Below are 60,948 nucleotides of genomic sequence, written 5' to 3' on the forward strand. Positions count from 1 at the left end.
GTAAATGTCTACAAAAATAAAAACTGTTTGTTCGGATAACTAAAGACAATATAAAGAAATAAGCAAATCTCTTAATAATTTATGAACTTAATAATAGAACAAATATGTTTAAAATTTTAAATACACTTCCATACCTCATAGTATAAGATGTTATGTTTGTAATTGGTAAAACACCATGATAAGAAATAAAGTCTTAAATGCTTTTTTATTTAAGCCGTTTTATACAATCATAAGCAGAAAATGTACCTCTCTTATAAAAAAATACTTACTTTCGCGTATATACAAATGAATGGGAAGTAGGGAAGTTGAGAGGTGGTGTTTATTGCTTTCATTATGTTGTCATCAAGAGCTGCCACGTCAATTAAAAAATCGTCATCACCGGAGGAGTACAAGTATGAAGAGGGAAGATTTTCAGAAGCCCACTGCATCCCTGCTAACGTCTTGCGAGCTATGTTTCTGTTGATAAAATTTATGTTAAAATAATAACGACTTATTCTTTTTTTTTTAACAATTGTTTTTTAATAATAACTTAAATGTTAACTAAATTAATGTTTAAACATTTATTAGTTTATAAAACCTTCTGAATTGTAATAAAAGATGATAAAATTATAATAAAAAATGTACTTAATTAAAAGTAACATGCATTGTAATACGCTTTTTTCATTTAATCTGTGTTTCTTATATACCAATTAAGACTTATTAGTTATAAATTTGTATTATGTCTTAATAAGCATAAACCAAAAACAAAAAGTTTTACCAATGTAAAACCTAAAATAGCATTTCACGAAGAGATCTACAACTTTAACTTTCTTCAAAATAGAACAAAACAAACATATAATTGTCAGGACCGTTGTACATCAAAATATCTCCGTGTATTTTCGCTTCTTCTTCAATCAGTTTATTGTCATATGAAGAGTTTGAGCCAATTACAAACACGTTAAGAAGCTTGCCATTTTCAGTGTACCTTAACAATTACCCATAAAAGTCAGTCTAATTGTTTTATAAACAAACATAAACATATACACATCGGTTTTCAGTTTACCTTATCCCGGCCCAATCTCTTCTGAGGAAATTCCTGATTTCACGGTTCGATGATTTCGACTTGATGAAGGTAACCATCGTGTAATTGTTTTGCCCTGAAAAGATAAACTTAATTAACTTAATTTGTTTTATATAAGGACACTATTTTAAACTAAAATATTAGACAGTAAAACTTTTGTGGAAAGCAAAATAAGATTTTGTACTAAACTATGCATTTAAAATTGAAAATTTAAATATTTGAAAAAATACTGTTTTATCTTTTTTTTAATTATCCATATTAGGAAAAAATATTGTTTTAAAATAATTAACTTACAATTTAAAACTTTATATAAAATTTCAAACTAGGTAAACTATATTAGAAAGTTATTTTAGCTGAAAACCAAAGATTATTTTTCAAATCTTTATTTTGTTATTAAGCTTTTACCACGGTTTTCAATGCACTGTCTTTCACAGGGTTGATCAGAAGTTATGTTTGGAACAATCGAGTAAGTAGCATTTGTCACATTTCCAACATTGTAGTTGCTGTAAAAATATAAATCTATCACAACTTCATTTTTACATTAGTTGTTTTGATAATTTGCTACCATCTTTGTGAAATTTTGGTTTTGTTTTAACATGTTTTAAAGTGATGTTAGGCTTGAGAAAACATGTTTAAGAATATTACCACAATATAGACTAAATTTTAAAAAAAAGTTATTTAAATACTGAGAAGAACTACAAGTATTTTTTTTATAATACTTTATAAGCTTTAGCGCCAAGGTCCACACTAATAATAAAAAAAACTTAAAAACAATTTGACGTTTTCAATTGCTTTTTTAAGTAAACTTTGTTTAACTTGAAAAGTAAATAATTGATAAAGATCTGTATCAAACACTAATATAGAGAGTGTTTTATTGTTATTGTGCTAGTTATAACTTTTATTTTAAAAGTTTACTAACATCATTAACATGCATTAAACATATTAACCCATTTTGTTTTTATAACTTTCTTTCACACAATTTTTTTTGATCCCACAAAAACTTAAATTTTTCTAAAAGTTGTTTAATAAAATTACAATAAATTCTTACCGTTTTTCTAAATATTCTTGATGTCGAATATTGGATCTTTTAATTTCTGTACAGCATAAAACTATACAAAAAAGGCCAAAAATTAGCAGTCCAACATTATTTCCACTGAGAATTTTTCTTAAACCTTTTTGCTTAACCATTATAAAATAAACACTGCGCTTTTAAAAGTTCAGCTAATTAATATAATATTCAAATACAAATTAATTATATTAAATTATATTTAAGCTGTTATTATTTAAGATTCTAAGTAATAACATGTAATAATTAACACTTAATCTAAAGCTGATATTATTTAAAATTTTAAGTAAAAACATGTAATAACTAACACTTAATCTATGAGTGCTTATTAAAAATTAAATTTCAAATCAAAACTTATGATGTTATTAAAAAATTTGCAAATAAAACATTGTACAATTAAATAGTTTTGTTTGAAACTACTTTTTTTTTTGCTTGGAAAGTCATATGCTAACTAAATATAAATACAATAAATATTCATTTAACTACTTTAAAAAAATAGAGACATAATTCTAGAAATAGTTCTAGTAAGTTGTTTTTGTTTAATACTTTGATTACATATAAAACACATTTAACATAACAAAAAAGTTGTTTTAATTGAACTACTAACTAAGCATGACTAATATAAACTGTTAACAGATGGTACAAATTAACTCAAATTCATCAGTTTTTTAAAAAATTAGACTTACATAATGATATTAAGACAAACAATTTGACTTCTCATGTGTTTTGTAAAAAAAAGTGTTTTTTTTTCACAACTATAAAATTATTTAACTAATTAAAAAGTTAAACTTTAAAACATTTAAACAGAACAAGTGTGGTTAAATAATATATGAATTGTCTTTTTTTCTTCTTTCATACAACTATCTTGTATAAAGCATATACAAAAGGCAAAACCATGTCAACACTATTAACAAAATATTCAATTAATAAAACATATTTGTGAAAATTATTTAATATCTCATAAAAATAGTTTCAAAGAAAAATTTGACACTTCCTACAGTTAAGCCGAAAGTTTTTAATGTCGGTTTTGGTCTTTAACCATTACAAAAAAAAATCTTAAGCACAACACTACAAAAAAAATTTATAAAACACAACTTTAGAATGGTCAAATAAGTGATTCTAGTAATTTTTAAACAAACATTCAGCATACTGTCATTTTTACTTTATGTTTAAAAAAATAATAAAAAGACTTTCAACTTAACCTAAACCATGATAACCTCTAATGTTGTGTAATTAATTAATTTTACTAAAACAATTAACAATACTTTTATTCACTTAAATAAAGCAGACTATCGTTTAAGCTGCTTAAGTTTTTTGAGCAGAAAGTTAATGCTTAGCTTTAGCTGATTACTTATTAAACCCGTTTAAGTCAAGGTTGCCAAATAGGTTGTTTTGAAAATATTGTCCAGGTTTTAAATTTTTTTTCGAGGTTTTTAAAATTAAACGTTTTAGGATCTGTTTTCGGTTTAAAATTGAGTTTAAGGTTTAAAACTGTGTTAAATAGTATAACGACATTGAATAGATACTGTAAAGCTACTTTAAATATGTTTTTGATAAAAAAATATGAAATTGATGATGACTAAAGATTTTCATTTATACGATATATAAATTTTTTGTGTCAAATCGAAATTTTACTGCCTAACATTTTAATATTTGTATAAAATTCAAGGTTTTTATCAGTTTTTTTAATGATTTTTGTTCAAACTTTTAGTTTTTTTTTCAAAATTTTTTTAAGTTCCAGGGTTTTCCATTTTTTTAGCCTAAACTGTCAAATTCCAGGTTTGTCTTGGATTCTAGTTTTTTTCTGAACCCTGTTAAATTTAGTGGCCACACTGCATGATACTAAAAACTAAAACATAGTTTATAAACACAGTTAACACTCTGTAAAGCAGAAAAATATTTTTGTTAAACCAAATAGTAGAATAAGTCATCTTTTTTTAACAAAAACTAATTACTTTACAGTTAAACAGTAACCTATAGGTATAACTAAAAAAATTAAAAAAAAAATAATTTGAAAAGTAAAAAATATACTTTTTAGAAAATGAAAACATTTGGAAGTCATAAAAAATAGCTTAAAAATTTAAAAAATCCTGAAAATGTTCAAACAAGCCCAAGAGTGTAGTAACACTGATTAATTTATTTAAATTTATGTAACTTTTTTATGTGCTATTCAAGTTAATGTTTATGACATTCAAAAATATACAAAAGTAGTGTTTAATATATATTTTCTAAAAAAAATATATTAAACTAAACACGAAATAAGAACATAAAATTTTGAGCAATTCATAGTTTTAAAATGTTAGTATGTTATAAATATGACCAAAAAAAAAAGATTTAAACTAATTTTTGTAAAAGATAATACATAATAACTTAAATTTTTTTGGAATTTTAGAATTATAGTTTTCAACCATAATTATCACTGAAATATTTTAATTTTTTTTTAGTAGAGTGGAATTAACATGTTTTTATTAATTAAAACAAAAAAAAAACTGATAGATAAAGCATTAAAATGTTGTTTGAAATATGTTAATGACAACAGGAAAATACTTTAAGGTTACCACTTTATAAAGCAAAAAAGTTAACATGAGTAATTAAGAACTAGAAAGAGTTACAACAAGAAAGTTAAAGAATATCTTAAATTATATATAAATTACAAAATCTAATTAATACTTATTAAAAATAACTTATTTTAAGCTTACATACCTATAAATCCTAAAATATGAATAAACAACTTAATAAAACACAATAAGAAAAAGAGAATTTAAAGTATAAAAATATCTATAAGTTTTAAAAAGATATCCAAACTAGCCGAATTTTACATAAAAAAACATGCCTTAGTCTGCCTGAATATTTGTAAAAGTTAAAATAAGCAAAAGCTGTTCTGAGAATTTATAAAACTATAAACAAGCATGAGTTATATAGAGCGACCTAAATCATAAACAAATGTAATATTATTGTTGCTTTTTAAATTTTAAACTTATTAGAATTAAAAATCAATGATTTTATATGGTTAAAATAATTTGTTATATTCAAATATTGAAGTTACTGACAATATAGCATTTTGAAATAAAGCAAAAAAAGAATAAACTAGAATGTCTGATTAAGTTAAACAAAAATTGATTACTAACATTTTTCATGTGTTTATTAAAGCCTTCGAGATTTACTCACTTAAATTATTTTTTTAAACTTTACCAGAATATGGAATATTTTCATCATGTAAAGCATGGTTTCTAAAACTTGTTTTAAGAGGCACCCATTAAAATAATTATGGCCTCTCCATTTCTCAAAAATTTTAGTACATTAAAAACACGTAACACTTTTTTTTTTCGCTCTTCGTCATCAACCCCACCAAAGTATCTAGTTTCAAATTATGACCTCATAGCCCTACTTTTGCCCCTTTGCTGCTCATGGCCGCCAAAATTTTTGTCATGGCCAACTTTGGGAAACCCTGATGTAAAACAAAAACACTAAAAAAGTACCAAGATGGTGAATAATAAAATAATTACCAGTTGCTGAATTTAGTTTTAGTGAAAAACAATAAATAAAATAAAACTTTCTACATGACATGAAAATATCATGCACAAATAATCAGTTCCGTGCTCTGCAAAAATAAGTTTTGTGTTCACCGGAGCACACTAAAAAAGACCACTGCTATAGAGTATAAATTTTCTTTAATATCAAATTAAGTGACTTACAAATATCAATTTTTATTCAATCTTATTAGACTAATGTTCATCAACTTTACATATAGTACACCAAATTTACACAACCATAAATAAAATTTGTATTTTCTTTAAAATAACTTTATATAGTTCGAACGACTTATTGAAGACTTGAAGATATTTAGTATACTTTATTATTGGTTTGATTTAAATATTTTTCTCGTAGTTATGTTTGCAGTCATAGTTGTAAGAAAAAGAGTATTGTGAAAATTTAATTTTCATTGTAAACAATGTTTTCTTAAGTTTAGATCGTCCAGTATCAAGTTATTACGATTTATAATGGCTCTGTTTTCAAGAACATTTTATATAGAAATATTAAAAGTATATCGTTTTGGAAAACATAACTACTAAAAAATTTTAGTTAGATTTTTTTATACTAGCTAGCTATTATATTCAACCCGATAAACCTTTAAAATATTTCATAAGTCTAATTATAGGTATAAAAAACAGTTGATACGAAGATAGATTTTTGTTGATTTCTAAAGGAAAGAAGTAAAACGAAATGTATGTTATTGTTATGTTAAGTAAAACACATTTTGAAGTTGAGTCTAAATGATGATACTGGGCCCATCATTTCAATTTACATACTTCTAAAAAAGTATTGTGGTGTATGTATGCTTAAGAAAAAAATTGATTTTTTTTATCCAGAAACTTTATTTTTTTTCAACAAATCTAACAATTAAGGAATGTATGAGTAATGTTAAAAGCGTCTTTGAAATTATTTTTAGTTATCTTTAATTCATAGTTGTGTAGTTAATTTGTAAAAGTTTCTGATATTAATTATTTAGACCTTTCTAATTTCTACTGTATTCTTTAAGATGAATATGATTACAAATTGATAGACAAAAACATTAACTTAGTTTTATTGTTAAGCAAAATAATCGTTATTTGGTCCATCTTTTTGGTTTGTTCAACGTACACTTACATTTCTTTACAAAACAGAATTGTATTTGTAACAGATATTTTTTAAGATTATTTATACACACCAAGATGTTCTTAAGTTTAGCAATAAATAAAATATGATAATTAATTGGGTGATACAGATTTAAAATTTTAAGTACGAACACAAACAACATAGTGTGAATTTTTTTTTTGTTTTTTTATTTATTAGTATAACTTTATTTTACAATTTTCGCAAACATGTCATCAAGCAGTGCTTGTCAACTAAAAAAATAAAATCAAACCAAGAGCTAAACTCAAGTAATTAACTCACAAAAAAAAAAACTTGTTACTAAGGGCTCAGTAAATTAAACTAAATTATAATCACATTTGCAGTGAGGCCTCTTGTTAATTTCGCGCCAAAATTTTTCCCGCTCTTTCTGCATGAAGCTAGGTGATGATGGGTCTCCTTTACCCTCGTATCCCCAAGTGTGCAGGTCGGCTTTGTACCAAGAATCGAGAACACAGGAGCTTGGAATTCCCGATTTCTCTCGCAAGATTCCAGTTATCCAAATATCATCCATTCGAATTATCTTCTCTCCTATTTTTTTTTATTTTGTTTCACTGGTGTATTGTGTGCTCAAATTAGGTTGCTTAAAAAAAGGTATTTGAAATTTCTTAATTATTTTTAACTTAAAGTAAAGAATGTTTATTGAACAATAAAAAAGCGCTCAAAAAGTCTGGTCTAAAGACCTAATGTACAAAAGAACCTTTCGGTTATCGAGTCGTACACCACTACTTATAAACTTTCTAAACTAACATTATAAACATTACTTATTTGTAACAAACATTAACAACCAACCCTTAGCTGCTTGCTTCCATATTTCCTTGATGGTGTCAACTTTCGTTGTATAGAAACCTCCATTACAACCCTCTGGCCACGTTGTGCTAGGCCATTCTCTGAATGGAACGTAATATTTGTCTGCTGGATTTCTTACGACTCGGCCAGTAAATGTCTACAAAAAGAAATAAATGTTTGTTCGGAAAACTGAAGACAAAATTAAGAAATTACCAAATTTCTCAATAATTTATGAATTTAATAGTAGAACAAATCCGTTTAAAACTTTTAATACATTTCTATACATTATAGTTTAAAATGCTCGTTTGTAATTGGTAAACACTATGAAAAGAAATAAAGTCTTGAATGCTTTTTTATTTAAGCCGTTTTATACAATCATAAGCAGAAAATGTACCTCTCTTATAAAAAAATACTTACTTTCGCGTATATACAAATGAATGGGAAGTAGGGAAGTTGAGAGGTGGTGTTTATTGCTTTCATTATGTTGTCATCAAGAGCTGCCACGTCAATTAAAAAATCGTCATCACCGGAGGAGTACAAGTATGAAGAGGGAAGGTTTTCAGAAGCCCACTGCATCCCTGCTAACGTCTTTCGAGCTATGTTTCTGTTGACAAAAATTATGTTAAAATAATAACTAACGGCTTATTATTTTTTTATTATCTGTTTTTAATATAATAATTTAAACGTTAACTAAATTGGTATTTAGAAATTTGTTAGTTTAGAAAACCTTTTGAATTTTAATAAAAAATGTTAGAGTGCTAATAAAATATGTACTTAATTAAAAGTAACATGCATTGTAATACGCTTTTTTCATTTAATCTGTGTTTCTTATATACCAATTAAGACTTATTAGTTATAAATTTGTATTATGTCTTAATAAGCATAAACCAAAAACAAAAAGTTTTACCAGTGTAAAACCTAAAATAGCATATTTCAAAGAGATCTACAAGTTTAACTTTCTTCAAAATAGAATTAAACAAAACAAACATATAATTGTCAGGACCGTTGTACATCAAAATATCTCCGTGCATTTTCGCTTCTTCTTCAATCAATTTATTGTCATAAGAAGAGTTTGAGCCAATTACAAACACGTTAAAAAGCCTGCCATTTTCAGTGTACCTTAAACATTTCACACAAATGTCAGTTTAATTAAGTTATATTAAATAAATATATGTATACAGCTGGTTTGCAGTGTAACTTTATAAATTAGTATGATTTTTTTTAGTTAAATAAAAATAAACACGTTTATAATTATAAAAAGCTAGTTTTCAGTGTCCCTTAAAAATTTTACACAACTGTTAAGTTCTTTAATAAGCGTCCATAAACATATATGTATACAGCTGGTTTTCAGTGTACCTTATCCCGGCCCAATCTCTTCTGAGGAAATTCCTGATTTCACGGTTCGATGATTTCGACTTGATGAAGGTAACCATCGTGTAATTGTTTTGCCCTGAAAAGATAAACTTAATTAACTTAATTTGTTTTATATTGATGAAATTATTTTAAACTAATAATATTAGACAGTAGTATTTTGTGGAAAACAAAATAAGATTTTGTATCAAACTATGCGATTAAAATTGAAAATTTAAAGTGTTGATACAATACTGTTTAATTTTTATTTTTTTAATAATATATATTAGGAAAAATATTGTTATTAAAAAAAGATTTACTTACAATTTAAAACTCTATATAAAATTTCAAACTAGGTAAACTATACTAGAAAGTTATTTTAACTGAAAACCAAAGATTGTTTTTTAATTTTTTATTTTGTTATTAAACTTTTACCACGGTTTTCAATGCACTGTCTTTCACAGGGTTGATCAGAAGTTATGTTCGGAACAATCGAGTAAGTAGCATTTGTCACATTTCCAACATTGTAGTTGCTGTAAAAATATCACAATTTAATTTCTACATTAGTTGTTTTGCTAATTTGCAACCATCTTTGTGAAATTTTGGTTTTGTTTAAACATGTTTTAAAGTGATGTTAGGCTTGAGAAAACATATTTAAAAATATTACCACAATACAAACCAAGTTTAAAAAAATAATTTATTTAAAAACTGATAAAAAGTAGAAGTAGTTTTAATACTTTATAAACTTTAGCGTCAAGCTCCAGGGCCACACTAATATTAAAAAAAAACTTTAAAAGAATTAAATATTTTGAATTGTTTTTTTAACTAAGTTTTGATTAACTTAAAAACTAAATAATTCATAAAGAGCTGTATTGAAATCTAATGTTAAGAGTATTGTTATTGTCCTGGTTAAAACTTTTATCTTAAATTTTTACTAACATTATTAACGTGCTTTAAACATATTAACCATTTTATTTTTATAACTTTCTTTCACAGAGTTATTTTTATGATCCCATAAAAACTTAATTTTTTCTATTAGTTATTTATTAAAACTATAATAAATACTTACCGTTTTTCTAGATATTCTTGATGTCGAATATTGGACCTTCTAATTTCTGTACAGCATAAAACTATACAAAAAGCCCCAAAAATTAGCAGTCCAACATTATTTGCACTGAGAATTTTTCTTAAACCCTTTTGCTTAACCATTATAAAACAAATACTGCGCTTTTAAAAGCTCAATTAATAAATATTATATTCAAATACAAGTTAATTTTATTAAGTCATATTAAAGCTGTAGTTATTTAAGATTTTAATTAATAACATGTAATAACAAACACTTAATCTAAGTGTGCTTAATAAAAATTAAATATAATTATAAGTTTAATTATAAGTTTAATATAATTGTTTAATATAATTATAATTATAATATAGTTATAAGCATATAACACTTAAGATGTTATTAAAATGTTTTAAAATAAAACATTGTACATTTAAATAGTTTTGTTTGAAACCACAATTTTTTTTACTTGGAAAGTCATATGCTAACTAAATATAAATACAATAAATATTCATTTAACTACTTTTCAATTAACTACTTTAAAAAAATACAGACATAGTTCTAGAAATAGTTCTAGTAAGTTGTTTATATAAAACATATTTAACATAACAAAAAATTTGTTTTAATTGAACTACTAACTAAGCATGACTAATATAAACTGTTAAAAGATGGTACAAATTAACTTAATTTAATCAGTTTTTACAAATTAAACTTAAAGAATGATATTAAGACAAACAATTTGACTTCTCATGTGTTTTGTAAAAAAAAGTGTTTTTTTCACAGCTGTAAAATTATTTAACTAATTAAAAAGTTAAACTTTAAAATTATTTAAACAGAAAAAATGAGATTGAGATAATAAATGAATTGTCTTTTTTGTTCTTTCACACAACTATCTTGTATAAAGTATATACAAAAGGCAAAACCATGTCAACACTATTAACAAAATATTCAATTATTTGTGAAAATTACTTAATATCTCATAAAAATAGTTTCAAAGAAAAATTTGACACTTCCAACAATTAAGCCGAAAGTTTTAAATGTCGGTTTTGGTCTTAAACCAAAACAAAAAATCCTAAGCACAACACTACAAAAAATTTTATAAAACACAACTTTAGAATGGTCAAATAAGTGATTCTAGTAATTTTTAAACAAACATTCAGCATACTGTCATTTTTACTTTATGTTTAAAAAAATAATAAAAAGACTTTCAACTTAACCTAAACCATGATAACCTCTAATGTTGTGTAATTAATTAATTTTACTAAAACAATTAACAATACTTTTATTCACTTAAATAAAGCAGACTATTGTTTAAGCTGCTTAAGTTTTTAAGCAGAGTGTTAATACTTAGCTTTAGCTGATTACTTATTAAATCCGTTTAAGTCAGGGTTGCCAAACGTTTTGGAAATGTTGTCCCCAGGCTTAAAACTTTTTTTTCCAGGTTTTTAAAATTAATTGTTTTTAGGTCTGTTTTCGGTTTAAAATTAAGTTTAAGGTTTAAAACTGTGCTTAACAGTATAACGACATTGGAAAGATACTGTAAAGCTACTTTAAATATGTTTTTAATAAAATAAATTAAATGATGACAAAAGATTTTTGTTTATACGATAAGTTTTTTGTGTCAAATCACAGTTTTACTGCTTAACATTTAAAATTTGTTTAAAATTGAAGGTTTTTATCAGGTTTTTTTTATAATTTTTGTTCAACTTTTAGGTTTTTTTTTTTTCAAATCCCAGAGTTTTCCAGTATTTTTTAGCCTAAACTGTCAAATTCCAGGTTTTTTAGGATTCTAGGTATTTTTGCAACCCTGTTAAATTCACTGGCCACCCTGAATGATACTAAAAACTAAAACTGTTTATAAACACAGTTACCACTCTGTAAAACAAAGACATACTTTTGTTAAACCAAATAGTAATATAAATTATCAATCTATTTGTTATTAAAAACTAAAACTGATTACCCTACAGTTAAACAAGTAACCTTTAAGTATAACTAAAAAAAATTGAAAAAACAAAAAAAAAATGTGTAAGGTAAAAAATATAGTTTTTAGAAAATGTAAATATTTGGAAGTCATAAGAATAGCTTAAAACTTAAAAACAAACCAACCCAGCCTTTGGTTTCCAGAATTTCAAAAAATACTGAAAATGTTCAAACTAGCCCAAGAGTGTAGTCACACTGATTAATTTATTTAAGTTTATGTAACTTTTTTATGTGTTTTTTAACTTAACATTAAAGAATTCAAAAATATACAAAAACAGTGTTTAATATGTATTTTCAAAATAGAAATAGATTAAACTAAACACGAAATAAGAACATAAGTTTTTGAGAAATTTAAAGTTTAAAAATTTTAGTATGTTATATATAAGATTTAAAAAAATTACTAAGTTTAGTTTTTGTAAATGATAATACATAGTAACTTAATTTATCTGTAATGTTTTCAACCATAATTACCATTTTACTGAAATATTTTTGAAGTACCATTTTAGAAATATTTTTTTTAGTAGAGTTGAAGTAACATGTTTTTCTTAATTAAAGTAAAAGAAAAACTTTTTGATAAAGCATTAAAATGTTTTTTGAAGTATATTAATGAAAACTAAAAAATACTTTAGGATTACCACTTTAAAAAGCAAAAAAGTTAACATGAGTGATTAAAAACTATAAAGAGTTACAACATGATAGTTAAAGATACCCTTAAATTGTGTATAGATTACAAAATCTAATTAATATGTGCTAAAAAAAACATTTTTAGCTTAAATACCTAAAAATCTTAAAGTTATGAACAAACAACTTAATAGAACACAATTAGGAAAAGAGAACTAAAAATAAAAAAACAGCCATAAATTTTAAAAAGTCATCCAAACAAGCCGAATTTTACATAAAAAAACATGCATTAATCAGCCTGAATTTTTGTAAACGTTAAAATAAGCATAAGCAGTTCTGAGAATATTTTAAACTTTAAACAAGCCTGAGTTATGTAAAGAAACCTAAATCATAAACAATTATTATTATTGTAGCTTTTTAAAGTTTAAACTTATTAGAACTAAAAATCAGTGATTTTATATGGTTAAAATAGTTCGTTATATTCAAATATAAGTTGAAATTACAGATAATATAGCATTTTGAAATGAAGCAAAAAAAAAAATAGAAGATCTGATTAAGTTCAACAAAAATTACTTACTAATATTTTTCATATGTTTTTTAAAGCCTTCGAGATTAACTCACTTAAATTATTTTTTAAACTTTACTAGAGTATGAAATATTTTCATTATGTTAAGCAGGGTTTCCAAAACTTGTTTTTAGAGGCTTTCTTTAAATAAAAGAAATAGAATAAAAAATATATGGCCCTCACAACGACATTTCTCAAAAAATGTACATTAAAAACTTCTAAAACTTTTTTTTTGCTCTCTGTCATCAACTACAGAATATCTAGTTTCAAATTATGACCTCATGGCTCCTCTGTGGCCCCTTTACTGCTCATGGCCGCCAAAATTTCTACCACGACCCACTTTGGAAAACCCTGATTTAAAATAAAAGCACTAAAAAGTACCAAGATGGTGAATAAAAAATAATTACCAGTTGCTGAATTTAGTTTTAGTGAAAAACAATAAATAAAATAAAACTTTCTACTTGACCTGAAAATGTCATGCACAAATAATACTTTCCGTGCTCTGCAAAATAAATTTTGTGTACACTAGTGTGCACCGGAGCACACTAAAAAAGACCACTGCCAAAGAGTAAAAACTTTCTATAATATTAAATTAAGTGACTTACAAATATCAATTTTTATTCAATTTTGTTGGACTAATGTTTATCAACTTTACATATACTACACCAAATTTACATAATCATAAATAAAGTTTGTAATTTTTTAATAACTATATATAGTTGGAACGATTTATTGAAGACTTGAAGATATTTAGTTTACTTTATTATTGGTTTAATTTAAATATTTTTTTCGTAGTTATGTTTGTAGTCATAGTTGTAAGAAGAAGAGTACTGTGAAAATTTAATTTTCATTGTAAACAATATTTTCTTACGTCCAGTATCAAGTTATTACGAGCTTGATTTACAACGGCTCTATTTTTAATAATAGTTTTAATAAAAATTGTAAATTAAAAAGATATCGTTTGGGAATACATAACTACTAAAAAATTTAGGTTAGATTTTTTAATACTAGCTAGCTATTATATTCAACCCGCTTTGTTTTATACTATAATGCGATAAACCTTTAAAGTATTTTATAAGTTTAATTAAAGGTATGGAAAAAACAGTTGATACGGAGATAGATCACTGTTGATTTCTAAAGGAAAGAAGTAAAACGGAAAATATATTATATTTATGTAAAGTAAAACACATTTTGAAGTTGAGTCTAATTAATTAACCACATCTAATTAATCACATCATTTCAATTTACTTACTTATAAAAAAGTATTGTGGTGTATGTATGCTTAAAAAAAAAATTGAATTTTTTTTTTCCAGAAACTTTACTTTTTTTCAAAAAATCTCAACATTTAAGGCATGTATGAGTAATATTATGCGAGTCTTTGAAAAAATATTTTTAAGTTATTTTTAATTCATAGTTGTGTAGTTAGTTTGTAAAATTATCTAATATCAATTATTTAGACCTTTCTAGTTTCTAATGTATCCTTAAAAATGAATATGATTACAAATTGTTAGACAATAACATAAGTTTAGTTTTATTGTTAAGCAAAATAATCGTTATTTGGTCATTCCATCTGTTTAGTTTAATCAACGTACACTTACATTTCTTTACAAAATAGAATTGTATTTGTAACAGACATTTTTAAAGATTAGTTATACACACCAAGATATTCTTAAGTTTAGCAAATATTTACATGATAATTAATTGTGTGATACAGATTTAAAATTTTAAGTACGAACACAAACAACATAGTGTGAATTTTTTTTTTGTTTTTTTATTTATTAGTATAACTTTATTTTACAATTTTCGCAAACATGTCATCAAGCAGTGCTTGTCAACTAAAAAAATAAAATTAAACTAAGAGCTAAACTCAATTAATTAACTCACAAAAAAAAAAACATGTTACTAAGGGCTCAGTAAATTAAACTAAAGTATAGTCGCATTTGCAGTGAGGCCTCTTGTTAATTTCGCGCCAAAATTTTTCCCGCTCTTTCTGCATGAAACTAGGTGATGACGGGTCCCCTTTACCCTCGTATCCCCAAGTGTGCAGGTCGGCTTTGTACCAAGAATCGAGAACACAGGAGCTTGGAATTCCCGATTTCTCTCGCAGGATTCCAGTTATCCAAATATCGTCCATTCGAATTATCTTCTCTCCTGTTTAACGCACTTTTTGTTAACTTTTACAAACCAATTGTTTACTGTTCATCGACTTAAAGCATTATTCAACCCATTTTTTTACAAAAGTGATTATTAAATATTTGCTTTTAAGAACCACTTACTTTATAACCACGTACAAGTCTCGTGACTTGCCATGAGTTAAATTATTAAAAGACATTATTAATAATTAGTAGTGTTAAATAATAAGACTTAAACATGGTAAAAAACTAAGATGTACATTATAAAACTTCAACAAAAATAGTTTATATTTCGATCAGAAAAATCTTTTGAGACTTAGAAATATGATTTTAGTACTCAGATATGAAAAGGAAGGTTAAAATAAACAAAACAATTACAAAATGTTTTGTTTATTTTTAGTTTTACATCAATTTGCATTTAACGTTTACTGTTGCGTCACTGAGAAGATCAAATGCAGCATTTTTACAGAAATTATTTGAAATAATAATTAATAGTGCACAAATTTTATAAAATATATGTTCAAATAAATTAAACGGTAGTTTTAAATTTAATATTAATTTTCACATCTTTCAAATGCAAACAAAACTCTGCATTTTATTGGTATTTTGTTTGCTTAACCGAAAAATTAACGCTTTAAGTAAACTTACTGGTTTCACAATTTTTTTCATAAGCTTGTCAGATATATTTTTATAAATATATATTTTCGGATAAAAACTAAGTTTAAGTAGTTTTAGTTTCTCTAATTAAGTTGAAGTTCCTTTCGAAAATCAAAATCGATTTTATTTATTGAAAAGTTTCAATTGAAAAAAATGTTTGCAATATTGACCAATAACTATGTTAAGTGTAAAAAGAATCAAACAAATGTTTAATTGTTTTCGTCTGCTTATCAAAACTAAAGTCCTAGTAGTATAGCAACATATTTTTACCTTCATTTTAATAACCGTTAAATTTTTGAACCGTTTTATTGCACAGACAATAATAAAAGAGATGAAGTACTTTTAATTAGTTTCCATTGGTTTCTTTTAAGTAGCTAGGCTTTAATTTTAATTTAGAGTTTTTATTCTTTTTTACTTTTTTATTTTAAACTTGATCGAATTTAAACCAAAAATTTAACAGTCAAAAACTTAACTGATGTTAAGTTACAAACAACAATTATAAATGTAAGCAAAATAACTTTAAACTTTCAACTAAGAAGTGCTGTTATGAAGTTTATTTAGAATTTTTTACTTTTTTTAGCGAACGATATAAAACAAACAATATAAAAGTTTACTTAGTAATTTTGATAATTTTGAAAAATAAAAAGAATTTGTGTAAGAACTTAGTTTTAAATGCACAAATTAAAAAAAAGTAAAGTGAATACATAGAACTAACTAATTATTTTTTAGATAGTTGACTAATAAATCTTAAAAATAATTTGTTTGGTTATAACGTTCTTTTATCAATATATAGTTTTATATGTATCTATTTAATTACGTGGTTATCAGTAACATTAAAAAATCTGTACAAACTTAGATTTTCAAAATGAGTTTAGTGTATTAAAAGTATTTATAAAAAATCGACTTATCTACAATCGAAATTATATAAAATAATAAAGCTATATGAATTTAAGTAAGTTAAAGTGCCAAATAAACAATAAAACCAAGTAAAAAGAGTCAAACTTGTGATTAAACTAGAAAAAAAGATTATAAAGAAAATTAATAACTTGAATGAGTTTAAGAACTTTACACAAAAAAAGTTTAAAAATTTGCTAAGTTATAGAATAAAAGCTATTTTTGTATTTAGAAAACTATGAACTAAATAGATACGAAAGAACGATATAAAGTTAACACAAACAAACAATACACCATATTTAATAAACTTATTTTTTTAAACTAAATTTTTGTAAAAAAGTAACTTAAAGTATAAGTATTTTGATAAATTAATAAAACTTAAATTAGCAAACTTGAATCAACAAATTTGATATTTTCTGCACACACAAGCTTTACGTTTTTTGAATAAAAGTTGCCAAATAATTACATCATAGTAGTAAATGTATGCTAATCAGTATCTTATATTCAAACGATACAAACGAACCTTGATGGTTTTATGCAGGTTAGAGTAATAAAGTTTGTTTTTAGGTAAAAGTATATACAGTATTTTAAGAATAAATAATAAGATAAAATTTGAGTTTAGTTGTAAATTAAGCGACATAGTAAATATAAAACAAATACATAACTAAGATAAAGATTTACATAAGATATCATAAGTAAGGATAAGTGTAGTATATAATTAAAAACTAAATATTACAAATAAATAAGCAACTTTTTACCACACTTATTACCTTAAACAATCTAGTATATTTTAAATTCAATGTAAAATAAATGTTTAACCTGCTGTGTGCACAGAAAAATCAGAAATGCAATTTTTAAGAAATACTAAAGCGATTACAATTTAATTATATAAAAATCATCTGTCTAGGTAAAACACTGTTGACTTAGAGTTCGGTCTTCTTAAGAAAGTCCTTCTTGTACATTTCTGTCCAAGTGTTGCTGATAAACACCTGCAAATAATGACTTCATGTGAGTAAATTTAGTATTGTATTGTTATGAGATACGAAAAAAGTATATGCGTAAGTCGACTTCAATTAAAAATGTATAACAAAACAAGTTTTTGTCTTTTTTTTTTATTGTAGATATTTTAAGTCTTATAAAAAACTACCTTTATATAGATTAATTATGTTAAAACAAAATTTACGCTAATTTTTCAACTATCACAGCAGATTTTACGAAAAACTTGTATATAATTTAAAACGAAATTATAGTTTTTTAGGTTTGATAAATAATCTTTACCTCACAGTGAAATCTTAAATCTGACGCTAAGGTCAAAATAACAATTTTTTTTAATGAAAATAACAAAATAATTCCTTGTAAGAATTATTACAAGTTTTTAAAATCAGCTGTCTTAGCAGCTTTAAAATTTAACAAGATTGTAAATCAGCTCGAAAAAAAAAGGTAGTTTAAGAAATTGTACCTAAAATGTACACAAAGTTTGCATGCAAAAAACCTGTCTGAAAAAATTGACTTTAAATTTTTTATGTTTTAATTATTTTTAATCTTTGAATAATTTCTACTTGTCTATGATATGTCTTTTTTTTACTTTTTGCAAGCTACGTCTTTTTTTTACATAACAACTTTTTTTAACTTCAATACAAAACTCAGCTGTCTGTAGGGTTGATCAAGTTTTAACTTTCAATTTTTTCATATTTATGAATAGCATTTACCCGCCGTAAAGTATTTTTAATTCCTTTATTGTTTTTATTAAACAGTTATTTCATTTAGTTTTTTAGGTTTAAGAAAACATGTGTTCAAATATTATTCAAGATTCTGTAAGGCCTGTCTAATTTATTTTTCAAACTTTTAGATACTAACCTGTCTGCAAGACCTGTCTAATTTATTTTTAAGAACTTTCAGATACTAACCTGTCTGTAAGGCCTGTCGAAAGCGTTGGTCTTGATGTCGTTGATCTGTTTGGCGATCTTGTGGCCCTCGAGCACTTGTCCGAAGACCACGTGCTTGTTATCCAGCCAGGATGTCCTGATCACCGGTACGAAGAACTGGCTAGCGTTCGTGTTTGGACCTGAATAAGTTTCGTAGAAAAAATTTTGAAAATTGTGGTTAAATAAGTATTTAAAATTATAAAATAACGGAATTTATATTTATAGCTCAAAACCTTTTGTCTTTGTCAAATTAAAGTAAGTAAGTTTCAAGTTCTATTATTGAACATAAACCTTGAATTGACTGCCATAAAAAGATTGGTAAAATATTTTTTTAGTTTAAAGAATATTTAAATCAGATCGCTTGATCAAGTTGTTAAGATTATTTATTTAATTAGTTCTGAGTTAGCCATGAAAAGACAAAATAAGAAATATTTGATAAAGAAAAAAGTATATATATAAATACCACAGATGTTTTTGTGTTAAAACTTTATTTCGACTAACGGCGTTTATAAACAAAAACATCTGTGGTATATATTCCAATAAGCTTAGCTTATCAGGATCTCCAGGATTTCACGCCTTTTAACATTACATCTTATATATATAAATATATAATAGTTTTACCTGAGTTAGCCATGGACAAACAGAATGGGAAATGCTTGATTATTGTTTTTTTAATCAACTTACCTGAGTTAGCCATGGACAGGCAGAATGGGAAATGTTTGATGCTGAAATTCTCGTCTCTGAAGAACCTCCCGTAGATGCTCCATCCTCCGCTGCCGTCGTTGTTCAAATAATCTCCTCCTGTGACGTCATAATGTAAATAATTTGACGTCATAATGTTAATACTGTTACGTCATGATGTTACTATTGTTTAATTATAATTGATATTCTCTATAAAGTTGTTATATGCCCAACATTTTTATTTTTATAAACATTTAGAACTTTTATTGTTGCATCATGTACAATTACCTCAGAAAGTAGACGCAGAATGTTACGAAAACTTATGTTGTTTTCTGGTCAATTTTTTATCTTAAAAATCAAAACCGTTAATAATTCGTTGAATCGTTTATATAAATAAAATAAAATCAATTTTGAAAGTTAAACCCTTTAAAAAGTTGAACCCAACTTTGTGGATCTTGATCAAACAAAAAAGCTAAAACCCTTAACATTTTTATGGAAATTTTTCATATTATTAAAGTAAAAAAATACCTTAAAAGCAAAGCCCTCTATGATAATGGATATCTTTTATACAAAAAATAAAAACCTTGAAAATCAGTTGCCTCAACAATGATCCTTTTATTTACAATATAAAATAAAAAACCTTGGAATGCGAAACCCTTGACAATTCTGTGGATCTTGGATCCCCTGTAACCCTCCCCGTCGGGTCTGTTGGGGTTAGCGAGGGTGATGAAGTTGCGGACGGTTTTGGGGCACGTCCTCCCGAACAACCCGAATGTTATGTTGCCAACCACTTCCTGGCCGAATGTTATCTCCATGGTAACCTTGGAAGTTATGGTCCTGTCAGCTCTTTCTATTGGTATCTCTCTGCCGTTCTGTTTTGGAGAGTAATGATTTTATTAAAGCTTTAATGAAAGAAAAAAGATAAATGGTTGCTGTATCGATCTTAATTACAATAGTTATGACTTGTGTACTTTCACTGTAATTATTGCTTTTATGTACTTTTAGGGGTATAGCATAAGATTAGTTATAACTTGAATTATGAAAATTTTTTTTTGTTTCCTAGAACTATATTATCAAGTTAAAACTTCAATACTTTTTCTTATAGTTATATGGTGTAGCCTAGTGATTATGATAGCGAAAACATCTCAATTATGCTGAAGATAATTACAGTGTAATGAACATTGATACTCACAATAGATTATTTACGTATAAGTGGTTGTTCTTGTATTTAAATAACCATTAAAAAAAGTTTAATAAAAGTTGATTTGACAGTCTTTAAAAACGTCTGTTTTAAGTCTTTTTAAGACAGAAAGATATTTTTAATATTTTTTTTAAACTAAACTATATAAATAATTTTTTTAAGAAATACTTTTAGTCAATCAATATTATGTAATTTACAATTAAAACAAAAAAACAAAAGACCATTATACTTTTTTAATTATTTACATTTAAAATTTTTTTTACCATTTACTGTAAAATATAAAATACTCATACGTAAACTTTTTAGTCATTTTTGAAAAGTATAAGTTATGTAGTTTTAAACCACTTATATTACTTGTTTATGGTTTACAAGTTTAGAACGTTAAACTATTTTTTAGTTTTTGAATATTCTAGATTTAGTTGTATAATAATTTCAAAACATTAATTTTAGCCAAGTGAATGTAAATTAAATAAATCAACAATGTTTTATTGTATGTTTAAAAAAAAATATTAAAATAATTGTATTCAAAGAACTATAAAAATAAGTTAGATATGCTTTAAAAGCTAACAGTTTTTATCTAGCATTATTTAAATAAACCATGAAGAAAACGAACGACTGTTAGAAAGTACTAAAAATTTTTCCTTATTGTAGTTTGTAAACAATGAACCAACGACAACATTCATTTTTAATTTTTTTTTTATGCTAACTGTCGATGGCACAAAACATCTCAACTTTGTTGATGATGGCTGAATAAAAAAACTAGCTTATTGTAAATAAAAGCTTCTACATAATGACGCGCAATATATTTTAATCTTTATATTAAATTCAATATACATCAACTCACGATAGTGATGGTATCGGGTAAATCTTCTTTCTCTTGTGCTTCTTCTCCGTCATCATTGATCTCCTGTTCATCTTCATCTTTATCCGGGACCTCCTCGACCTTCGCATCATCGTCGTTACAGCTTACTAGCGCCACCAAACCACCGATGAGAAACAGTAGAAGAATGTTACGAATTCGCATATTTGATTAATTATATTTCTGTAAGGATAAATATGTGTAATTTAAATTATATATAAAAGTATTTAAAATTTAAGTATAGTTTTTTGAACTTAACTTTTCTCAGTTTTCAAACCTTTAATGTAAACTTAATCCTAATACAATTAACTTTTAATTTAAAATAACACAAAAAAAATTTTTCAATTATCAAAACCAGATTCTTTTAACTTTGTTCGTACCAAATAATCACATTCCAAAATAAATTTTCAGCTATTGAAAATTTCTTATTTTAGTTTTATCTGAGAAAAACACTCGTTTTGTTAATCTTTTTTTTTTATCTGTTAAATGAACAAATTTACAAAAAGAAACTAATTGATATATGATAATCGAACTTGTATATAAGTATTGCATAAGTTGTTAATTAATTTCTTTACAATTTAAACGCAGTATGTTTATGCAATCACTAACAAAGAAAAATCGAAACTTTATTTATTTAAACTAATTTAAAATATGCATTTAATTGCAAATTTAAGAAACTAAAATCTGCTTGTTAGTTAGTAGTAAAACAGTTAAACATATTTTATAAACAATTTTAAGCAGTTTTAAAAATATATAAAATTTAAGACAAATTTAGCAAACAGAATTTTTTGAATAAGAATGTAATTTTTGTTATTTGAATACTTATTGTGTTATTTATTGCTTTCAAGAAAAATTTCTATGTACAAATTAAAAAAAAAAAAGTTTAAATCTTCTTTATTAAAAAACTATTTAAAAATTTTTAAACTTTTGAAACTTTTAAACCATAAACTTCAGCTCAGTTAAAGTAATAAAAAAATTTTTAGAGACAAATAAAAATTCATAAAAATAAAAAGTGCAAACGACAGTTTACAAATTGACTTTTTTTGAATGTGCTTATTGTACTTTTTTATACACATCGTATGCGTGAAAATATAGATATGTATATTGTAGTTATCACTCTTCCAAACGAACTTAAATATCAGTTTTTATATTACAATTGAACGTAACAAAAATACAAAGCTCTAAACATATGCTAACCAATGTTTAAAATTAAAAAAAAAAAACGAAATTTTAAGTCTGATAACTTTAAAGTTTTTAGCAATATAATTGGTAATAATTTTACTTTAGTAACAAAAGAAAAATGACTAGTAATTACTATTAGCTGCTAAAATTCCATAATACTCATCTAAAACAAATATCTTATACCAATTTATTTTATTAACGTATAACGAATATAAAAACTTTAAACCAAATAAGAATTTTAAACAACATCTTAATTTTTTTATAAAAGTTAGCTAATAATGTTATTTTAGAGCTAGCCTCTACTGAACTGTTGAAACAAAGACTAATAATGAAAACTGCATAATTTTTCCTACACGTTTTTCAAGTACAAAACATATTTGTCCTAACTTGATTGGCCAATTAACCGTAATTAATACATAATTAGTGGCCGAATATCACAGCTTTGTTAATTTTCAATACAAATTGTGAAGCGAACATTTTTCAATCGATATTTTTGAGTGCTTTTATTTGTTGCGTGTCCACTTAACTTGTGACACGCTATCATTTTTATTACGCTTTTTGGTGATTATTTTCAAGAGAAAATGTAATGTCATACTAATACACAGTTTATAGTTTAAAAATAATGAACTTCGTTATTAATACTAACTAAAATTGGACCGTTCTAAAATGCTTGACTTTAAAATTTTATAACCATTTTGAATATGGATCAGTAACATGTTTATGTTATGTTTTCCATGTGAAATATATATTTACCTACAGTATTTGCCTTTTATTGGTTAGTTACGTATATTGGCTACGATGAAGCTCAATTTTTTCTTTTTTAGTTGTTTCAATTTCAAATGTGTACAAAAACTACTTAGATAATTAAAACACTTAAAGTTAATGTTGTGTTTAAATGTTAAACATTTAAAGTATACAAACATAAAAAACAAAATTATTATATTATTTTTAAAGTATGTAATCGACAAACTACATTTTTGTACAAGTTTTAATCTATTAAGCGGTTTGTTTTTATTTTCTCATTTATTTTCTAACTAAAAGCTAATATTGCTCTACTAATTTAAATTTATAAATCAGTATTTTATGTATTCAACATAATCTTCAATACATAAGTATACGTTGACTCTATCTCAGCGGTTTTGATATTTCTTTAGACTTTTTCATTCTACTAAACTAAAGTATATAAAGAATTAGTCTGGTTTCAACACTAACAGTAAATTTATAAGTTTAGAAATCAATTTTAGCATTTCCGTAAAATAATGAATTCTTTTCAAGTGTTAATGGAAAAAGCTAACAAATATCTAAAAATTATTAATAATGTTTACTACTAGAAGTCTGGACAAAACAAGTTTATTTGAATATAGCAAAAACAAACTTACAAAATAAAACTAACAACTTTTAACTGATTTTCTCTTTTGTTTTTTTACTTTAGTTTAGTTTGGTCTAGAGCGTGAAAAAAAGGTTTTAATGTGTTGTTGTTTATTATTATAAATATTTATTGTACATATTAGTCTACTCTAAGTTTTTGTTCAAGCAGTTTTTAAAAGGATTTGCGGTCTTCAAAAGTCATACTTTTTAGGCCGATTATATGGCAGCATATAGTTTTAGAGACTTAAATAAAACGCAAACTTTATCATTTACTATAAAAACACTGATTTTATCTAAAAAATTAAGTACCTTTCATGAAACTTAATAATTTTTTTTGATTTTTACTAAACTTTTTTTAAATAAATGTTGTTTTATTTTTTTCAACAAAAAAAGGTGTTTAATAATAGAAAAAATATCCAATATTTTTCGTTTAGTGTTTGACTAATTCAGTACTAAAATAAAAACAGTTTAAACGAACTTTTTTTAATTTGAAAAGCTTTGATTATGTATTTTAAATACGTATGTTGTTTTACTACATGTTTTTTATTTTAAAAAAAGCTTTAACTTCTTACTGTTTCTTTTTCTAAGTTTTTTATTTATAGCTGTTATAAATCATAATTGTTTTTCTACATAGCAAAATTTTTAAATGTGTTATTACATTCAAAACTAAAAAAAACTAAAACTGAAATTAGTTTGATAATTAGAACTTTTATTTTACAGAAATCAAAATAAAACTTGAAAATTGAATAGATTGCTTGAAACTTTTAACTACATCAAAAAAAAACTATCAAGTTGATCTACTAGATATCTCAGAACAAAAAAAAAATATACAGTGCTTATTCACTTATCTGGACGCGTTTGGCAAGATTTTTCTGTAAACATGTCCGGATAACCGAAATTCCGGATAAGTACAAAAAACAATTTTTCATATTATAATATAATTTCTGCATACAATGCAATGCATAATAAAAGTGTTATGGTAACAATAAATACAAAGTAATAGTGATTAAAATATATAATAAATGATAAATAATAAAAGCTAAACTTAAAGTTAATTAGTTTATTTTTTTAAAGTTGAAAAAATCAGACTTACTAACAAGTAAAATTCATCATTTGCCATTCCACCTGCCCTAACTATTATTCAAAATAAAGATTAATCTTTGTTTAAGATAAGGTATAAATTAAATTTATCTTTAAAAACAAAAAAATAATGTAAATGATATGTTTCTGTTTGTTAAACGAGTTAACACTCTAACGAAGCTCTGTAAAAAAAACCGCAAGAAGAGAATAAGGCTAAAGTAGGTTAATATGTGTAATTCCTATAACCAAGAATAAGTACTGTAGATTAATACCTAATAATAGATACAACATATGCTATATAATTCAATTAATTGTGGCAAAAGTTAACTTAATCAAATGATAAGTACAAAGCATGTCGTAGTATTTTGAATAAATTTAATATTTAGATAAGTTGTTTACGAACATTAAAGCATCGCTGTAAGCGTAGTGAAAAAAAAACTTTTTTTTACAAGGAGAAAACTAAATAAAAACTGTTTATTTGGTAAATTTATTTTTAGTAAGATTAGTTAAATTTTAGCAAATTGCATACATTTTAGGCGGGCTTATAGGACCGTGCAACTAACTAAACTCTGTTTTTATTTGTAACATAAATAAATGAAAAAATTTTAGAAGAATATTTGTTTCACATTTGAATCATTTCTCTAGAAAACGTTGTGTTGTAAGCACAGCTAGTTTGTGGTTTGCTTTTCATTTGTTGACAAAATTTATAGCATTTTTTACAATTTATGAGCAATATATTTAAAACAAGTTTAAATAATTAAAAACAATGTGCTAGTACATATTACAAGCTTTATAATAATATATGATCAACTTCTTCAAACAAATGTTTATGTTTGTTAAACATAGGTGTAAATGTTTAAAAATTTATCAACATATTTTGACAAATAACTTTTTTAGTTTTGGCAATTGAAATTTAACCAATTGCATTTTGTATTGTATGTATATGTATTTTTCTTATTATAATTGTAACTATTAATGTAAAAACTTTTCTGAAATTTTGTAGTTACGACTTCTTATTATTTTTGTTCAAACTGATGAAACAATGGTGCTGAGGTACAGTTAAAGTGATTTAAAGTGATCACAAGTTGAATTCTTTAAACACTTTGTTTTGATCTTACAAAACTCTTTTTAACTGTTATACATCAACATCTTTTGACAAATATTTAATTTTGTGTCTGTTGAACTTTCAAACAATCACATGTTGCATTGTTTTTATAAATGTAAATACCTTTTCAAAGTTTATAACTACGACATTTTAGAAGAACTCGACTGTTGGAACATTGTTGTTTAAATTAAGTTAATATGATTTTAAAGTTTCAAGCAAATACAAGTTGAGAGTTGTTCTATTTGAATTTTTGCTTACACTTTAGCAAAGTCTTTTTTAACTATCATAAATCAACTCTTTCGAACTTATAATTTCGTCGTTAGAAATTCCTAAGGTTGTATTTGGATGCCTAAATGAGTAGGTAGCTGTAATATTTAAAAACTGTTGTATTTTTCTTTTATTTCTATTTATCTTCTCTTATGAATAACTTGATACTATTCAGATAATAATGTAACTATTGGTTAGGTTTTTATAAGCATATAATAGTATACATTAACTTAAGTATTACTTGATCAATTGTACTTTTGTTCAACTTATATTGTTACTAATCATAAGACTATTCTTGTTAGATAAGAGTTTGGTTTAAGTCAGTTTGAGTGAACTTTAAAAAATAAAGTCTTTTAGAGTATTAAGTATTGCATAAATTAATGTTTCATGTAATGGTAAGCATAAGTTTAAACGTAATATATTAAAAACATTTTTTGCAAACTATGTTAACATAATATCTAACTACTTGAACTTTAGCTAGGTAAGTTTCTTTACGACTAAAATCACTGAATTAACTGACTAAAAACCGGAATTTTATCTGATCAGACTATTCATAACATGATGACTAATAAAAAAGACTGTCTTAATGTGTTAATTAATAATAGTTGACTTATGATCTATTTAGCTACTATAAACGTTACCAGACTTTGCACATATATGTTAAATACATGTATCTTTTAGTACATTAAATATGTGTCAATTACAGTGTAAAATATGTACAGTACTGTTTAAATGAAAATGACATTATAGTATACTCTAGATCTGTAAGCAAATATTTCAAAAGCTTTTTGTGGAGATAAAAAAAGTTTATTTGTAATTGAAATTTGACTAATAATTTGAAGGAATGTGTCCAACTAGTGTTCGACTCGATAAAGAAAATTGTTTGAACATAATAATTAGTATGAACCATACAATTGACTTTTGTTGTTTTACTGTCGTTTGATTCTATCTTGTATATGTGTTACATAGTGACCTCTTTTTTATTTTGCAAATCCTAGACATACCACACTAGAAGCAAATAGTTTTAACAAATAAAAACAGTATTTAAAAAACATTTCTGCAGTTCTTAATTTAAATAAATAAATTTTTATAAACTCTTTTTGCAACAAGCAATTTTTTTTGATGCGTCATAACAAAAATATGTACTTAAATGCTTGTATAAAAACACTAAAATTTCAGTTTCAAACCACTTTTTAAACAATAACTTTAAAAGACTACTGATAAATTCATTTGATATAAATAGTCCTGGACAAGACGTTATCCGCGGTACCTTAAACCAAACTTTCTGTCATTCAATAAGCAATTAAACTCATACTAAATATAGATTTTTTGTTAAAATAGCTTAAAAATCAAGATTTATTTAATCAAATATTCAAAAAAATAGCTAAAATTTTTTTTATTATGTTCTATTATAAACAATAAAATACTTTCATGAAAAGAAAACTTTTTTAAGAAATAAGTTTAAAAAAAAAAAAAAAAAATCCATCAGTTTATTAGTATGTTGTCTAAAACACATTTTGCAAATTAAGAAAACTTATTTTGGCTCATTAGACCAACTTAATTTAAAAAACTTTATTTTATTAAAATACTATCAGAAAATTTTGATTATTTTGTTCAGTTTGGTCCGAGTAAGGGTTTTACAACAATGTAAGTTGACTCTAAAGTTTTTATTTTATCTCAATATTTTCTTTAATATTATTTTGCCTAAATCATAATAAAAAAATTCAAGGAGCTAGTTAAGAAATTTGTTTTTGTTGTTAAAAAGTTTGATTTGTTAAAACGTGAAGTATTTGTGTTCAGTCGTATAATTAAAACTTTAATATACGGTGATATAGATGGTTGTTGAAAATTTGTAAGTAAATATTTTACAAACGTAAACTAAACTTGTGTAAGTATTTATGTCAAGCTAGTGACATCTTTGTCAAATAAATACTTTAGTTTTAATAATATTTTTTATTTTGAAAGCTTGTTACTACAGAAAAAAATTCTTCAGTCTTTAAACTTAGATATTTAGTTCTTTAAATAGTTATAAAGTTAAGTAATCAAATTTATTTATTAAAAATTTGTTTTCAGAAGATGATACGAGATTATTTTTTGTTCGATAAATGTCAGAAAAAATAATGATTCAAAAACTAGAATACTTACATAGCAGTGATTTAAACTTCAATTTAAACTTGAAAACACATTTCGATGCTTTAAAGTTTAAAAAGCTACAAAATTTTATTTTCAACATTGTCATTAAAATTACTACTTTACTTTTATTAATTGAATAAATCAAACAACATTCAGTAAAAGTTTTTATTTGCAATAACCAAGTATTATTTGCAATTAGAATTATAAAAGTCAAGGCAAAAAGGAATAGAAAAAAAAATTAAGCGTTTTAGATAAACTAATAGCAGCAGTTAGTCATTAATATTAATGTTTATTTAATGATAAAAATTAGTCTTTGATTTAAAAAGATTGAAAAAACGTAACAAAAAATCATGAACCAAAAATATATGATTTAAAACATTTAAGTAACACAAAATAAAAGTTTAAAAGGCAAAAATGACATTTTTTAGCAAACAAATTAAAAGCATGTGCTCAGCAATTAAAACTCAACTGGTTAAAAGAAATATTTTTAATGCTTTAAATGACCTTTCCTATTAGTTTCAATAAATTGTGCATTTTAGAGTTATAGTTAAAAGTTTGTAAAATTTTTAATCATAAAAATGATGTTTAAGTGTTCATTTTAGGTAGAAAATTTGATTAAAATCATCTGATTTTCGAAGTATAAACGAGTGTGCAAAAACACAATAAATGTTTTCTTTAACTAACTAACCTTTTTAGAACTTTGGTATGTAAATTAAAAACCATAATACCTACATAAAATTGTTTTTCGAAACAATACAAAATCTAATACAAACACTAATAGACTAACAGTTCTTCTAAAAATTTGCACATATAAAACAAACTTAAAGTTTAATTAGTACGATACTATAAATGATCTTAAGTTTTAAAAGTTTGTTGCTTCAAAAAAATATGGAAAAAATTAAGTTTAAAAAAATTAGCAAATAGATTAACAAAAATGTGTTTTAAAAAACTATAAACTTTAAAATTATACGAAAACAGAATTATAGATCTATATATAATTACAATTGTGTTTTATGTTTTAATGCTTCGAGTTGTTTCTAAACTTGAACCAAAAAAAACGTTGATGGTGAAACAAACTTTTAAAGTTTATAATAAGTGAAATTCTAATTAATTCATTATTTTACAAAAAATTTGTGAAATTTTAGTTAGTGTGTACATTCTAACCTGTGAAATCTTTTTTTAAACTGTCTGGAATTTTTTTTCAAATTTTTGTTTTTACTTTTAATTAAGTTTATACTGATTTCACATAACAAAAAAATTAAGAAAAGTTAATGGTAATCAAAGAATGACAATGGTGTATAACATCATTAAAAACTAAAAAACATGATTCATAAGGATCGACAGAATAGTGATGAACTTTAAAAGTGCATTAATCATTTGAAAAACATTACTCGTTTAGTTAAACTTTCTTTTCTCATTTTTAATATTTTCAATCTTCGATTTCAACAACATAACTCGCAGGCACGTATCCAAGCTGAAAAAAAAAAGATATTTTTATAATTATTTAAAATAACAAATAAATAAATTACGCTGGAAAATAAAAAACAAATGCGGTTGATTTATATTGTAAAACTCAAGTTAAGTTTACAAAATTCCACAAAAAACTGATATTTTTTTAATGTTTATAAAACTTGCATATCATACTTTACAAAAATAACAGTATCATTTAACGAATATTTAATGGTTGATGTATAAACTCAAGTTTTATTTAAGTTTACAAAGTTCAACAAAAATAAAAGAATTTTTTAATGTTTACAAAACTTACATATTATACTTTATAAAAAAAATTAACATTTTTTCAACTAATAAACGTTCAAAGTAAAACAGTATCATTTAACTAATATTTAAGTTAATATTTACATATTTATAAAGGTTTTGATAACTACTAAACAATAATTAATTACGTTATTATATTAAATAATATAATTATAATAAACAAACAAACTTTTCCGTTCATTTCAACTTTCCACCACCCTTGGGCCTCACCTTTTTATTATTTAAAATTAATCAATTAAATTTTAGTACAACTAGTTTTATAATTTAAAATTTCTGAAGTTTTCACCCTTCTGTTTACTTTAATTTATATCTAACAACTAAGTATTAACGTTTTTTTTAATTAATTTAATTTTTGTCAGAAGTTTTTATCTATATCTTTTATGTTGATAATTTATAATTGCTTATTCGTTGCATTTTAAATATAAAACTTAATAATTTGAACTAATTGATAAAATTTTTAATATTTAATATATAAACAACCTTTTTTATTGATAATTTTAACCAAGTCTCCGGCGTTCACTTGCAATTCACTACTCGATCGAGATTCGAAATTATATAAAACTTTTCCTAGCGGAGTGCCTGGAAATAATAGAAATATAAAAACATTTATTCGAATAAAATTTGAAGTGCAATGTCTGAAATATATACAAATTTCTTTATTTTTTCGAAATATTTTGTGATTTTTAAATAAATTTTCTCAGTAGAAAGCTTCGTAACATATTTGAAGGTAGTTGAATTCTATTTCAATAAGTTTTACTAATTTGTAAACTAAAAAACATTTTTACAAACTTTCTCTACTGGAACTTGATGACGAAACATTGGAAGCCCTGCTGGTCGATTGTGACGTAAGACTCGAAGTCGACGACGAAGTTCTCTGTGACGTCATGACGCGATCCAACGAGCTCCTCTGCGAAGGAACGGAGCTCCTATTGGCTGAATTAGTCACGTGATGATTAGAAGGTTGCTGATTGGCCGAGTGATTTCTGAATTGTTTGAAAGGATACTTCAGTGTGGTCTCCAGTCCCATGAAAGATCTCGACATTGTGTTCTCCTCGTAGTACTTGATAAGTTCCTGTGAAAATAATTAATCACTAGTAAATTTCGTCTTCCTCGTAGTATTTTATTAGTTCCTGTGAAAATAATTGATAACTTTTTAATTGTGTTTTTGTTGTATTATTTTATAGGTTTCTGTCAAAAATTACTTAATTAGATTTATTTAAAGATACTTTATTATTTCTAGTGAATATTTCTTTTAGTTCCTGTAAAAATAATTAAATAACTTTTTGAAGATATAATATTAGTTTCTGTTTTTTTTTTTTTGTTGAAATGATATAGCGTGTTATTTATTGCTGTAAACTGTTTAAACATCTAATTTCAATAACTTTATAAAACTGGTTTATTAACAATTGACTGTAGTTCTTAAAAGCTTATTTTAATTTTAGCAGTATGCACTTTTATTCTATTAATTAACACAATCCGTGTTTTTATTAATTACAATTATTTGTTTTATAAAATAAACTAACAGGTACACTCATGAAATTTTTACATTCTGCAAGATTGTATTACCAATTTTTTTATAATTAAAATTTATTTATTATCTTGATAACAAACTAACTGGTACACTCATGAAATTTTTACATTCTGCAAGGTGATACAATCCATCTTTTGATTTTCTCACCATAATATGTTTCACATCGTTCGCGTATCTGTATTTATTATCTAATTTATTTTTATTAAGTTAAATAGTAAAAGGATAACAAAAGTTTTGTAGTACTTGTTGTACGAAATTATAACTTGTTTAAAGAAAGAACCTGTACTCGTTTTTAGGATCAGATTTATTTTAAATGCTACCAAATTATAAGATTATAAGTATGTGGAAAATCTATTAGTTTATTGAACTTTCGATCATGCTTTTATTTTGGAAAACCAAATATAAGGTTTTTATGTTTATCATCTACAAAACTACCGTATCTTTTCAACAATTAGTATTAGGATCTTGACAAAAAACGTCAGATCCAATAAATTAAGTTAGTTTTAGTTATCAATTTAACATTACTTACAAATTATCTGCCATTGACTTTTTTAGTTAAACATATATTACTAATATAAATAAATGTAGTGCTTTAAAAAATTATATTAAACGATTTACAATACATGTTATTTTACTTTAACAAACTAACTCAATGATAAATTATACTTACTATGAACAGTAATGGATCTATCAACGGAACAAATACTATGTACGTAATTGTATATATATATATATACAAACATACTAACACAAGTGAAACGGCGTACACGTCTTGTTGTTTTTTTCTCACTAAAAAACTTCCGCTAGGTTTACCCTTGAGCAAGTTACCCGCCCCCGTTCTGTCCAACTCACCCGCGTACCTTTTATAAAAAATAAATTAAATTAAATTACATTTATTAATTAATAATTTTAATATTTTATTAATAATTAAATGTTACTAAATGTTTATAATATGACCATATATCAATTATATATGGTTTGTTTCCCGCGTACCTTTAATAAGTTTGTTAAAAGTAATTGGTCGTAAAAATTCACACTTGTATATTATTTATATCTTAACCAAAAAAATTGAACTTAATAACATTGTGTTTGTGTATTTGAAACATTTTTTAGGAAAACTCAAATTAAACACCTATCAATTGAAATCAAACCATACTTTGTAAACCTTAAAAAAATAACACACCCAAGCTTTAATTAAATATTTCATGCAATAAGAATGTAGTTAGTAATTTGTACATACTAAGAAAAGCATTTAGTTTTGAGCTTTTATTTAAATAATTTATATGCTTTCTACATAAAAAGCTCCCAAATTAGCAAAAAATATGTATAAAATCAAAACTACTCTTAATACAGGTTTTGAAATAACTTTACCCATATATTAAATTCAATTACATTTATTTTAAAAAGGTTAATATATACATTTGTAATTTAAACAATGTAACCATTTGTAATTTTTCAGCGAGGTGCTTCTAGACACGTTGTTTCTTCTCAAGTTGGGGGTAATTACCTGAATCGAATCTTTCTCATCTTCCTATAAAACATGCGAGTTAGTCATGCAACCATGCAGTATTCTTTCACAATAGGGGAAGTTCAGTTTTAAGTAATGTTGAAGAATTTTAGTTTACAGATAATTACAGTTATACAAAAGAAATGTTTTAATAATTAAGTTGTTACACAGAGTGAGACTTTAAACGATTTGTACTATTAAAAGTAAGATTAGTTTTATAGTATTTATTGTTTTAATACCAATAAATGAAGAATTATTATGCTTGATAAATATATGTAAATTATTTTGTTAACTTTAGACGCTGTTACTAATTTATTTTTATAAAAGTAGTAGTTATACATTAAAATGTATTGTTGGCCATAGCTAACATCAATTTTAATGGAAATATATTAGTTTTAACAGTACGTCTTATATACTATACATATATAATTAATACTGACATTAGAACATAATTATCCGTTGTACAACAAAAAAAATTAAGATCCGGTATATTCCCCAATAAATTAAACACCAAAAACTAAAAATAAAAAAGAATATCAAATGAGTTATAATATTTACACTTGCATTAAAGTATTGATATAAGTACTAATGTTAGTGTAGAACAAATTTTAAAAAGACTTTTCTTCATTTTTCACCAGGACTTCTTTATCTTAAACCTACGTGTGAGTTTTACAACTCATTTCTCTATTTCTATAAAAGTATAAACCAAGTATAAAAACATTTACTGAACATAAATTTATCAGTCAAAGTAAGAAGCGGTTTTTAAAGCGTTAAATAAAAGCTTAAAACTTGAAGCAAATAAAAGCTTATTTTATTGGTTATTTTTACCTTTTACAATTTAAGAAATCAGTTGTCTCAAACTTCAGTGGCATACATTTTTACTTAATTAAAAGTTATTTCAAGAGCAAAATTTATAAAACAAGTTTTTGACTCTAAACTTTAGAACTTAATTTTACATTATCTTGGCTTTATATACTATCTTTTCATTGTACAATTGTAAATAAAATCATAAATTACACCCATTAGAACTTTAAGGTCTTATGACGTCACAAATTAATTCTCCCATCCAAATTAACTCATGCATGTTATGCAAATTACCACGTCATGTCTTCCATGACAACTGAAATGTTGTGGTCCCCGTCATTCCTGGTTGCCATGGTACTCGGTAGGCAACCGGGCTTGAACTTCAGGTAACCGCCCCTGTGACGGTTGATCGGGGATTTTTTGACGTCATTGGTTGGTGGCGATGGGGCGGGAATTTTTTGAGGGGAATTTTTTATTTCTTCTGTCTATTGAGCCGATGACAAGAATTTAATAAAAACGAATAGAAATTTAAAAACTATAAATTAAAAGGTATAAATAAAATAATTGAAAATAACAAAAACTTACAGATACAGGAACGACAAAGGGGGCAGGAAAAATACCTCGGTCCCTATTTGCAGCTGTGTATCCCTTAAACATTTAATAAATGAATAAAATGTATAACAATAAATACATCTTTGTTTCCCTTAAATATTTAGTATTTATATAAATAGAATATATAACAATATATATATATATGTGTATCCCTTAAATACTTAATACTTAAATAAATATATATATAACAATAAATTCATCTGGGTAACCCTAAAGATAATAAATAAAACAAATATAATTAAATAGCACTAAAGAATATCAATTTATATTTTTTAATAATTTAATAATATTTTAGACTAATTTTGTGTGTTGAAATTAAATTGTTGTTTATATATTTGTTTGTTTTAAATATGCTAATTTAATGACTAATCAAAAAAAAAATTATTAAAAATAAATATAAATTAAAATAATCTAAAAATATTATTATTAAAGTATTTAGATTCTTTTCAATAAATAAAACAAAATTAGAAATTAAAATAAATTGATTAAAATTTCTTACTTTCCACCAATCGTCACTGATAATTTCATCGACGAATACATTTTCTCCGATTTTAAACTTTGTGATTGGTTGGTTGAATGGAGGAGGGGGAATACCCGTGTAATCACGTATTGATTTGAAGATTTCTGTTATTAATTATTCTAGTTGCTTCTGTTACTTATATATATATGACAGTTATATGTGTAATAGTTTAAAAAAATATCAAAAAAAAATTAATTTAACTTCAATAAATATGGTTGATTTTTTTTTTTAATTAGGTTCGCTGATAAGCAAAGGTCGATTCAAATACACTGATAAACTAAACTTCATTGAAATTAAAATGCAAAACAGCTAAAATAATCTTATTACCACAAGTTTTTTTGTCTAGTTTTACTGAACTAATTCGTATTTAAGAGTTGCTAAGAAAAGATTTTTTTTTTTTAATTTTGCAAAAGCTTATACTCAACCTTTATTCACAATGCGACTAGTAATAAAAAGTATTAACAAACTAAATTGTTATGGATAAATTCCATTTATAATTATCCATTAATATGAATCGTATTTATTTTAACTACGATTCTAAACGTGAGACATTGAATATAATAATATGTAAAAACGGTAATTAAAAACACTTATAACAAATACTTTTTCAAACTAAAGTTTTAAAACAGTCAAAGTTAGTAGAAAATTAAAACTATAAAGTAATATTAAAAAGACAATAATTTAGTTTCAAAAACGAACTACACTAATAATTACTTTAAGTTTTGAACCTATAGACTTACATTTTAAGTTCTTCTTATTGGCTAAGAAATGGAAAGGTCTACTAAACAAGTCATAAAATTTTATAACTCAAACACAATTAAAAATTGAATTAGTTATTTATTTTAAAAGTCTTGACCTTGAGATGGTTAATTTTATGATGGTTTTAATAACATGTTCATAAATTTTGTGACCCTCGCGTTAAAAATTAACTAGAATTCTTAAAATTAAGCAGTTTAAGTTAGTTTAAATAACTGTTAAAATATTGTTAACATTATAATTTTATTTAAAATCTGTTTTAAACAAACTCACGAGTTTCCATTTTCGCACCGTTAAGCTGAAATTTAAAATAAATATAAATAAAATAAATACTTTAAAATGCTAACTTAAATCCTTTAAAATGCCAACGTGATATTTTACAGTAATAAATTTTAGCTTTAAATTTATACAAGAAATTTAATTTAGAAATTTAAAGCTAAGTTTTATAAGTTTTTTAATATAACTATGTTGTATTATCTAAGTGTTTGTAGTAAAACCTATATTTCATTTTATAATTTAAAAAGCATTTGGGTACTTATAAAAAGCAATAATAATATAAAAAATAAGTAAAATAGCTAATCAAATTAACGAAAAATTTAATATTAAGTACTTCTTAATTTCGATTAAAAGCTTAATGATTTCGCTTAAAGCTTAACTGCAATTTAAAACTAAAAATAAATATTACAAACTCTTACATTTTTATCAATTGAGTTTCTCTTTGTCGAAGATAGAGGAACGCCTAAAATGTTTTTATTTAAAGTAATTGTTTGTTAAAAATTATAAGATACAAAATTTTAGTTGTTAAAAGCCCTATACTATTTACTTGTCAAATTGCAAACTGGATTAAGTTACTTAAGTTACTATAGTTTATAACTTCATAAATTCTATAAACAGAAATTTGTAAAACAAAGTGTTAATGTTACCATCTAATAAACTGAAAATAATAACAAACTTGGTAGTGAAACTGCGTTTTTCTTCTCTAATATCTTCACCATTTCCATCAGGCAAGTCTTGCGACATTTCGCTCGATAAACTGTAAAAAAATAAAAGAGATTTTACAATATTTAATTAAGTTAAAAATGTAAACTTTACAAAATGTAAAAAGAAACATTTACTGGTTAGAAAACCTACAAAAGGTATGTTTATCTATTGCCAGAACACACTAGCCAAATAAAAAGTATCAAGTAATAACTAATTTGAAAAAAAAAGTTTAAGCTAATATTTATTAAGCACATTTGTTTAAATACATAATTTTCTTAATTTAACTGTACTGTGTAAACATAAAGTGCTTTGAAATTGTTGGAATTTGACAAATTTACTACAAAAGCTAAATTAATTATGAGAAATTGACCTAAATATTCCATACTTGCAATTCTTAGCATTCTAACATAATTTGAAGTAAAAAACAATTTTTATTTAAGGAGTGTTTTTTTATCAAAATTAATTAACAACTTAAAACTCAGCGATATAAAAGTAAAATCCTAAAAATTATCGAGCTGTTTAAATTTTATCTATTTATATAATGTTTAAAAAAGTTTTATATTTTTATAAAACTTTATAAACCTCAAGAATAAATATGAAACTTGACTTAAATATTCATCAAATTTTATTTAAAAAAGTTTAAAATAAAAAGCAATTAGTTCTATTTTGTAAACAAGACAAAAACCTCTTTAAAACTACTTAAAACAATTTTAAGTTTTCGATAAAAACAAAATTAATTGTAAAGAGAAAGTATTTAAGAGATAGGATATTATTGTTTACATTGTTATTAAGCGCAGTATCTAAAAAGAAAGTAGATTGCGTATACACTTGATTTTATTTGTGTACTTAATATATTCGACTTTTATTTGTATATTCAACATATTTGACTTTATTTATATAATATATTCTATTTTATTTGAATATTCAATAAACTTTTATTTTTATTGTAATTCATTTAATTTTATTCGTGTATCGTATATCACAAAAAAAAATTGATAAAACATAACAGATTTCATTTTATCATTATAATTCAACCATTGAATTTCTTACTGTAAACTACTATTTTAGCATCAAAGAAAAATAATGATTAATTGTTAAAAGTTATTTAACATTTATAAAAAAAATAGTTTAACATTGTTTTTTTTTTAATCAAAAACTTTTAGATCCACTGCATTAAATTTAAAATAAAACAAATTAAAGTATTTTAAATATAAATACATTGACAGACTTTAATGTAAATGTGTTTACTTTTTTAAGGCTTATAAATAAAAAACAGAATTTTTAGCAACGGTAGATTAGTAAAAAGCTTTTGAATTATTTTTTTTATTTTATACATCTTATTTTAAAATTAATTTTATGCTTATTTGAAACTTCATTTAATAATTACCTTATATAAAGTATTTTATTTCATCAATTTAATACAGATACATTTGTTATAATTTGAAAAAGTTAAAAAAAATTTAAAGCTTTTTACAACTACAAAACCTTTTACACTTCATTTTTTATAGTTATATTTTCTATTATTAAAACTACTATACTAAATATAATGTGAAAACGGAACTTAACATATAATTTTATTTTAACTTTGTTTCTAAATATTTCATTTCGTTATCTTCTTATCATTTACGCCACAGAAGTTCTTTGAAATACATTTAAAAATAGAAAACTAACTTTGTTACTATTTAAGTTTTTTTTTTAGTTTAAACTGATTCAAAATAGTAGCAATTTACAGATCAAAATCGCCTCAACGAAATAAATAAAAAAATATCTAGGTAAGACTGTATATAAAAATATATACTCTTAATATCTGAAAAACAATTCAACTAACCAGGGCTGTAGTATCCTTGGAAGAAGCATCCCAGCAACAATTTCCCACACACGTCGCACTTGGTCGGCTTGTCGAACGTGTGCATCCTGAACTTGTACTTGCCGTTCTTGTTCTTTATCTCGCTCGGATTTATCTTGTCACTGCGGAAATCAATTTGTTTTTGCTAGTTTGCTATTAATTGTAAGATATAAATGAACTATGATGTGCAAAAAGTCATTTATTTCATTTATTATTATTTATTAAAACTTTCGGTAAATATCAAAAAGATGTTTGAGTAAAAAATATTGTAACAAGTTTTTATTTCAATTTAGTTTATTTTTCACTAAAAAGAATATAAGTTACTTTTTAAATTAAACGTATCTTACGTATATGACAACAACGAATTGTAATAACATTTATTTTCAAAAAGGTTAAAGCTGTTTATTTATTTTTGTCGCTTTTCGTGTTTATTTGAAAACAAACAAATTCAACGTTTGAAACAAACACTTTTCTCAAATAAATAAAATTTTAGCGAATCTTTCACGTAGGTACCACATCAGAAATAATTTATTTCAAAAAAAAACTTAACCAAAAAATATAAAAAATGTACAAACACAAGTACTATTCTCAATTTAAAGAAATTTAATTAATTTATGTTTAAAGTAAGTACTACATATCAGTAACGATTCCATATAAATGTCGAGTTAAACAATTTAAAGTTCAAAGACGCCTTTGTCCTTGTGACGTAATAATGTGATAATCACTCCTGTTTTATCAGAATGTGATGAAATTTAAGTCTGATAATTTAGAGGAAACCAGCATAAACAAATTATCAGAACTAACTATCAAAACTTTATTACTAAGTACGTTTTACTCAGGATTGTTTTTATGCATTATTGTCAACTAATCATAAGTAATTTTAAATGTTTAATTTTTTTTTTGTAGCACGTAAGCAAGTTTACTTTAAGTACAGCTTATACAAACTAATGTTTTTTTGCTAGTCATAAAATATTTAAGTAAATATTTTGAATACTTTTATAAGTTTTTATTTTAACTAATTAAATACAATATACCTACAGTTCACAATTAACTTATTTGTTATATGCTTTGGTTTTAAGAAAACAAATAGAGAGATCTCAACTGCTGGAGGAGAAGTAATATATTATTAACTTATTTGTGGTGATTTCAAAGAAACCAACAAAGCAGTAATAAATATATTCTATAAATTTAGTTTTATCTGATTAATATAAACTAGTTTTATATTAAAACAAACTAACAAGGCGATGTTAATATACTCCATCCATTTTGTCTTATCTGATTGTGTTTTTGCAAATATTTGGTATTGAGAGCTTCGACCTCTTAACCACCAACCAAAAGACCACTGTTTTCATTATTAAATATTCTTTGTCATTATTTTCTAGTTAGTTGTTAATTGTGTAACATTAGACAACAAAACCTGAGCCACTTAAACTGAAAGACGCATGAATTTTAAAAGTTGTGTGTGGATTATTAAACTAAAATTTATAAATTTGCAGTAGATACTGCAAAAGCGCACAAATAAATTATCTAGTAGTATTAAAAAAAAAACTTCACAAATATCTAAATAAAATTTTGCAAACAAACAACCTTTCCACTGCCCCAGAAGTTATCTTCTTTGTTTTCTTGAATGTCTTCCATAACAAAGTTTTCATCTTCAAACCTCAAATTGTCCTTCATACTATATTGTCCACCCTAAATTTGTGGAAAAAAAATATTAAAAATTTTTTACTGAATTATTACTAAATAGATCTAAATAGATAATCGACTTTTTTAATTTAAAATATTAAATTGTTTTTCATACTGTGTTTTACATACTCATAAAGTTATAACTAAACTATTTAATTATCTTCAAAAGTATAACACTTTATACGTCAAATTATATTTTTTAAATCTTATTCCCACCCTATTACTTTAAATATAAAGTTTTAAAATAGTAGAGGTGAAATGGTCTAGTTTTATATTTAATAACTTTTTTGCTTAATTGTTAAAAAGGGCGTCTAGCGTAAAAGCTTAGAAGGTTTAATTAAGTGTGAAAAATATAGTCTACTTTTCTTATGTTTAACAAACCTTTACAAAAATACTTTTCTTCTTGTAAACTTGTTTGTTTACATATAATAACTTAACTAAAATTATTTAAAATTATCTATCATTTTAAAAACTTGTTAGTACTTTAGAAAAAAAGAATCAAAAAAGGCTAAAACTTTTTAAAGTTTATTTTTAGTATGAGATACTTCATTTTTGATAACGTTTCTTAATAATTTTTTATCTATACACATAAAAACTTATTTACAACTTTAAACAAATTCAAATTCCTGAAAATAAATATTATAAAAGGCTTTAAAACAACTCAGAGTGTTTACACAAAACTATAAAGATGTCATAAAACTTTTAATTAAAAAAAAGATTTATTGTTTGCAAATTTTAAACTGTAAAATAAAAAGATAAACATAATTACTTTTTTTAAACTATTAGAAAAAAAACTTATTCTATTATTTTATCAAAAGTTTTCTATTTTCATTTATTCACGTCTGAACCGCAATTTTTTAATTCAAATTGAATAAGTTAATAAACTTACATAAGGTAATTAAACTTAAAACATAATTTTTGTTTCAGTTAATTGACAGTTTAAATTAAAATAAACCAATTGACACATTTAGTTTCAAGTGGTTTTTGTTGTTTTAAAGTAAGATTAAAATATTTTGTTTTAAACATTTAGAATAAAATCAATTTCATAAAAGCATTTTTGTTTAGGTGTTTTTGAATTAAAACATCAATTATAATTTTTGTGGAAGTAAACCTTATAATGTTTATATTAAATTTAACTTAAAAGATTTATTATAAGCTTAAATAAAAAAAAAAACTTAATAAAACACGTAAAGCCCACAAACAATCTTCAAAATCAATTTCAAATAAATATCAAACAAATAAATGATCAAACAAAAGTCGTTTATATGACTACTTGTTGACATTTTAATCTTAAAAGCGAAAAACAAACATGGGTATAAACGAATATTTTATTACTTCCAAGTAAATTCTATTAAGACGTGTTTTTATTGTTGTAACATGTACAAAATACAAAAGTTTAATTATTTTGTCAAACTTTGTCTTAAAAAACATATAGTTTAGATACTAAGTTAGTCTTTTAATTTTTTAAATGCTTCTTTTTTTCAATGCATTTAATTTCAATATTACTTGAAATTAATTTAACCAAACAAACTCTTTAAACTTTTAGCAATTAGTAAGCAATCATAATTAAAACAATTTGTCCAACATTATTAAGCCATATTTTTTCATAAGCTGTTATCAAAAGCATTTTACCTGAAACTGGCCATGAAGCACATTTTGAAATACCTAATTTTATTTAAATAAATTATTTTTTAAAAATATAAGTTATATCCGATGGTTTTGATATTTAATTCAGTCCAGGTTGCTTATTTAAAAATTTAAAATAATTCGAACTTTACAGTAAATTAGATAGTAATTAGGTTTATTATTTTTTTACTTTAACTTGTTTATGATTATACAACTAAAATTCATGTATTTCTAATATATTTACGTATTAAAATAAATTAGTACAAAATATTTCAACTCATATAAATATTGAAGTACTATTTTTACTTAAACTAAAAATCATAAAAACATTGTATTTTTTTTTTACTTTTTATGATGAACTGTGTATAATAAATAACATAAAATAAATAACAATAAATAACTAAAAAAACTAATAAATAATACAAAAAAAAATGTGCTGTTTGATATGAAACATATTTTATGAAAAAAAAATATTTAGTCGTCAAAATACAACTTTATTATATAACTTTCATATAATAGTTTGTACTACGAGAAAGTAATAAAATCTAATTAACAATTATGGTATGCTTTATTAATCACGAATTATATTAAAAATGTGCAAAGAATCGTGATATAATAAATTTATAAATTAGTGCAAATTTTGATAAACATTTTGACGTTATACATAAAACCTAAAAAAAGACTTGTTATAGAAGTAGTTAAATATTTTTTTATTAATATTAAAAACTATATAAGAAATAACACTTAATTAAAGTTTACTTATTAGCAGTGTAACTAAAAAGTTCAGATTGAAATAGTTACAAAAGTTAAAATCATTTCAAGGGTCTACAACTTTATATAAGTTATTTAATAATTTCAAGGTATAAAATTTGTGATTCAATACATTAATATTATACTAAATAATCTAAAACTGTTTCAAAATATTGAACTACAATTGGATCGTATGAGATTTCAATGTAGAAAAGTAGGAAGAAGTATAAGTAAGATTTGAAAACTACTAAAAGTTTAAACAAAATATTTTATGGATAAAGTTCTAAGTTTTAAAGGTAAAATATATTGTTTTCAAATAAGTAATAAACAAACTAACGTCTTCCTTAGCCATGATCATGGCTTGATCGAAGAGAAATATGTTTCTCATTTTGGTTTTCTTCTTGTCCGCGTTCATCACTTTCACTTTCAACTCACCGTCTTTCAAGAGCCTCCCGTACGAGTTAAGAGACATGTGCTGAAATATAATGTTAAATTATTACATAACAAAACATGGCTTTACTTTCATTGTTAGTTTACTACTAACTATAATAATGTTAAATAAAGACATTGTTATAAATAAGATTCTGTAAAAATGTTTTATTAAATTATTATAGTATGCTGGAATATAATGTTAAACTATTACAGGTATTAACATGACTTTCGGGCGGTTTTTATTGGTAGTTTGTTACTTTGTTTGTCATTTATTATTTAATGTATATTATTTTATTTTAATTTTATATACAGCACTTTTTTTGTTCAAATAAAAATTTAGATTTAGGAGTAATAAGATTTTTACAATAACACCGGAGTAAAGAGATTTAGTTTGACTTTGTTTGTTTAATCTTATAAGTTTTATTTATTTTATGAAGATTTTAATAAAAAATACATTCAGTGTAGCTTGTTTTTAAAAAAAAACATTCTGAACAGCAAAAACTTTTTACAGATAAATTTTAAAGGAGCGTCAATACTAAGTTATAAAATAAAATTAATTAATAAGTAATAATATATACATATATATATAAACGTTTACAAAATTAATATAGTATTAACACTTCAAAAATGTTCTTAATCTTTACATAACCAGTTTTTAATTATAAGATAAAATTTTTTGATATTTATAACAGTGTTTTACGGTAAATCTAAAAAATGCACAAACTTTGTAGTGTATTTATGCTTTTTTTTTTTGTATAATTTTGTGCTTATCTTAAAATATAAAAATAATTATTTTCCAAAAAAATAGTTCAAGATAACTAAAATCTAACAACTAACAATAAAATAGAAAATACGCGTCTTATTTTGTGCATGTGATAATCTAAACATTGATGTTTAAAACATTTCTTAAAGATTTTAAACAGGTTGACACTATTGACATTTTTATCGATGAAATTTAGTGTTTAAGTTCAACTTAGTTCAACTAAAATTCTGTATTTTCAATTTTCTTCAAATATATGTTACGAAACGGTGTAAACATAAAACTTTTAATAAATATTTATCAAATAAACTAATTGATATTATTTTACAAACGTTAAAATGTAATAATTTTTTAAAATGTTTTTCTTAATTTTTTATACATTGCATTTTCTTACGTTTTATTATAAACTTCCGCATATTTATACTAATTAAAACTTTTCTAAAAATGAATTTGTATGAAAGTTTAGAAGCCTTGAAAAAATTTAAAAAGACAAATAATTAAACACGCTTTTCTAAACTAGTATTTTCAGTCTAGACTAGATACACTTTATACTATAAATCAATAATAGCAATACATCTATATAATATGTTAAAAATAACTCATACAAAAATTCCTTTATTTTTACTTTTTTAAAAGAAACTTCTACATAAACCTTGTAAAATGTTTAGTAGTACAAACATATGCACAATTTAATAACTAGTATATGGTTGTTTTTTACAATAAAAATCAACACTACAAAATAATTCTACCGTAAGCAAACATTTATGTGTGAATTGGAATCAAAAATGCACACTAAACGAATGGTAGTGCACAAAAATTAAATTTATTATAAGTAAAACTTACATCAGAAAACCCTTTCAGGCATTTTTGAATGAGGTTTATTCTGGACGTCATCTCTGTATCTCTTTTAACTTCATTGACGAATTGTGACAATTCCTATAAGAACAAAGTTAACAATTTTTTTATGTTATAAAGTTTATTTGTCAAACTTTAAACATAAAAACAAATAAACTAAAAACATATTCAAGCTGTTTTATGTTTCAAAAAAAAAGTAATATAAAAAAGTAAAAAGTGCTAATTTTTAAATTAATTTCAAAGTTAATTATAACTAATCAAACAATAATGAACTGACCTGCATCGCTTCAAGGGCCTGACTCATTTTTGATTTTTGCGTCAAATTTTTGAAGTTGCTGTCAACTTTAGTGTGCTTGCAAAGTTCCTGTATAACAAATTAATTTGCAAAGTTCCTGCTAGAAAACTTAATTTGCAAAGTTCCTGTATAAAAACTTAATTTGCAAAGTTCCTGCATAAAAAATTAACTGGCAAAGTTCCTGCATAAAAACTTAATTTGCAAAGTTCCTGCATAAAAACTTAATTTGCAAAGTTCCTGCATAAAAACTTAATTTGCAAACTTCCTGCATAAAAACTTAACTTGAAAAGTTCCTGCATAAAAACTTAACTTGCAAAGTTCCTGCATAAAAACTTTACTTGTAACAGAAAGTAAAAGTTGATTAACGATCATTTTTCTTTGAAATATACATTATATAAAAAACAACAAAAAAAGTTATAATTTTAAGCATAAAAACTAAATACTTTGACTTGAATTTGTGCTTTCAAAAACTGTATACTAATATTAAACTGTATTTAGCCGTCAAAAAGTTTAAATTAAGAAAATTGTGTAAAAACTTTACTTTAGTAATCTAAGACTCAAATTTAAATTTGTAAACATTTTTTACAACCTAGCTCAAAAAACTTAGAACTTTTATAAACTCATAAATGCTCACCCTGCATAGTAGATGGTATTTCAATATTCTTTGCATTGGAACGCACAGTAGGTCCCTCAGGTTGAATTTATTCTTACTTGCGTTGTCTTGAAGTTCCTGTTTAGATAGTCAAGTAATATGATGAGTGTAAATTTTAAAATTTAAAGAAAAATAGAAATGTATACATTTCAATTACAACAAGAATTTAATTTCAAAAACGCATGTTCAATGTTACAAGTTCGTAAGCTCAAGCCATAATAGTATCAACGTTTATAAACGTAGGGCAATAAATATTTAATTTGAGAGAAACTTAAGTGTAAACTTTCTGTGTTTTCCTTAAAATGTTCAATTTATTCGTGTTTTAAACCATTATTTACAAAATAAAAAAAGTTAAAAAAGTATTTACAACATAAGAGTAAAGTTGTTTGCACACTTGCTTAGCCATGCTTTATTAAACGAATCCAAGTTATTTATCAGTTAAAGTTAATTAACTAATTAAACAGTTGGTTTGTGAGACTTGTCAATCATTTTAGTATTTATTAGGTTGAATGATTTAAGTATACAGCAATAAAACTATTTGATTTTGTAAGTTGTAAGATCTAAATAAATGTTCACTATTTTTTATACTTAAAATTTAGAAATATAAAACATTAAGTGAAATTTAATATTAATTTATTGAAAGTTTATTGAAAGCGTTACTTGTAAACCTGAAAATGTTTTAAATTTGTATGTTGTGCAATGAAAAATTGTATATTTTTTAAAACAATCATTTAATTTTTTTAATTATTGATGCCGTAAAAAGATCACAAACTAAAAATTAACTGTGTCTTGGACGGATTTAAGCATTGTATTCAGTATATAAATCTTGTCTGTTTTTTATATTTCAGATTGAACTCAAGTGTTGTATTAAAGCTAAAGATAAAAACAAAAATTTTAAATTTATTTAAAACTTAAACGTTAATAGCGAACTTTTGGTTCATACTTTTTTTTTATATAGTATTAGTAACATTTAACAAAATTAAGTATTTTTTTACTAGGTACAACATTTTATCTTATCTTAAAAAGTAATAAGAAAACAGGTAAAATAAATAAGAAATTTGTATAGTGATTCCTATTTTATTTTTTTACATAATAATATTCTTTTAAGTTTTTTTTAATTGTCTAGTTGTGAACTTTTGTTTCAATTTGTATAGTCAGTAAATTAAAATATTACATTTTTGATTTTTTATAGTTACTGCATATTGTATCAAATAAAATACTTAATCAATCTCAGACATAACTAGCATATTTCTTGTGAAATTATAAAACAAATTAAATTTTTAAAAAAGTTTAACATAATAACCATTTACTTGGTTATTTCTTGTTATTATAAATTAATTACAATATTAAAACAAACTTTAATATAATTAGCGTATCTTTGGTTATTTCTTGTTATTTCTTCTAAATGATTTGTAGCCTCTTGCATTTTTGAACAATATTCACCATACAAAAGAAACTTCTCCTAAAAAATATTATTTGTTTAATAAACAATACCAATAATAAAAGTATATAAAACAGTTACTTAATTATTTTTTGTCATCCACAAGTCTCACCTTAAATGCAAAAACTATTGTGACATAATATGTTTTTTCTTACTTGCTAACATATTAAAAAGTGATAAAATCAAAGTATTTATTATAAACAACATGTCTAAGACGTGCTAATATCGTACGAAATGTTGATTTAAATTCAAACTAAATACATATTTATTATTAAATAAGGACTCGATTTAACTGAAGGTTGTTAAAAAATAGCCAATTAATATTTGATACTGTTGTTCAGATGTACAAAAAAAAAGTTTAAATAAGTAAGAGCCACAATAACTGTATGTATATACTTTATAAAACTAGTTTGTTTAAAAATAAACACATTCCGTTTCTTTATTCAAACTTATATTCAAAAGCTGTTTTTTATAACAAATTTATGCAACAGCAGATATTCTGTTTACAAATCGTGATGTAAAAGACAGAGTAAGAAAAACTGAAAGTGAAAAATAATACATTTAAAAACAAAATTACACTAAATTAATTTAGAATGATACTGTAAAACTTAATTAATTATTCTTATTTTGTTAAGTTCTTTGTGGAAAGAATATTAACTACAAAAAAAAACTTTAATTAAGACTTTAATTAATAAGCAAACTTTAGTTTCAATCTTAATTTTTGTAATCGAATACAGCACAATACTAAATAACATGTTAATGCTCTTAGGTTTCAGTTAAAACTTTTTTACTTTTTTACATAAAATTTTAAGCACTTATTTAGACTTTAGATAACATCAGTTTGTACTTATACTTGTTTTTTTTTCTTTAAAACTAAAAAATGCTAAAATAACTGTGGGCAGAATATTAATATTCCAAAAACTTAGATTAAAAACAGACGACTTTGTTTTTATTTATTTGCCAACTTTATATTTGGAGTAATTTAAAAGGTTTAAAGATTGAAAGCGTTTTAGAATGCTTTTTACATTTGTTTCAAAAATAAAAAATAAAAGTTTCAAGGAAACATTTTGAATCTAAATATAGAATTGAAACATTATATAATAACTAAAATTGTACATAGTACTAAGTATACAAAACTTGTAACAACTTACAAAAATTATATATAGTCTTTAGTATTTTTTTAAGTTCTAATTAACCAAGTTAAAATTAAAACGAGCTTTAAAGGTAGTAAATTTTAGTTTGAAAATTAGTAATAAGCAAAAGCTAAAACAACTTTTGTAAACAATTAATTTCCAAACAACAATAACTGAAAAATTTTAACTTGAAAACTTTTACACTTTTCATAATAATAGATGGTGTTTAACAGTGTTCTATGACGTAATAATGACGTAACAAGGGAAGTGATATCACGTGTAAACTGCACATTTTTGCTGAAAAACTTCTACAACAAACAATTGATTTATAAACTTTAATCGATAGGTGCTAATCAAATTATTATTAATCAACTTCCTAAACTTTAAAATTCACTGACTTGTGTTAAAAATTTATTATTAAGAACTATTAAGACAATCAAAATAAATAAATTGCGTGTTTTTTATTAATTAAAACAAACAAATACACTAAACCCGTAAAAACTCTAAAACACTCACACGTCTTATATCACTATTTATCTAAACAAATTTTTAAACTTTACATTTGAATAACACTAACAAACATTGAGAACACTAATACTAGTGAAACAGGCTTATTTTATTGAATTGAGTTAAACTTTATATTTGTAGATTTCTAATGCTTAAATGTTTATTTTACTTATTATGGAAATAAATTCAAACAACGTGTTATAAAAACGACTGTTCTCAATACAACTTACTGCATATAAAGTTTTTATTAAACATATCAAAATAAACAATAGCAATAACGTAGTGTTTGTTTATAATTTCGATCATAATGAATTCATATTATCCTATATTTTATAAATAATGCCTTAATCAAACGTTAGAATTTTTTTTAATAGTTTAGAAAAGAATAACCTTTTAAATTATTTTTTTGTATTGAAGATAAATAAATGTAAAAAAAACGGTTTATTAAAGAGTAATCAATTTATTGTCTTATTTTGTTTATAAATAAAGCAGTAGAAAGACTATCAGAAAGTTATTTAATGTTTTCTTATATTCTTAGTTTTAAATTGTTACAGAAAAAGTTCTAAAGAATACCGATAAATGTAGTATCTGCTGCATTAAAAAAGTTGCAGCAGTTGATTAGGTTGCAACATCTACTAAAGCTGGATTATAAAATCGAAAAACTTTCTAGTTTTTTTATGGATCTTATAAGTTAATACTGTTTGAATAATATTAACATGCTTCTTTAAACACTTTGGTACATTAAAACTGTTCAAACTAAAACGGTAGTGTTTTAAAAGTTTAGTTGAATAAAGAAACTGTTTAAAAAACTTTACAAAAAAAAGCTTTTTTTTTGTGAATTAATGGGTACATTTATTTAATAATTCTGTTGTAGAATATTCAAATAAGCCTCTGTAACTCAGTTTTTAACTTTCGGTCATAACTACGTATAAAAAATTTGAATATTCTGATAAATAAGGAAGTTAGAATTTGTACAACAATAGTGTGTTATAATATTTATAAAATAAACAAGAACTAACTTTTACTTAATATATTTAAGTTAAAACAAAATCTTGATTACTAGTTTAGCAAAATAAAAACTTAATTGAAAGTTAGTTTCTAAAAACTTCAGTAAATATATTGACAAACAATATTAACATTGAATTTAATTTTCACGATATTTTCATAAGAAATATGTAAGTAGTGATATTTAATCAGCTTTGGTTTGTATAAACACTCACAATTTTGTTAGGATTACAGCTGCCTTTAATGGCACTTACAATTCTTTTGTCTTCCTATTTTTATTATATTTTACATTCTTGTGTATACAGTATTCTCACATAAAATACAATAAATTTTAAGAATCAATAAGTTTGAACAATAATTTTTGAAATATTGCTCGACATATTTTTTTATAATGTTTTAGTTCAAATTTGTGGTCAAAGTTAAACTATTTAGAATTTAAAGCTAAAACAAAAACATTTCGTCGAAAATGCAGTTTACCATTTCAAAACTACATTTATATAATGATATGCTTATATAATAATCATTTTAGTTGTTTTATCTCTTCGTAAACCTTTTATGAAAACACTGATTAATTAACGTGAAATGCTTTTATAAGAGCAAAAATAATAATTAAAAAAAACTGCGTATATGAAAATGGTAGTAACAAACTATCTAGACCTGAAAATGTTAGAAACTAATAAAAACTATATTTAAAGAAAAATATGCTAAATACTAATTAAATATTATGAAACTTCTAACCTTAACTTCGATGAAAGGTTTGGACAAATCTCTGCTTTTGTATTTTTTCAGCGAGTCCAAAAAAGCTTTGTGAACAGGATATAGTTCCTGAAAGTTTAAATTCGAATTAAATAAATAAATATGAACGGTTTACTAATTTTTATATGTTTAAACCGTAGGCAGAATATTTTAATTGTATTTGGAATTTTAATTAATAAACTTATTTAACAAGTGTAACACTTATTTAAAAGTTACTTTTGAAAATATTGCTGTCTATTAGTAGATTTACAACTCCAAAGTTCTTCATATTGATTTTTATTAAGAAAAGTTTATACAAATTTATCATGAAAACAATTTATGTACAAACTTAAGTGATACACTACGTAAAAAACGTTGAAATGCTTCTATTTTAATTTTAAAAGCTAGGAATTATTACTCAAACGTATTTGAATTTAAAATTATAAAAGAAAATTATTCTCAAGTTATTTTAAAAGTTTAAAATAAATTTAGTATAAAAAATTTACTTTGTTTTGGAAATATCATCAGTTCAATGTTAAATTCACAAATTGTAGTTGAACTCGAAAACAAGAACATTATTAAAAATTTTTAATTGTTTCTGGTAAAATCCAGTAGTAAGAACTTATATTCAAAAAAATTATTTTGAATTAAAAAAGAATTTAAAAACCATTTTTTTCGTTTAAGAGCAATGAAATCATCAAAAAACAACAAATACTACTTGCTTTTATGACTCTTTATTCTATTTTTGTACAATAAAAACGCAGTGAGTCATTAAAAGGCCAAAATAATAGGATTTTTGTGACAAGTCAGTAAAACGTAGAAAAAAAAAAAAAAAAAATTCTTGTCTAGTTGTGGTTGGAACTGTAAATCAATTGCTTTAAAAAGCCCCTAGGTTTCTAAAAATACACACCAATGAATTAAACGGACTACACACTATGAACACTTTTAATATGTTAATTGTTTAAAGCAATAGTCTTTCTGTAAAGTTAATAAGATAAATATTTAGGATGTAATGTTTAAACAAACTGATTATTTACTTATATATACTTTCCATTTCAATTAAGCTTATTATTTTTTAAATAATTTTAATACTTCTATTCATGAATGTTTAAATTTAAGGCTTAAAGGCTTATTACTTTCAAATATTGGATTTAAAAGTAATACTTTTATCATGCTTTTATTTAACTTTTGAATAACTTCTCATGCAATGAAAATCCCAAATATTACGAATAACTAAAATGCTTATATAGTAATGCTTAGAATTCTTTGAAATGTCTGTTGTTCAACAAAGCATTTATGCGTTATGACGTAACAATACTGCATAAACACTAATAACTTCCTTATGAAATTTGTACTCTTCAAAGTTATTGTTTATAGAAAACAGCAGTTTTTAAGCTGTTTAGATATATTTGTTAACAATCGTAAAAATAAATCTGTCTACAATTAATATTTAAGTATAAGTGAATATAAGTATATGTATAAGTACTTTTATAAACATACGATAAGTTTAAAATTACAGTTACTAATTGTATTTAGTAAATTTAATTATTTTTACACTTTCACACTTTAGTTTCTTTGAAAACTTACTTGTTGTTATTAAATAACATGATATATACAAATGTTCGTAAAACATAAATTAATTTTTAAACGTGTTAAATATACTTAATAACTATTCTAAACAAATACTTAATTTTTAAAAATTTGTTTTAGTACAAATAAAACTTGATATGAAATTACAAAAGTTAAAGAAAGTTCAATATAAGTATTTTCAAAATTTAAAAACTGTTGATATACGATATTTAATAAGTTCGTTTCTAAAACTTATATGTATTTAGAAAATGATCTAGTCACGATTTAGTAATTAAATTTTTAGTTTGTTTAGTAAGTTTGATAACTAAATAATCTGATTATATGCAAACACTGTATGTATATACAAAATATACAGTTTCAAAATGAATCGGAATAGCTTTTGTTTTTAATACCTTTGGGATTTACTGAAACTCTTTGTATTTGAAAGTTATGAAACTCAAAATCATATTAAGTGAACATTATTCATGTTTAATTCTAAAGTTTATATTTTATTTTGTTCTAAAATTATAAAATACTTGAAACTGTCTCTTTTAAGCAAAGCTAAAATACTTTAAAATGCAATAAACATTCTTAAAGTTTCATTTAGTTTAAGACTCAAACGCTTAACTGATTTTTTTCTCAAATAAAAATAAAAACATTTCTAAACTATAAATTTTAATATTGTTATTTGTTTTAAATCAAATAGTTAAAAGTTCTCGACTTAATAAGCTTTATGTTCAAAAACTTTTTTCAGATTTGTTTATAACAACTGATGATCTCCTATATGCCAATATAGGAGTGAAACATGGTTTTGTTGATAATAAATGGTAAAACTATAAATGTTAATTGCAATTAAAAAGGTAATAAAATATGTCTACATTTACAACTTAAAATTATTTTATTTAAAGAGTTTTTCTATAAAACTAATCTTTCATATTTAAGTTTAAAACCATAAATCTAAAATACTCAAAGTTAAGGAATAAGTATTTATTATAACTTGAATTTAAAGCATCAAATAGTTAGTAGATAAAGTTTTAATTCTTAATATGCATAGGATTAACAATAGTTGGTGTTTATGAAAATTTATAATATTAAAAACATTAAATTAGTTGTGATCAAGTGTGCAATAGAAGTAGTTTGAAATAAATTTGAAAACTTATACGACTAACCAAGCAAGAGTAAAGAGTGTAAAAATATTTTTAACTTCAATATCAGCAAACTAAACATTACTTATAAACTCTATAAAATCCTAGTAGTCATTAAAATGAAAAAAATTAAAAGTTAATAAAATAGCACCTCAGCTTGATTTTTATTTGAATAAACAACAAACCTTCTACATCAACGAACATACTTCAGTGTGTTATTAAGTAGCCAATAAATAAATAATTTAGTTATTAGAAAGAAAATTACGTTTTGAACAATGAATACTTGGTTATCTCTTATTATCAAATCTTTTATTTATTCTTGAAATAATATTTACAAAACTAGGCCTCATTGACAACGTACATATTTTTTGGTCATTTAAGAAACTATTACCTCATGGTTGATAAACATAACTTTGATGTGTTTTCGAGGATTTAAATTATAATTCGTACTATTAACAATAATGTAACCTCGTGGTTGATAAATATAATTTTGATGTGTATTCGAGAAATCAATCTATAATTCACACTATTAACAATGATACAACCTCGTGGTTGATAAATATAATTTTGATGTGTTTCTGATAAATCAATCTATAATTCACACTATTAACAATGATACAACCTCGTGGTTGATAAATATAATGTTGATGTGTATTCGAGAAATCAATCTATAATTCATACTAAACAATGATATAACCTCATGGTTGACAAATACAATTTTGATATCCTTCTGAGGAAATAATCTATAATTCGTACTATTAACTACAATAATATAACCTCATGGTTGATAAATATGATGTTGATGTGTTTTTGAGGAAATAATCTATATTTCATACTATTAACAATAATATAACCTCGTGGTTAATAAACATAATTTTGATATCCTTCTGAGAAATCAATCTATAATTCACACTATTAACAATGATACAACCTCGTGGTTGATAAATATAATTTTGATGTGTTTTTGAGGAAATAATCTATAATTCACACTATTAACAATGATATAACCTCGAGGTTAATAAACATAATTTTGATATCCTTCTGAGGAATCAATCTATAATTCGTACTATTAACAATAATGTAACCTCGTAAATATAATTTTGATGTCTTTCCGAAGAACCAATCTGTTAATACTATTAACAATTATATAACCTCGTGGTTGATAAATATAATTTTGATGTGTATTCGAGAAATCAATCTATAATTCATACTATTAACAATGATACAACCTCGTGGTTGATAAATATAATTTTGATGTGTTTTTGAGGAAATAATCTATAATTCACACTATTAACAATGATATAACCTCGAGGTTAATAAACATAATTTTGATATCCTTCTGAGGAATCAATCTATAATTCGTACTATTAACAATAATGTAACCTCGTAAATATAATTTTGATGTCTTTCCGAAGAATCAATCTGTTAATACTATTAACAATGATGTTACCTCGTGGTTTATAAATATGATGTTGATGTCCTTCTGGGGAAGTCCGAACGCTCTCAGAGGTTTGATGAATTTTTCACACATCATCTCAAGGTGGTTCACGTAATTTCCCTCCGTTTCCATGATCTCATCCACACAGTAGTCTCTTGCACTCTGTTGGAAATAATAACAAAAATAATTTATAAAATATAAACATGACCTCATCCACACAGTAATCTCTTGCACTCTGTTGGAAGATTATTAAAATAGTTTATAAAATATTTACATGATCTCATCCACACAGTAGTCTCTTGCACTCTGTTGGAAAAATAATAAAAATAATTTATAAAATATTTACATGATCTCATTGACACAGTAATCTCTTGCACTCTGTTGAAAAAATAAAAATAATAATTGATAAAATGTATACATGATCTCATACACACAGTAATTCTTAGCACTCTTTAATCATCAATAAAAATAGTTAATAAAAAATATATATAAATGATCTCCCTTACACAAAAGTGTCTTGTACTCTGTTAAAAATTGGTTTACTTATAGATTTATCCGAAAGGTAAATTTAAGTAAAGTAAAATATAAAAACCTTTTTGGCATCTTTACTAGGCTCAGACGCCATACTTTTCATAGTATTTATTATGCATCCGTAAATATTGTCTTCATCTTTATCGTCTTCTTCTTGATTCGGCACTGAATCGTAGAAGTCCTCTTCATCCTCTATGGACATGTCTCTGTAAAATATTTTATTTTATTTGTTTTGTCATAACTGTGAAAAGTAATATTTGTTTGTTTTTATTGCTATGAAAAGTTTAGTGATTTGGTGTATTATTTGTAGCTGGTTTTTACTTTTCGTTTACTTTATAGATTTTTATATACTTTTTCTTAAGTTTGTAAAAGTGTTTTTTTATTTAATATAATGTGAAAATTTTTAAATATTTTTGATGTTTTCAAAACTTTCGTTAGATAACAAAAAATCGAAGAACAAAACTAAAAATCTATAATATTTTTCAATATCTGGTTTGAAATTTGAAGTGTATTTTTTCTACAGATGAACTTTTGTTTGAAGGCTTGGTATGAGTATTTATTTTTTGGGGCTTAGAATTGAAACAGCAATTTATAAGGCATGTTGTTTACTTTTGAACATAAAAACTATAAAATTAGTCAGTTATATTTTGAATCTACAAAAGTAAAGTTTTAAAAACATTTTATATAATATAGCGCAAGGTTAATTCATTAACAAAAACTTAAACACAACTTAAATAAATAAAAATCATTGTTATTAGAACAAATTACCAAAAGCAAAAATTAAAATTAGCCCAACAATAAATTAAAAGTTCAAGTTAATTTTAGATCAAATTAGTTTGTAATTTTGACATATTGCCAAATAAAAGTTTGCTTTTTTAATTCTATTTTATATGTAAAATGACAAGTTGATCTGTTTATTGGTAATTTATTAGGGGGAATTAAGTGGTAAACTTTGGCACAATTTTTTAGTTTCCATAATAAACTACTTAGAAACGTGATACTTAAAAGAATTTCAAATTAATCGAATAGAGGTAATACAAAACAGTAAGAATTTTGTTTAACTAAAACTGACTTTTTATTTGGCATTTATTTTAATAAAAAACCCAATTTAAAGGTAAGTTTATCATAACTTTTGTTTTTAATGTAGCCATATAGCCAAATTGTTTTTAAAAGTAATTTTAAAATCAATTTACAACAATCAAACTTTTGATTCAAAAAAATTATTTACACTGAAACAAAAACCAACCTTTTCAAAATTTTCTATTATAATTATTAATAACCTAATTATTATCAAAAGCTTTTTTATACTTAAGACTAAATTAAACTTATATTTCTGTGACTGTTCTAATAAATCTTAAAGCAAAGTTACAATACAATTGCATTGCAATCTAGATAGTCATATATGTCAAGCGTATTTGAATACATTAAAAATATTAGAAAACTCGAGCTACAACACAAGAAGCATAAATCATTACAAATAAAATTTTCAACAAATTAAAAACTTTATTTTATTTAGAACTCACAGCACAATTTCTGCCAGGGATCCGTAAATAGAGTCTTCTTGCGAGTTTCTCTTCGAATCATTTTTGTTGATCGGGAACGGTCTAAAAATATTATTTTACAAATTAAAAAATATAAAGATCAAAAGCACATACTGAGAGATTAAAAATTTAACTTAAGTTTAAGAAAAATAAAAAGTCTTTAAAATCCAATTTGTTTATTTAAAAAAAATTGTTTGATTAAAACATTTCAGAAATAACAAACTTTTAACCTGAAAAAGAAGTGCAGTTTATTAAGATTCAACTTAATTGTTGAAAACTGTACTATCAGTAAAGACAGTCCTATCAAATAGATATTAAGAAAACAGATATTAAACAAAATAACAACAAAAAACCTGTATCTTTCTGCTACAAATGGTAAATGTGACAAATCAGAAAGAGTGTTTAAAACCTGTAAAACAATTTTGTAAAAAATTTCAACTAAATATTTAACAAAAAAAATTATTACGTTACATACTTTAAAAATATTAAGCTTAAAGTTTAGCAATGTATAAAATAAATAGTTTAAATTTAGTTTTTAGTTGTACAAAAATATCATTTCTTTACATTAATAATTTTCCAAACTATGATTCAAAGTTTTGGAAATTAATCCATTTTAGTATTTAAAACTATAGTTATGGTTTATAATGTTTTAAGACAAAAAAGTTAATTAACAGTCGGAACAATAACAATAACTTTTGTGTTTTACTGATTTTATTTATGGTAAATAACAACTAAAAAATGATGTTCTAATTTAAAATTATGTTAAAGAAACAATGGATTTTTCGTTGATGGGCTTTCACTTAAATAAGGGGTGTTCTTCTAATGACATATGTTTTATGTTGCATTAAGAATTAATTTTCTCCAAAAATAAAGATTTATCAACTTGATTAGATGACCCATATGTCAATTATAATTAGTGCTCCATCCGTAGTATTAAATTCAAATAACTATTTAAAAGAACAACAATAAATAATGTTTTAATTTTTTAAACTTTACTAAATTAGAACATTTGTCTTTAAACATTGTTTTACAATTAAATTGAGTGTTGTTTTCATGTAAACTAGGGTTGTGACTCACTTAATTTCATAAATTAATTTAGACAAAAAACACTTCTAATTTATGATTTTCTTTGAAAAGAATTTTAATGTACTTAAAGTTTTTTGAAACTAACGATAAATTTTCTTTTTCAACGCTTACAAAAATATTCAACAGATAACTTTTGTTTATCAGTTTAACAGAACAAACTTTGAAAAAGTCAGTGAGATGATAAGAATCAGAGGGGTGAAAAGTTTTCTTCAACCCGAAAGGGGGCCCTGCAATGCAATTCAATGCCGCCCACAAGTTTTGCACGCACAGAAACTGTTAAGAAAAAATTGAGAACAAATATTTTTCTGATGTAAAACAGTTTGTTCAAATTTATTTAATTCTACAAACTGTATTACTTAAAACTCAAATGCTCAAAAACTGTTTGAGAACAATCAAAATAGTTGACTGTTGAAAATTGTTGTCGTTTAAGTAAACAGTCAAACTGGTAAAATGATAAAAATTAAAAAAAAATTAAAAGTTAAAGGAAAAAATATTAATATTAAAGATTTTGAAACTTACTATCTTGAATTAAAATAAAACTCTATAACTTCTACACATTTCAAAAAACATGATTTTTAATAAGTTATTTAACCAGTTTTAAGTTGAAAACTAATCTGTTTTTAAAGTATAAATGGTTCTAAAAAAAAGAAAAGTTTATTTAACTTCTTATTTAGTAATACACACCTATTTAATTTGCAAAGTAGCTTAAAAAAATTCAAATGTGCTTAACAATTTCAAATTAATCAAATACTAGTACATATGAGTAATATTATCTCAAAAAATTGTTTTATTTAGTTTTTATTTCATTTTCAAATGCTTTTTTAAAAGAAAAACCTAGGTTACAATAAAAAAACAAAAAAGTTTTTATTAGTTTAAAAAACAAACATTATACATAAAAATGTCTAAACTGTTAAACATTTTATTATAACAAACTAACTTGAGAGAAGCCATGTTCCTTGTAATAGCAAAAAAAAGAAATTGTTTAAATATTTATAGTAATAAAACATATACAATATATTATGTCATTAAAAGTTATATCCTTTTTAATTCACCTGGGAGGTTACACTTTCTTTGTGTATTTTTGATGAATCAATCGAATTCGGCATGATAATATTTATCAGGTTGCACAAAATCACACCGTCCCTCAGGGCAAATGCTAAATCAATTGCTGTTGGGTTATCTTGAAGGCAAATCCTGTAAGAATTAGAATGTTACACACTTCTTTTTGTACAAAAAAATTTTTCAACATATACTCAAAAGTAATTAAGAAGATATTTTTGTATTTGTATATAGTTCATTTAAATGTTTACATAGACATTATTAATTACCTTAAAAAATAAAAAACTTAGGTGATTTAGTACAATATACTTTAAAACTGCTAAAACTTGTTGATCCTGAAATGTTAACACTGGTAGTATATTGTTTTTTTTTTTGTGATAGAAAACTTTATCATGAACATAAAAAAATTGAAAAAAGTTTATAAAAAACCAACATGTTCTTAATAACAAAGGAATTTTTTTATAAATTTGGCCTTTTAAAGAGTTAAAAATACATTATTAAATGTAAAAATTAATGTGTTAGAAGATAAAACCTCATTACTTATTAATTAATTAAAAATAGATAAATAAAACATCAATATAATTATTATAGAACCTGTGATTAAGTGGAATAACTCCAACTTCATTTTTCAACCAATCAAAACAAAGAGCCCACAAGTCGTCATTTTTTGTGATGTGGGTCAGCTTTGAGGCTGCAGCTTTCCATTTTAACGATGACATTTCAATTTGTCATTCTATTAACTTAATAAATAAATACTATAATCTAAAAATTTTCAAATGTAAGAAAAAAGTTCAAAGATAATAAAATGTTTAAGTGTCAGTAAACTATTAGTGAGATAAATAAAAGCTATATAATGTAAAACTTGAAAATTTAAGAATGTTTTAAAACTTTGAAAATTATTCAAAATAAAAAATTTAAGTGCTTAAAAGTAGAAATTTTTTCTTAACTCAAAACTTATATTAACATATGCTTGTATTTGTCATAAAAAAAACAAACTTCATAAAACTTAAATCATTTTAAGAGTACTTCTGTTTAACAAAATTTAATAATCTAAATGAGGGATAACTTCTACTTTTGAAGAAGAGAGCTAAAAACCAATATGTTAAAAATATATTTTTAACATTAAGTAAAATATTTTTTCCAATTTTGAACAAGTTAACAAATTTTTGGTAAAATAGTAGAAAGAAATACAGACTATCATTAACTTTTTGTATTCATTATGTACAAATATACTTTTGCTTTTTGGAATAAATTTTGCAAACTTGTTAACATACATGAACAAAGCAAATACTTTATAGGGTAGCTGTTACCATTTTTTGTATAGTTGAAGACTAACTTCTTAATGAAGTTTTATTCAAAAAAATAGTATACTTATCTGACTTAAGTTACTAAAAACTTTTGACACCATAAATATGATGCCATTTTCTTTAGACTTTAGTGCATGTACATTAGTAGAAAAATAAGATATGTCTTACATTATTAAGTAGAAAAACTCATATCCAAAAACCAGATTTTTTCTTTAAAATATTCAGCTTAACTAATGATTCACAACAAAATATAAGTCTGCAAGCAACAAAACTTATAAAACCTTTAAAAATTCAAAATAAAATGGTAGGTATTAACTATAATGGGATCAGTAAAAAGTTTACAAATTAAGAACTTTTTTTTGCCCTGTTTTTTTTTTTTTTATTATAGTAACTGGCTATATGATAAACTTCAATAA

At 23.9% G+C, this 60,948-nt stretch overlaps 3 protein-coding genes across 6 annotated transcripts in view; all 3 read right to left on the reverse strand.

The window, feature by feature from the left end:
- The window catches only part of LOC145844292 (uncharacterized), a 12,359-nt gene extending 2,214 nt beyond the window's left edge, over window positions 1-10,145 (reverse strand). The window contains exons 1-13 of the mRNA XM_082951683.1: window positions 10,006-10,145; window positions 9,366-9,469; window positions 8,925-9,036; window positions 8,574-8,705; window positions 8,004-8,190; window positions 7,590-7,743; window positions 7,116-7,328; window positions 5,502-5,574; window positions 1,466-1,563; window positions 1,043-1,136; window positions 833-964; window positions 270-456; window positions 1-8 (exon numbers count right to left, since the gene is read on the reverse strand). The exon at window positions 1-8 is cut by the window's left edge and continues 146 nt beyond it. Of these exons, the coding sequence (XP_082807809.1) occupies window positions 1-8; window positions 270-456; window positions 833-964; window positions 1,043-1,136; window positions 1,466-1,563; window positions 5,502-5,574; window positions 7,116-7,328; window positions 7,590-7,743; window positions 8,004-8,190; window positions 8,574-8,705; window positions 8,925-9,036; window positions 9,366-9,469; window positions 10,006-10,145 (1,634 nt within the window). The remainder of the gene's footprint in view (window positions 9-269; window positions 457-832; window positions 965-1,042; window positions 1,137-1,465; window positions 1,564-5,501; window positions 5,575-7,115; window positions 7,329-7,589; window positions 7,744-8,003; window positions 8,191-8,573; window positions 8,706-8,924; window positions 9,037-9,365; window positions 9,470-10,005) is intronic.
- A 6,385-nt stretch (window positions 10,146-16,530) lies between these two features.
- On the reverse strand, window positions 16,531-21,690 carry LOC145844728 (peptidyl-prolyl cis-trans isomerase 6-like). 2 transcript variants are annotated; one of them, XM_082952149.1, is made up of 5 exons: window positions 21,497-21,690; window positions 20,092-20,323; window positions 19,392-19,571; window positions 18,753-18,910; window positions 16,531-17,834 (listed from the first exon to the last, which is right to left on the reverse strand). In XM_082952149.1, exons 1-5 carry the CDS (start codon window positions 21,674-21,676, stop codon window positions 17,769-17,771), a joined length of 816 nt encoding a protein of 271 aa, XP_082808275.1. In that variant the 5' UTR covers window positions 21,677-21,690; the 3' UTR covers window positions 16,531-17,768. The 2 variants fall into 2 exon arrangements, with proteins under 2 accessions (XP_082808275.1, XP_082808276.1); XM_082952150.1 differs by having other exon boundaries at window positions 16,551-17,834; window positions 19,455-19,571.
- Window positions 21,691-29,804: 8,114 nt separating this feature from the next.
- LOC145843973 (proto-oncogene vav-like) lies at window positions 29,805-59,982 on the reverse strand. 3 transcript variants are annotated; one of them, XM_082951273.1, is made up of 29 exons: window positions 59,820-59,982; window positions 59,219-59,360; window positions 58,326-58,439; window positions 57,434-57,489; window positions 57,063-57,143; window positions 55,601-55,745; window positions 55,021-55,170; window positions 50,860-50,946; window positions 47,393-47,497; window positions 46,018-46,113; window positions 45,366-45,452; window positions 45,077-45,169; window positions 43,379-43,516; window positions 42,298-42,330; window positions 40,567-40,671; window positions 40,218-40,321; window positions 38,962-39,101; window positions 37,105-37,185; window positions 36,848-36,891; window positions 36,426-36,450; window positions 35,376-35,500; window positions 34,850-34,912; window positions 33,396-33,484; window positions 32,703-32,813; window positions 32,038-32,128; window positions 31,212-31,494; window positions 30,903-31,001; window positions 30,592-30,632; window positions 29,805-30,120 (listed from the first exon to the last, which is right to left on the reverse strand). In XM_082951273.1, the coding sequence occupies exons 1-29, from the start codon at window positions 59,942-59,944 to the stop codon at window positions 30,076-30,078; spliced, it is 2,898 nt and encodes a 965-aa protein (XP_082807399.1). In that variant the 5' UTR covers window positions 59,945-59,982; the 3' UTR covers window positions 29,805-30,075. The 3 variants fall into 3 exon arrangements, with proteins under 3 accessions (XP_082807399.1, XP_082807397.1, XP_082807398.1); XM_082951271.1 differs by lacking the exon at window positions 33,396-33,484 and adding an exon at window positions 34,559-34,749; XM_082951272.1 differs by lacking the exons at window positions 33,396-33,484; window positions 42,298-42,330 and adding an exon at window positions 34,559-34,749.
- Between the last annotated feature and the right edge of the window lie 966 nt (window positions 59,983-60,948).

This window comes from Thalia democratica, chromosome 9 (genome assembly GCF_965202585.1).
Source record: "Thalia democratica chromosome 9, ktThaDemo2.hap1.1, whole genome shotgun sequence".
Classification (NCBI taxonomy): domain Eukaryota; kingdom Metazoa; phylum Chordata; class Thaliacea; order Salpida; family Salpidae; genus Thalia; species Thalia democratica.

What these genes read in the sequence shown, in the direction of transcription:
- LOC145844728 (XM_082952149.1), bottom strand. Translation starts at nt 21,676, where the DNA reads ATGCGAATTCGTAACATTCTTCTACTGTTTCTCATCGGTGGTTTGGTG. An exon ending in TTTGTCCATGGCTAACTCAG is followed by an intron (nt 18,911 to 19,391) that starts GTAAAACTATTA and finishes AAACTTATTCAG; the next exon opens with GTCCAAACACGAACGCTAGC. An exon ending in TCGACAGGCCTTACAGACAG is followed by an intron (nt 17,835 to 18,752) that starts GTTAGTATCTGA and finishes CATTATTTGCAG; the next exon opens with GTGTTTATCAGCAACACTTG.
- LOC145843973 (XM_082951271.1), bottom strand. Translation starts at nt 59,944, where the DNA reads ATGTCATCGTTAAAATGGAAAGCTGCAGCCTCAAAGCTGACCCACATC. An exon ending in CCAAGGATACTACAGCCCTG is followed by an intron (nt 37,186 to 38,961) that starts GTTAGTTGAATT and finishes ATTTTTTTACAG; the next exon opens with TTTATCGAGCGAAATGTCGC. An exon ending in TAAAATTATCAATAAAAAAG is followed by an intron (nt 30,633 to 30,902) that starts GTTGTTTATATA and finishes AATAATAAAAAG; the next exon opens with GTGAGGCCCAAGGGTGGTGG.